Raw genomic sequence first — 72089 nt, 5'->3', positions numbered from 1 at the left:
TCTTTATATATTTTTATCAGGTACGGTAGTTTTATTCAAGTAATTCATTTTCTGATCACACCAATCAAAGGCCGAAATTTTCTTGTTTATTTTTTATTATCATTGTATGTGCTGGAAAAAAATGGCTATTGAAAGTACCGTTTCATTACTTGATCTAAAACTTGAAAATAGCATCCTTTCTGTGAAACATTTCTGTTCATATAAAACATTTAGTTTCGTTATATCATGGAAAGAGAATTTCACATGTGTCTATTTTATATCGCTATAATATTAATGAAAATGTTTCCAGTGTACGCGCTTTGTAAATAAATTTGCAAGTATACCTGTCCTGCAAAAATGCATCGTATTCATCATAGTCAGAATCGTATAAAATTCTATAATACGGGACAGGTCTCATTATGTATGTACTTTGGGTAATTCTTTGCCTCAAGTTTAGTGTCCTGAAACCGATATTATCATAAAAACAATTGAATCAGCAGACTGAATATACCCTATGATAATTGCTAGTATATGTAATACGTTCGCTTTACATTTCTCAAAATTAAACATTTTTATTCGCACTGGTGTCAACGCATTTTTGTGGAAATTTAACATTTACTATCTCGGCCCCTGTCCGCATAAAGAAATGTAATGGTGTACCACCTTGAAGAACTCAGAGACTAACCAATACCATAGGGGAGTGTAAACCGGTTAATTGTACACACCTACTCTGTAACAAAAACATCCTATGTACATCAGAAAAATATAATACATAAAAAGAAAAAAACTGAAGAAACAATGCCTTTGCAGAAGGGTCATTATCGGTCTGACGAAACAGGCCAGGATACAGAAATCAAAGCATTTTATTCCCAGTTGACTTGGGGGAGTCTTCCTCCATCAGAAACAATACTATAAATAGTAGTAGAATAATAGAAGAATGCGTAGCGTCCAACTGTAAAAGAGGTGAAAAACAAAGATATGGTCTACCTCGAAATAGTCGGGTCGCCTCTTGATAAAACCTTTTGACATTTTCCCGGACAAAGATAGTCAATGGCCTGGACAAAGAATTTTACGAAGTTTAAAATAACATTCCCATGAAAGTAAGAGAGTGATATGTCTTCTCAAAGATGTTCTTCAGAGTACTATAGAACTATAAACTATAAAACCAAATTTGAATTACGATAGTTATCACACGACATCACACGACATTTAAATGTCTCTTGTGATGGTTATATAATATAATCTATAGATGATCCCTTGGACTAGTAGAACGCAACCAAGCAAATAATAGCAGACTCTTGATTGTGTCTTTTTATGAGAGATAACAAAATATGTATAACCCCTCACAGCCCCAAGCAGATGCTTAAGCGGGATTCTATTACATATAAACATTGAATTACTTTGTGGTCCCAAAGGACTAGAAAGCATAACACTGAGTCAAAGCACGGCACGAACTAATGATCTCTTAAAGGTAACTGCTATGCTGGCTAATAAACTATAAAGGATTCAATTGAAGCGTACTAAACGAAATAATAAAACTTGGTACAAAAGTTCCGCAGCTTATGATAACGATAACCTCGCTTAATTAAGTCTATTGTTAATATATTTGCTACGTTTGTCACAAATATACCCCTGTCCACGCCTCAATTTTAGTATTTTATAAAGTACATGAAAGAGATTGTATGCGTAAATCGGTCGTTTTCACATTTGAGGCTTAGAAGTTATACATTGAGTCATTCTGTTGAAAATAAGTTGATTACTGATCACATCACTGAAGTTTCTAATTTAAAAGTTCGTATAGACGATCAACAAATTAAACTACCGACCATGTATTGGATTCCTAAATTGCATAAACAGCCATATAAAGCTCGCTTCATCGCTAATTCAAGCTCTTGTACAACTACAAATATTTCAAAACTATTAACATCATGTCTAACTGCTGTGAAAGCCCACGTGGAAAGATACTGCAATAAAGTATACGAAAACTCTGGTAAACACTTATTTTGGTCGATTAAAAATTCTGGTGAAATCCTGGATAAGTTGAAAATTAATAATTACAAGGTATCTACAGTCAGTACATACGATTTTTCTACTTTGTATACCACTTTACCACATAACTTAATAAATGACAAATTAACTGCCCTAATTCAAAAGACTTTTTGCCCGAGAGAATGCTACATTTATTGCTTGCAATTTTGATAAAGCTTTTTTTTACTAACAATATTATTAAACATTATACAATGTGGACCTGTGACGAAGTTTGTAAAGCCCTTTCCTTTTTATTGAACAACATTTACATCAGGTTTGGGAATGCAGTTTTTAGACAAGTTGTTGGTATTCCCATGGGAACAAATTGTGCACCCCTTGTCGCAGATTTGTTTTTATATTGTTATGAAAGAGACTTTATGTTGAGCCTCTCTCCAGATACGCAGGCAGATATTATAACGGCATTTAATAATACATCACGCTATCTAGATGATATTATTAATATGGATAATCCGTTTTTGGTCAATTGGTGGGTACTATTTATCCTAGGGAGCTTCAGTTAATTAAAACTAACAATTCGGATACTGATGCTTCATTTTTAAATTTACATCTCTCTATTTATGACAATTTTATACATACCAAAATTTATGACAAGAGGGATGATTTTAATTTTAGTATTGTAAATTTTCCCCATTTGGATGGGGATGTACCTCAGCTACATCTTATGGGGTATATATTTCTCAATTAATTCGGTTTGCCAGAGCGTGTAGTCATGTCAAGCATTTCAATGAACGTAATCAATATATTACAGGTAAACTTCTTCAGCAAGGCTACCGTTATTACAAATTGCGTAAATATTTTGCTAAATTTTATTATGGTAATTCTGATTTAGTTTTAAAATTCAATAGTAATTTAAAGACACTTCTGCGAGAAGGTATTTCTAAACCCGTTTTTATGGGGATGTGGTTTACAAACTTCGTAAGATCTTGGGTCACGGTAATTTTCCAAATGTATTTGGAAAGATTATCAAACGTTTTATTAAAAGAGGTTACGACCCAACTGTTTTGAGACATACCGCATGTTTAGTGTTCAACCCGTTTACAGTTGGACACTACGCTTCCTCTTTGATTGCGTCTGACGGAAGAGGGGGAGGACTCTATGAATGACAGTTTTTAAATCCTACTAGGACTGAACTGTTTTGATATTTGTCTTCTGGCCTGTTTCGTCGGGCCCTTAAGGGTGTTTCTCTTGTTGCTCTGTCTTCTGAAAAGGCATTGAGTACATACGTTTTTGGTTCTTAAGGTTTGTTTTTTTATATATTTATACACGAGCATTTTTGAGTTTTACATGCCATGCCTTTTTGTTTTCATTACGTGTGTAAGAGATTCACCTGGAGGGGATTACTTTTATTTACACTGTCCCATGTCTTTGGAACATGGTGGGGGTAAGAGTGAGGTTAGGTGCACCATAAACCGGTTTAAGCTCCCCAGTGGTGTTTTTGCCACTGACCGTTCCAAGGCGGTGCCCCACTGTGTTCCTTTGTTCGTTTCGTCTTATGTGTTGGCTTTGTGCGCGTGTGTGTTGTTCGTTTTGTCCTTATGTGTTGGCTTTGGGTGTGTGTGCGCGTGTGTGTGTGTGTGTGTGTGTGTGTGGTGCGCGCGTCTGCGTGCTGGGGGTTTCGTTTTGGGGAGGCTGCGTTTTTGGTGCGTGGCATTCCCTGTTTGATATTTTTCTTTGTTTTTTAGTACTTTGTTTTCATTTTATTTCCATGTAAATTGTGTTAAATCCGGTTTACAATATAAGATTTGAATGCTCGTATTTATTTTGAATTCACACTATTATCTATCTACCATGTGCCTATCTGTGTAAAGTTCAGTTACACGGATCTTGTAATTCATTTCAAGATTTAATTTAGTGGATTTTACACTTTTAAACGTCCTCTTTGCGCCAAAATTGCATAATCATATACTAAATGGCTTCTATTTGACGAATGCTCACACGAAGAACTTGACACTATAAACTATTCGGAGCAGACAATGTAATTTGCTACTCCCATTTGTTGTGAGATGTAGATACCCCCACCATGCTAGACATGTCTGCTTGTCTAAACGGTATTCGCAGTCTACATTGTATTGGTAAATCCAAAACAGACAAAGGTTCTGGTCCTTATATATTATACTATCAAACCTCATACCATACTTATATATTGCAAAATTACAATTGAGATAAATCCAGTTATCCTTGAATAACTCCGCTGTCAAATTCCATCTACAATATACCCTTAAAATCGGTTTCAAACACCTCTCCACTATGGCATCTATTTGAGACAGACAATTTTGTCCCATCCTACAATAAATGAATTCGGTGTAACCTGTCAAGCAACCGTCTTATCGCATTAACCGTTCGTGTTTGTAAACTGATATACCAGTATCGCTTCCATCCTTTCCTCCCATTTTACCATGTACAACATTTTGTATGAAATACTACATTGATTCAGAGAGCGCTGCGTCTGTAAGACAGGGTAATTCTCCAAATGTCTCTGTTCAATTGCATATGACATCTGGTATAACCCAAAGGTTTGTCCTTAGTCCCTTTTTGTTCTACTGTAAAGGTCTGTTTGATCATGTAAAATCACAGGTCCACCTCTTTGCTAACGACAATGCTGTCTATTTTAAAGTCAACTACATAGCTAATTGCAGTCAATTGCAACCGAAGCGTAGTCTAGCCCATTATTTAAACCGGGGACCATACACCGCTTTTCATTGAATCGCACTCTGTGTTTGATTAAAGGTTCCATGTTTCTTCAAAATAGTATTTTTCTACACAGAACAAAATAGAAATTGTATTAGGAAATCAATGTGTTGAATACGTAACAACTGTTCGAAAGACGGCATATTTATGTATGTATATATATATATATATATATATATATATATATATATATATATATATATATATATATATATATATATATATATATTTATGCAAAACTGATTTGAATTTAAGACTTTTGGGAAATAGATGAAATGATGCTACATTGATTAGTAATGTTTTATAAAATCGTCTATGTTCTAGTACTTATGCTATACTTTTTCTCTTTTATTTTGAAAAAAAAAACGTGTTTCGTAATTCTCGTGCTTGATCTTTAGTCTAGACAAATTTATACAGTTTCTAATCATTATTGTGTGTGTCTATAATCAACTATACAAGGGGTCTAAAAGATCTTTTGTGACCCTAGAATATTAGAAGATTTATAGCAGAATCAGTTTGCGTCGTTTTCGACGGGTAATGAATTGTGTAACTCCCTACACTCCCCTAGCACCGTTTATTTCAGTACTCTGTGATATGTAGATCTCTAGAAACATTGGATTGAGTTCTTGATTCTCTAGGAATACCAAATATAACAACACTGAGTCAAAGTACAGTGTGCAACCCAGGACTGAAAGACTAAGTTAAGTATTCTTGTCTATACAAAATGTATACTAAATGTTTTAACTGCTTTTCGGTCTCACTTTCGCACTTTTACGTCAAAGCGTCAAATACTTTTATAAAAAAATATATAACCTGTACTGATTGCGCGTAAGATAATTATATAAAAAGGATATTAATGTAGTGGACCTGTACTAACAAGCGGTATTTTCCGTGTGATTACATATTTTTGTTAAGTTTTCCATCAAATAAAAAAAGGAAAAATGTCTAAATCGCTACGGAAAATACGTACATTGCCGATTGGCATTACGTGTCCACTACTTTTAACAGTAATTGAAGATAAATATTATACAAAGTGCTAAATGTAGGAATAACGCATGTTTTTCCTATAATTACATCTTCAGAATCCCAGCCGAGCCCGGTATTCTAGCATAAAATGTGCAGAAAGTTAAAAATGAATATATTGTCCATCAACTCGTTAAATATTCATGAAATATGCGGGAATGCCAATGTTGTTTGATTGCGTTCACGTCATTTCCCTTAAAATTATCGGTTTTGGTGTCAAAAGGTATGCTAACAATGCATGAGCACAGAAATCGCTCTGTTAACACATGTTTACTCTACTTTAAAACACCCTCTGAAAACGACAAATTTAAAAACAGATTATTTTGTAGAATGTGGTTAAACAAACAAATTGTGATTTTTTGATTAAGTCAAAAGTTTATATATCAAGCCATCCTTTCCGGTATTTTAGTATAATAAAGTACGTTTCTAAAAAATTAAAAGGTAGGGGTGGGTTTCCCGGAAGCGCTGTGCACAGCAAACACAGCAGGAGCCATGCAGTCTACAAAGTAGATCCTCAACAAATAGAAACTGTAGTGCAAAGATATATCAAACGTGTTGCTTCAAAAAGCTAACAAGTTCATTTTAATTATGTGCAAGATCAAAAACATGGGGTAGAGATACATAATATCTACTCGTCTAAGACTTCCAACATTGTTAGACCAAAGCTTAGAATACTGTTCTGTTGCTTTGGATCCATACTTTTAAGATGATATTAATACATCAGAAAATGTTCGAAGACAGATTACCATATTTGTTTGTGAACACATATAACAAGCAAGACCCTGGATACAGTCAAAAATATTTTAAATGGCCTGAAATGGTCACAGTCACGATCGTGGTTTTCTAAATACCAATTGTTACTGTTCATTATTACTTACAATCATTCTTCTCCAGGACTGTTGACCAGTGGAATACATTATTATCTCATGTAATAAGTTCTAAATCAGTCTCAAGATTTAGTAGAGCGCTGACTGCATCGATTTTCAAATCATGATATTGAACATATTTTTATAATATTAATTCCCACTAATCAATTATTTCCTTCTCCACAGCACTTCATATATGCAGATAAATACAGTTAAGTGACTTGCAGTTTTAAGTAGAGACCAATTTTGGGATTTTTAAATAACCCTCATGAAAGATAAAGCAAACATTTTCTTGCTATAAGATATTCGGAAATATCAATAATCAAGTTAAATAACATTTATCAATAACTGAATGAAAAAGTATAAGCTCACTAATGCGCTTATCACCAGAACAATGGGAAAAAAACAGACAGTGCAGCCTTTCAAAATGTGCACTTGTTATTGGTAACAGTAAGTTTTTATAACATTAAACACACAGTTCTAATCCTATTCTGTTACTCAACTTTCTCCAGATATAGTCATTTTTATTGAAAGCATTCAAATATCAATACAGACTGTAATAATATTTATTTATTCCGTTTGGAGGCACTTCCGTTCGACTATTGTTCTATATGTCATAACTGATTATGAAATCACCATTTGTAAAATTTTAAACAGGTTTAAGATACCCACATAAACTGATATAATTTTGGTAATATGCGACAGAATTACAATACCTTCACAATAGGTCCCAGTTGTGCAGGTTGAAATGCACACACAAAAGCGAACTAGCGCCTTAAGTTTGACACTGTTTACATACTGTCAAGTCCTTTCTTATAGGATATGTAGTAAAAAAAGTCTTACAGCTTTCAATTTTACAACCCCTCCCGCCCCCCCCCCCACCCCCTCACCAGACCCACCTACCCTCCAAGGCACAGGCATAATGTACTAGTAGTGAACCTTAATCATTACTATAGAAAAAGAGAGACGCCCCACTTAATCCAATAGAAACAGCGTAGATATATACATCGTTGGATTGCGTGTTTGATCCTAAGAACAGTAGCCTGCAACACTGGTTAGGCTACCGTAACACAACTGAAATTTTGTTGAAAAAAGTAAACATAACACAAAAGAAGAAGACAAAGAATATTCTGGGCTGTTTACTTATTTTCTGTGATCATTTACATTTGCGTGTAAACGTAAAATAGCTCATGACCTAATGTTAACTTGTTATATTGTATCTGGCGTGACATAAAGCTTCTTGTATCTTCATCTAACTTTCGACATTTGTTGTAGGGTTAAAGCCCGTAATTTCGTGAAACAACATCTGCAGAATCCCTCATGCTATGTTGGGGGCACTCGCCCTACGGGCTCGTGCACCAACCAATCCCTCGGGATTCTACACATGTTTTATTTATGCATTTCGGGGCTACAGTAAAATATGTCAAACGGAAATATATAAGTGTAGCATTTCTTGACGCGGTTATTTCTTTAATATTAATATATGTAAAATAAGTATGACTCCTCCTCTTTTTTAGATATATCGGTATACAATGAAAACTCTCATCGCGATCAAAGTTTAATATACACAAAAATTCGAATTTGTCCAACATCTATATGATCAAATCAGATTTGATTTTTAAACACAAACATAGCTGGTGAGATCTACAAATAAATTGAAAAAGAAAATACCTTCTCTTTATCAAATGTTCCATAACTAATAAAGATCTTTGAAAACTTACAGTTTGCAACTCATACCTTTCAGCTTCGTCATGTTTATGCTTTACATTACACATTAATTATCAGTAGGCTGCATAGGATGTGTAAAGCAGACACAAACATTTTAAAACTTTTAGTGTAAGAAGTCAGAATGTCAACTTTCTCGATTCAAATTAATTTAAATGAAAATGTTGTTTGCCTGTCATTTTCAGGGATTAAATCGCCACTTTGAGTAATACACGCGTAATATTACATTCTAACACGACCCGCTTTGTTTCCTATTAAACAAAGAAGGCTGAAAACTGTGTGTTATTATTCATCAATTCATTTTTCTGACATACAATTATTACGTCATAGCGTTAGACGGCATAACAGTGAGCTGGAAAAGAAACAAACAAAAATCAGGCAAATATTTGATGGATATCGTCAAGGACGTACATAATAATCCTTGATAACGTGTTAGAATCGAAATAATATATCTCAAACAGTGATTTGCTCGTGAATAAAATCATTGTTTGTCGTTTAGATGCGTATTATTATGTCACTCGGTGATATAATTCTTTCGCATCTAAACTCCAAACAATGATTTTATTCGATATATTATTTCTTAAATAATACTGAACGTCAACGCAGTCGCGTATCAAGAGCGGAAGCACGTATTGAAAGTTGAAAGTATAGTAAAGCTGAAAAATGAAATTTGATGAAAAGTCAGATGAAAAGATTTTATAAGTCTCGACCTTTTGGCTACGACAAACACTGATTCTGTACCCGTTTTTTTCTCCCTTGGACCCAGAACAGCATATCCAAACCGTTCATCGACAGCGCGTGCTCACGAGAGTCTCGTTGTTTGTACATGTTTTCCCCTGTTTGCGTATGCTCAAAATCGGCGAAAAAAATTTCTTGTTTAAAACGTTAGTGTAGCTGGCGAATGTTACCATCTGGAATGGATGGAACAACTTATTTCCTGTTATACCCACGGCATGTGTCGTATTTATCTACCCGGTATACAGTCTAGGCCTAAACTACCAGAAACATAACCAATTTAAGTATGTCACCAAGCATTTTTTATAAACAGTCTGTGGGATATTTGTCACAACAGGAAAAATTGAACTCTGGCGTGACTGCTGGTGTTGTAGTCGAACTTGTTAAACACCGTGACATCAAATGACTCCCGTTGAACTCTGAATGTTTTTTTTAACGTGAACACTTAACAGTTTATATAAACATTTCACGACCGGCAATGGAACAAACTATTGTATGCAACTGCGTGTAATCTTCGCTCTCTACAGCGAATATCAGCTTTCAACAGAATTGACTTGCTCGTCTCTGAATAATAAAACTGACCATTTCATACAGCCAAATGAGACCTCTCGTCAGATAAGCAAATAGAAAGTATTTTACCTGGTGACTCTTTCTTTCTATGTGTAAATGAAATCCCATGAAATTCCATGGCTATAATCTATACCATCATGTCAAATATACTAGACGGTTAAAGTACTCCGTACCAACCACTTATTATTAGTAAAACGTTCAGAATAATATTGACTGTTCTTTGTGGATATGTGGCGCTAAACCCTGGGCCCACCAAGTTCCCGTGTAGCGAATGTCGTAAACCAGTGGCTAAGAACCATCGAGCTGTATTGTGTGAAATATGCAATAAAATGTGCTAACATCACTCCTGCTGATTACTAGTATATCCAACTTGGAAAGAGCGACGAACCATGGATATGTCAATCTTGCTCACCTTTCCAGTTTACAAATTCATTTTTTATGTATCTAGTAACAACACAGTCATTGATGAACAGTTATCTCAAAATAATTCCTTCACCCAATTTGAAGAAATCCGTTCAGTGAGAAACAAACATTCAAATAAATTTATAACAGGATATTTGAATATAAACAGTTTAAGAAATAAATTTTGTGACATTCATGAACTGCTATGATTTACTTTTCATCTCAGAAACAAAACGTACTAGACTGGACTTTTCTCGATACCTTAACTTAATTAATTATTTCACAGTGATGGTTATAAATTACAGCGTCAAGATCGTAACACACATGGTGTAGGAATTGCTGCGTTCATCAAATCTGAGATTCCAGTCCGCCGAAGAAAAGACTTAGAAATAGAACATATAGAAAACATTTGCTACGAGGTAATTTAAAATAAAACAAAATGGATTATAACTTTGTTTACAGACCATCAAACTTTAAAGATAACATGTTCTTTGACACCCTAGTGCCTAAAGTAGACAATATTTTATCTGAATTTCATAATTTTATTTTGATTGGAGATTTAAACTTTGATCTTTTACACAGTGTAAAAGCAAAACCTTTAGTAGATTGTATCGAACTTTTTCTATTTTAGCAACCAGATTACTTCTGCTACATGTTTTATGAAAAAATGTTCTCCATCCTTACTAGATGTTATAATAACTAACAACAAAACACTTTGTATGAATACCTTAAATTTTGCATCTGGCATTAGTGATCGATACAATATTGTTTGTACAGTCATTAATAACTACTCCAAAAAAATGAGAAACAGAAAATTCAGTATAGAAGCTTTAGAAATTTTGATATTGAATCTTTCAACAATGACCTTTAAACTACTATTGTACCAGAACCATCATATATACTGGAAGCTAAGGATGACATAACTACTATATACATTTGTATAATGGTTATTGAAGTTATTGATAAGCATGTCCCCAACAAACAGATGTACCGTAAATCAAATCAGTTACCATGTATTAACAGAGAACTTAGAAAAGCTATTTATGATAAAAAATGTATTATAATAAGTATTTAAAATGTAGAACTTCCAGAAACTGGAAAAGTATAGGAAATGTAGGAACCTTGTAAATAAACTTAAAAAACAATTTGTTAATAAATATTTTCAAGAGAGATGTATAGGTGGAAGCAAAGCTGCTGATTTTTTGGAGCACAATAAAGCCATATATGTCTAATAAATACATGCCGGAAAAGTCTAAAACAATATTAAATGAAAATGAAAAAAATGGTTTCAGATAATTTGGAAGTTTCAGAAATTTTTAATGATTGTTTTTTTTTGCAAATAAGGCTGAAGATATTGGTAAGGATTTATTTGATGAATTTGACCCGAAAAACCATCCAAGACTAAACAAAATCAAAGAAAGAAGATTTAAACTATATAGCTTTAATTTTGAGCATACCAGTCAAACCAAAGTTGCCAAAATTGTAGACAAATTTAACAATAAAAAAGCTACTGGAGCTGACAAAATTTCTGTAAAATTCTTAAAATTTGACAAAGAAGCTCTTGTTGAACCTATCACAAACCTGTTTTTTTTTCTCCTTTTTCCACTAGCTCCTTCCCAGACAAGTTCAAACAGGCCCAGGTCACTCCTTTATTTAAGAAAAAAGACTAACTATAGTATATATTACCTATCTCATCAACGATTTTTGAAAAAGTATTATCTGAACAGCTCACTGTCTATTTTGAACATGTCTGTGCTACAGAAAAGGTTATGGATGCCAAACAACTCTTCTAAGATTGCTTGAGGATCTGATGCAAGCTCTAGATAATAATGAATACATTGCAGCCATCTTAAAGGATCTTTCAAAAGCTTTAGGCTGTTTGCCCCACGAAATTTATTATCAAAATTAACTGAATATGGATTATCAGAGCCCGCCTCAAACCTTCTTCTGTTTTACCTTTCAAATCGTAAACAGCAAATTAAAGTTGGAAATATTGCTAGTTCATGGGCAACTATTAGCAAATGGGGTACCACAAGGCTCCATCCTTGGTCCCCTTCTATTTAATGCTTTTTATAAATGATATCTTTTATTTTATAAATAACAACACTCTATATAATTATGCTGATGACAATAATTTATCATTCTAATTAATATTAATTAAAATAAAATTTTAGTGAAGTAATTCAAGTCCTTCAAAATGAAAGTAATGTTCTTATTGGCTGGTTTAAAGTGAACAAAATGAAAGCTAATCCAAACAAATTCCAGGCTATAGCTTTTGGCAAGAAATCCTTCCTTATAAACCCTGTTTTCCAAGTTGGCAATAGCAGCATAACCTGTGAAGATACTGCTAAGCTCCTAGGTATAGATATTGACCATAAACTAAATTTTGAGAGTCACATTGGTAACATTTGCAAGAAAGCGTGTAAACCATTAAACATCCTTAAAAGAATAAGTAAAAATTATATAAGCCGATTAAATGGATTTTCAACACTTTTATTTTATCGAATTTTAATTTTTGTCAAATGGCTTTGCATTTTTGTTCTGAAAATAGTACTAAAAATGGAAAAACTGCAAGAAAGGGCAATGAGATTTGTTTACGATGATTATTTATCCTCCTATTCTGATTTATTGCATAAAGGAAAATTGCCTTCTTACATTAAGAAGAATGCGTATATCGGCTATTGAAACGTTTAAAATGCTAAATGGTCTTGCTCCAGTGGTTCTCTCTGATTTAATTATAAAAAAATGAATTCTTCAGTAAACTATTTTACAGGACCTATAGTTGACACTACAACTTATGATAAGTACTCCTACAGATATGCTGCTCCTGTGTTACGGAACTCTCTCCCAGATGATTATAGATCCTGTACTAACTTTAGTCAGTTTAAAAATCTTGCACTGTCATGTAAAGGCTCAATTTGTAAATGTTCCTCCTGCTCCTTCGGGGGATACATAACACAGGCATAGCATAAAAGTTAAGTGCATGTTTGGCATAGTATATTCTCAAGCTTAAGTTTCATCATGGTTTTTGTTCCTTTTAATTTTATTTTTGTTCTGATGCTTTAAATACAAGCTATTGATTTTGCTTTTGTAAGTTTGCTTACTGTTGTTGTGTTTGCTATATGTAGTTTTTCTCTTCTAGTATTTACTTTAGCCAAATGTTGAGTCTATTTAACACCTGCTCTCATTTGCATTTAGATGTTATATCTTGCTTTAGTTCATGTTGTGTCTAATTTATGTTTATTATGATTATATACTATTGATAGAGTCGATCTAACATGTAACTGTGTATGCTAAGCAACCCTGTTCTAAAGTGCCTACCTATTGACAAGTCTAATGATAGAGCTTATATAATTGTGTTTATATGTTTAATTCTTAAACTCAAATACTTTTTAACCATAATATATAAATATGAAAATCTTATTTGCCCTTCAATGAATGATTATTGAATTTACTCTATGAAAGAAAATGCTAATCAGGTCATTTCAAATCTGATTTGAGTGATATTCTGATTTTTGATATAAAATATTTTTTAGTTATGGCACCTTTGTCTCATACTCCTGGTCACCTTGTAACTATTTCTTCTTTTAAGCAGTTTTAACCCAAAGTTGGTAGGATTAGCAAGTTACTCATAGATTTTATGTTGTAAATTATCATTTCTTATTTGTAACCTATTTACTTTAGTTAACCTACACTTGTTATATAGTCGGTTAAAACAGCTCACCGGAGCTTATGTTACTTGTAATTGTCTCGCCCTATCAAAATAAATCTTAGTTTAAACAGTATTTATTAGATATATCATATACATAAATACATACAATATCTACATTACAGTCAAAAGGGAATGCCTAGATACCTGAAAGGGCCCTTTCCGTGTTATTTGATCGGAAAGGACCTAACATGATCGGAAAGGGTCTGCCATATGTTTATTATTAGAAATTAAGGAATTATTTTTTCATATTTAATTTTTGCATTAAAAAAAAGGAAAATAAATTATGACAAAAAAAAATTCTATTTTATATTTTTACATAATTTATTGACAAATCACGAGACATGGCATAAACCGCGCTGATCGGAAAGTGCATAACATTTTCGGAAAGGACTTGTTATAAGTTTATTATTGGAAATTATTTAAGTATTTCTTTATATTTCATTCAATAAATGAAAGAGAAAAGAACTTGTGACAAAAAAATATATATCAATTTTCGAATTTTAAATGAATCATGCATAAAATGTGTGTCTGTGCATAAACCGCGCTGATCGGAAAGAACCTAACATGATTGGAAAGGGTCTGCTATATGTTTATTATTGGAATAATTTAATTATTTCTTCATATTTCTTTTAACAAATCAAAAAGGAAAGAACTTAAGAAAAAACGTATATCAATTTTCGATTTTTAAATGGGTTATAGACAAAATACGCGCCAGTACATAAACCGCGCTGATCGGAAAGGGCTCAACATGATCGGAAAGTGTCAAATGTTTATTATTAAAAATTATAGATATTTCTTCATGTTTCATTTAACAAATGAAAAAGAAAAGAATTTACGAACAAAAATATCAATTTTTGATTTTTAAATGAATTATAGACAAAATACGCGTCAGTACATAAACCGCTCTGATCGGAAAGGGCCTAACATGATCGGAAAGGGCCTGCTATATGTTTATTATTGGAAATTATTTATTTATTTCTTCATATTTCATTTAACAAATCAAAAAGAAAAGAACTTACGAAAAAAAATTTTCAATTTTCAATTTTTAAATGAATTATAGACAAAATATGCGTCAGTACATAAACCGCGCTGGTCGGAAAGGGTTTAACATGATCGGAAATTTAAGGGCCGGTCAAATGTACCTGCCGTGTGTTTCCTATAATAAACAACAATTAAAAGTGTTTAAAATTTATTACATAAATATTTCACATCTTAATAGGCAATGTAACACAAGTGAAGTATAATACAAATTATCGCATAATCAAACAAAACAGGGAATATGACGAATTCATCGAACTTTTCAAAATACAAATACATGTACATTCAATGTGTTGCTATTTTCTGTTTTATCTAAATGTACATGTATAAAGTCCAGAAGGTTCAATATTTACAAGAGCAAAGTACAACATGAACTATAAATTTATAAAGAAATGTGATGAAGTTAGAATCTCAATATATTAAGTCACATACAAAGATCAATATATTACAGACTAAACCAACATGATAAAGCGTCTCAATGAATGTATTACAACATATGCATCTATTCACATTATTTACATAGTACGAGCAAAGTACAACATGAAACATAAATTTACAAAGAAATGTGATGAATTTGGAATCTCAATATATAAAGTCACACACAAAGATCGATATATTACAGATTTATCATTAAATACCAACATGATCAAGCGTCTCAATGAATTTTTTACAGCATATGCATCTATTCACACTCTTCACATAGTATGTGCAAAGTACAACATGAAATATAAATTTACAAAGAAATGTAATGAAGTTAGAATCTCAATATATAATAAGTCACATACAAAGATCAATATATTTCAGATTAAAACAATATGATAAATAAAATCTGGAAAGTAGATCCCTCGGAAGCACCGAGAACAAGGCAAATAGTGAAAATTGCAGACTCGGTTTGATTGAGTCTGTTCATGAGCAGTAATGGAAAATGCAACACTGCCCACGCCCCGTAGCACCGGCTTAAGCAGTATTCAATCTTCAAATCTAAATGAGTTGAAATCAATGATCCCGAAGGACCAGAAGTCACATACAAAGATCAATATAGTACAGACTAAAACACCATGATAAAGTCACATACAAAGATCGATATACATGCATTACAGATTAAATACCACCATGCTACATCTATCCACATTATTCACACAGTCTGAGCACACATGATTACCTGTACGAAATTTTACAGCTGTAAAAGACCTGTGTTTTTGTTCAAAATAACTGTCATGCTTATTCCAAATTTACACCTGTAGATTTTATATAACAATATTGATTTTACAGCTGTAGATTTCAATTTACAGCTGGCAAACGACTGTAAAACAGTTCGAAATATGCAAATGAGCTACACCTGTAAAAAACAGTTACAGCTGTAAAAATGAAAAAAGTTACAGCTGTAAAAATGCCCAAAAGTTACAGCTGTAGAAATATTATAGGTATTGAAAAAGAGGGCATTACTTTAAGGGACGAATGTAGAGGTGCAAAAAGTTTTAGGATGAATTGCAATTCTCTAGATAAGGTAGCAATTACTACGAAAATGGCAAAATAAATTATCTAGTACGTAAAGTATATGTGGTATGATTACAGTATAGCAACAGCAAAATTCAAGAGTAGGATACAAAGTAGAACCTATGCAGATCTTGTTTATAAAACTTTCTTTGTCAGTCATGAAAACATATGACAATCTTGTAATTATTTCTTTTAAACTTATCGGCTTCCAGTATAGAGTAAATAGTTAATGTATGTACTTATACATGTCCTTTTACAACTACAATAGATAATTTAACATCTGTACTTACTCTATACCGCTTTAAATTCCAAAATTTTACAAGATGTGATGTCTGTGTGAATTTCAGTTATATCCCGCCAAAATGCATTAAAGATGGCTGACAATACTCATGTTTCTCTCCAAAAATATTACAGCTGTAATTTTGAGACATGACCATTTTACAGCTGTAACTTTCAACAGTAAAATTTTTACAGCTGTAAATTGAGACCTTCATATTTTACACCTGAAAATGTTAACTGTATTTCTGATCAGTTTTCTATTTACAGGTCTTTTACAGTTGTAATTTCAAAATACAGGTCTTTTACAGACGTTTTACAGCTGTAAAACAGGTCCTTTTTTCGTACAGGAAGTACCACAGACGACAACATGCAGTCGGCGTGTACTACATCCGGTGAGGTTTAAAACCCCCCCTTACAGACTACAGTTGCCTCTTTGCACTTTTTGAGGAGGTTCTGGAACGCTCCGCGCGTTTTCGTTTTCTTTGATTAGGTTTTCGGCCAGCTGACGGTGTTTTGATGGCCGTTCTCGAACCATCCGAAGTAACTACTTCATTCGGCTTAGATCTTCCATAGTCTGATAAAAACTGCTTTGTTTTTTGTTCTCGTTGATCTTCCTGCAACGCAGACCACCGATCAATGTCTATAAAGTTATGAGTGTATCGTTCCGAAAGTCTGAAATTACCTGCATCCCGTATTGCTCTACATCTTTCTTCTTGTTCTCCTATTACAATGTCATACAGTTTGTGCACAAATTTCGGAAGATCAAACAGTTTCCACTGAATGGCAGACTTAAAAATATGGTTTGCACTCTCACAGTTATTGTTGGTCCAAGTTGGTTCTATATTCCCTTTCCTCACCGATTCAATGATATGACTTTCGAGGAGTGGTATTAACTTGTTCTCAAAATATTGAGTGAAGTTCTTATCTCCTGTGCGAACATCTTTTTCAGCTAACACCGATCTTAAATTTGCTACGCGAGTCGAGTATGTATCAATGTCTGTGTTATCAAGAACACCGGTTTCGCCATATATGGCTTCCAAAATTTCTTTTCTATCCTTTAAGGGAATACCCACCACATCCTCCATATACTTGTTCGTATTCTGTCGTAGATGCCTGTTACATAACACATGTATACAACCACTGAAACATCGACTTATAGAATTTTTGAATGAGAGTTCCTCTTCACTGCCGATCGTTAAATCAGATATTTCGTCGTCGGACAAGTTATCTGCTATTTCGTGGAAGAACGACGAATAGGTTTTGGTTGTTGACGTCTGGTGTTCGGCGATGTTCTTTGAAAATGCCCGATTGATTCTTTAATTAATGATAGTTTCTTTTTCATTCTCCTTAATTGTTTTTCATTTCTTTGCTTATCAAAGTCACTTTTAATAGTCCTATTATTTTCTCTTTCAACGTCCATTGCTTGTATTTTTTCAATTTAACTTTCTAGTGTTTCACGGACATGCTGCTTAGTTCTATAGTACTTGATGTTTTTACTTTCATTCTTCACCAAACCATGATACGCACGACAGGGAAAAGTTCCAATATATTCAACAATTGCGCACTATTTCATCGGAAACCTCGGGCAGAATCTCGGGCGACTTTTCTATCCAAGTAATTCGCTTCTTGAACTGTTCATCGCCACTCGGAGTAGCTTTCAGAGATTGGTAATTTCGGTGGATACATATGATGGCATTCTTGTCTGGTTGTGGGATAAGAGGTATGAACTCCCTTTTGTTTTTCATTTGTTTTAATATGCAGAAGACATTCAGAATGTTGATGAGTTTTCCGTCTCTTTCTATGAATGTAGAGCATGGAGATGTACCCTTACCCAGGCACCGCAGTCGTCCCAGAATTCTGATTTCTTACCCTGTTTTCGTTTCTCTAAGTTGACAGTGTTGTCTACAACAAAAAAAAAACATATACCGTCTTTCCGACCTGCTGGTACTTCCGGAGCCCCTATATTCAACTGGTTGTTTTGTCTGCCTGTATTGTCTGTTGCGTATGTTTTCTTGTTTGTTGTAAGCGTTTTTCCCTCGCCTCACTCCCCCTATTGCCCTCTCTTTTCCCTTGCATTTACGCTATTTTTTGCATCCCCTCCCCCTTTCCTTCTAGTAAATTTTCGTGGCTCCCCTTTGTTTTGGCAGCCGAATCCTAAGACGGTACTTGATTGTTTTTTCCTGCTTGTGTGGTGCGTTTGTATGCTTGTGAGTCTATAACGGTGCCCTACTGTCTTCTTATGTGTTGCTTGTTCATTTTTCTATGTTATTCAGTTGATCGTAGTTGTGTGTTTATCTTTGGTACATGAGTGTCTACGCTATTGTGGTTTACGTTGTAGTGCGACTGTTTTTAAAGAACATGGCATTCTCTTGTGTATTCGTCCTCGTTCAACTTTCCCTTTGGGTTCCTCCCCCACCCCCACCCCCACATCCCCCATTTCGCCCCTTACCATTTCCTTCCCTTCCATCAATATTTAGCATAAATAAATATGTACTTGTTGGATGTTTGAACCAAAAAAAAAACAAAAAACAAAGACAAATATCAAACAGGGAATGCCACGTACCAAAAACTCAGCCTCCCCAAAACGAAACCCACAGCACGCAAACGTGCACACCACAAACACACACACCACAAACACACACACACACACACACGCGCGCGCACACACACAAAGCCAACACATGAGGACAAAATGAACAAACAAAGGAACACAGTGGGCACGGCCTTGGAGCGGTCAGTGGCAAAAACACCACTGGTGAGCCCGTCTGAAATATTTTTCCATTACAGCTTCTTTTTGTTGTGGGCCTACTATGCAAATGCGTGGCTCTAGGGCTGTGTTTTTGGTGCTCTGTGCTTCCGAGAAATCTACCCTTACCTATTATCTCAAAATTACAGTATATGAACCCTTGAAGATGTTCATAGTAGCATTAAAGTAATTAAAATAATGTAAACGATCTGAAAACAAGCTTTCGTCGAAAACTTATATTAGTGCATTTACTTAATTAAATCTTATCTTATCTTATCAAATAATTAAACGCTTTATCTTTTTTTTCCGGTACGGTATGAGACGGGAAATTGTACAAGTGAGTATTCGATTAAAATAGAACAAGCTACAATAGAATTAGTGCAGAAATCAAGTAAAGCCAAGCGTCGAACACAAAAAAAAAATGCCACGAGCAAAAGGAACAGCTAAGCGTGGTAAAGCTGCGACAAGGGTAAGCGAATTTTCATTCTTCTAGAAACTAAACATTTATATAATAATTTTAATGGTATTGTTTGCTGAAATGATTTTGCCATTTGCGTAAAACAAAGTGTTCCTAGAGTGAATCGTACTCAATGACTTTCAACCCACGCTTAATTTCGGGACAGAGCACGTGTTCAACATTTAAAATTTTATGCGAGGATTCCTGGACTGTTATGCGTCTCGCGGTACATAATTAACGTTTTAATAATTTTGTGAGATAAACAAGGATGGTAGATCATCACAAAATAATTTATAGATAAAAATTTTTTCTTTATGACTTGACGGTCCCGTAAGAATAGCCTCACAGGCTATTCCTACGGCTCTTCCTAAGAATAGTGAAATAGCCAGAAGGTGGCTATTCCTATGGCTCTAAAGACAATTTTGTATGTCCGTCTTTAATTGCTTTGTACTGAATTAATTCAAATGGTGTATTTTCGAACAAATTGTTTACTTTTCAGTATCAGTACTATCACATCGAGAGAACATGAGGTGATTTCGAATAAAGGAAAAGGCTAATTTATGTCTAATATGTCTGTGTGTAATATTCTTGTCATCGAATGATATATATGTATACAGGGGTCACACTGGGAATTTTTTTCTCTGAGCCACTGCTTTTTCCGAAGATAAAGATATGAGGACAACAACGGTGAAGCGCATAGCATTGACGTTCTTGTAGGACTATATTATATGTACCAAAGTACTCATACTACTCAAGAAATTAATGTAGTTATTACATATGTCTTAGTAACCCTAAAAATTAAAAAGCTATTTATAAAATCAATTTGTATTTCTTTCTAAAATTATCATTTTTATAAACATTGCTATTTACATGTAATAAAAAAATCTGAAAATCACATTTAAAATAAAGATGTCAAAAAAGAAAAAAAAATGTTTAAAAAAAAAAGTGTCTTATTTTGCACATTGCCTATAAGTGGGTGGGGTTCGATGCCTTCGCATGTTTTATTCTCGAAAAATACTTCAAAATAAGAGCTCCTTTTGCAACAGTTGTCATATTTTTCTTAAATGTAGACTTTTTATTGGCTTTTTATTAAGATTGCACTAAAAAATCTCGTCAGAAATGACAGAAATATCCGAAAATCACGGTCGCGAAAACGGGTGACAAATTCGGAAAACGTAAGTTAGAATTAAATATTTGCTAAAATACCTATGTTTTATTGCTTTTCTATCATATTAGCTATTCAATACTTACAATTTCTGCATGTCAAAAGCATTTTTATTTGTTTTTGCCCTAACTAACCCTCGGCAATCACAAAATGATGATTATAATTATCTAGTTTGTTATTCAATAATCTAATTATCGCAACTGCCTGATCAAATAAAAAAAATGCAAATTGGCTCCCTCCCTTTCAATAACAGATGTTGTGTCTACACAGATTATTGATTTTTCACACCTTTTGGTTCGTAAAACTGGCAATATTCGTAGTTTTACAGACAGACATAGCTTCGGACCATTTTCGCCAATTAGAAAATTTCGGAGCCACATTTAATTTTTTGTCGCAAATGGCTTAAGTGGCGATCGACAGCGTGACCCCTGTGTATAGATATATGCAACAAATCAATGAATGCAATGATAATAGTGTTAGTAATAAATATGTCATTATTCTAAGTTTACATCATGTTTTGAAAATTTGAATATCATGTTACATGTTGTATGTTCCCTTCATCCTGTGTCGGTGATAAGACATATGCAGGGATCACTTTTTGCAGATACTATTATGAGATTAATTCCCATTTGCCTTGAATCAATGAGATTTTTGACAAAATGAATGGGATTTTTTCTTCTTATAATGGGATTTTACATCGGCAGACAGCTTTTATTACACTGAAAAACAAACATCTGCAGCATGCCCATTCACGCACTGCAGTACGTGAATCACGTACAAAATATCAAATGCACGCATAAAAATCACTTGTTGGGGGTACATGCAAGCAGAGATCCGGAACTCCAGTTCAGCTGCAAAATCGCTGTTTATTACATCGCGCACTTGCCAATTGTTTGGTATGGTCTAAAACGCAGATCCGGTCCACGAACGTTATAATTTCGTTTCCATCACCGAAGTCTCGGCGTAATTGTCAGCTGTATAGAGGGGTTTGGTAAATGTTTTAGTCGGACGTCACACGTGTCGTGTGCAAAAAAAGAATGGATACGAAAAGCAAAAGGCATTTTAGCTTTAATAAACTCAGCAAAAGGTTAACAGTATTTTATTTTTCGATATTTAACTGCAATTTTGATACACATTGCATATCTGTAATAGTTTGTGCATTTATTATTGATGGACGAATTTTACCAGTCTTCAGTTGACTATGTTATTTCGGACGAATCGTGTTCCGTTCACGAAATTGGGAATACATGAACCTTGCTGAAAACTTATTTATATTTAGTATATTATAGGGAGGGGTCTTTTGATTCAGAATTTCCTATCTTAACTTTGGAAAAACATTTTACATTTTCTAAAATTATCTCATCTGTTATACCCCACCCACGAGAATTCTGTCTGAAAAAAAAAAAAACAACAAAAAACAAAAAAAAAAAACATGTTATATACAAATTTCAGTAGTTAAATAGAAAATTTTCAGATCTGCCATGTATTGTTCCCCCAAATTTTGAAGTGTACCCCTATTTTGCAAAAGCAGGGGGTACATGTACCCTCAACTTTAAAAATGAGTGGGCATGCTGATCTGTTTATTTGTAAGAACAATTATCTTGTAAATAAACAAAACATATCCTTTCAGAGACACCTTTTATAACTCTAAACTTCAGTGCCAGGAATTGCTGAATAGGTTGATGAAAGTTGTAACCAAGTCTTGGGTCCACATGCATTATTCCCCTAATGATTTTACTTCAAAGCTGCTTTGTCAAAGTTGAAGTTCAGTTATGTTTTAATCTTTCTGGACTTGATACACTTCCATTAGGTCAAAACAATGTTAAAGTCAAACTTATTTATGACCCTACCCTCAACCATTTCGTTTTGGAAATTCGGGCGTTCAGCGTTTTTTATGAAGGAACTTCAGCAGAGGTTTCTCAACCATCTTGTTATTCTCATCGCTATTCATCCGGGCGAATGGACGCAGAAAGTTTGTCCTTCCAAATGCTTAAATTTCTGTTTCAATGGTATTTTGAAACATCGCGAAAACAGATTATTTTTGTCTGGTAGTCATAATCATCGGACGCTCTATGGAGATAAAAGCGAAAATCAAGCACCTAAATGAACGTCATACGAAAATTAATTAACGGCAAGACCACATTTCAGCGAAAAGTTGCAATTTCGGCAAAAGATCTACGGCCACGCGGATGCGATTTTTAAGCGCATTTGAGCAAAATTTATGTGATTTTCGCCAAAATAATGCGAAATCGCGGCCAAAAGTGATACCTGCATATAAAAAATAGAGAAGAGAAAGAAAGATTGACAATATTGAGAGAGTTTCTTTCGTGAAAATGTACAGTCCTAGAAAGGACCTTTTTTAGTCCTTAAAAGTACTGTTTAAAAAAAGTAAATAAACAACGCAGAGCCAGGGCCCTCGATCGGACGTTTTTATCGCCGAATATCGGCTGCTTCCCCCGCCAAAATAATATCCTTTTTTCCCCCTCCACAGAAAGAAATCCCCCTTTTAAACAGGGCATTCGGTTGACCCGTGACAATCGAGAAAAACCAGTATTTTACCCATACAGAATATGTGATGCGCTTATTAGGCCTTTAGAAATTAAATATTGAATGTTTGCCCTTTGCCGATCGCCGACCATTCCGCGCTAGCTGGAACACTGCTGACAGTATTCCCATTGGCAATGACTTTGAAAAGTGGATACATATTTAAGACCTGTATGTACTAAAGTCTTTGACTTAAACTAAATTAGGGACTGGATACAATTTTATGAAATATAAAAATGAAGAATTCTGTTAAAGATCATAGAGCATAGAGAACTTTTTTTAATATTACAGGGTAAAGGACGTGGTAGAGGAAAGAAAGTTGAGGAAGATGTGCAGGAAGAGGAAGAGTCCCAGGAAACTGAAAACACTGAAGAGGTTTGAACTTGTTATTTGTACAGATACATTGTTGGCAAATGTGTTGTTAATAATTAATTTATGTTTAAAGATATAACTACAGGCGGGCTGTTGTTCAGTTTTGGTTCATTTCAACATGTCTGGTGTTACCTGTTCTGCTCAGTCTTGCTGGCATTGTTAGACTTGCAAGCTCCAAAATTATCATTTCACTTCAATTTTTTTAATATGATAACAAATACAGGGTCTGTTAGTGCACATCTAAGTTCTTATATAAAAATACAGTGTCTGTTAGTGCATCTAACATAACCAGGAAGGCTGTTATTTTTATGATATGCCATAAATATTTGCTTAATGCATGACTTTTTCTTGGGCTATAGGGAATGTTGCCCCTTGTAAAATTTGGATTCTTTATGGTCATGATGGTGGATTGTCAAAATTTGTAAAACAAGTTTTGAGAAATAAAGTGGGTTGGGAATTTTTCATTGGAAATGTTTTGCTTGATAAGCCTGTTGGCATAGGGATGAATATCGGGCCTGTGGGACAATTAGAAAAAGCTCTTCTTTATGGCACATCATTTTGTTGTTTTAAAGCTATTTATAATTTCATAGTACAGGGCTTGAAAATTATTTTCTGTCTTGTCTGACTTGAATTAACTTTGTATAAAACCTAAAAGAATAAATTTAGGAAAAACAAACTTGAGAAAGTTGCTTTGTATATATTCATTTTTTTGTACAGAACGAGTGGAACCCTAGGTGTGCTCAATTTTTGTGAAAATAACAAGACAGTCACAGTGTTTAAATCATAGTATTAAAATCCAGAGTATGTAAGCTTCTGAGTGTTATTAAAGTATACATCATTCTGTCTTGACTGGAGCGTCTTTTCCTTGAAATCATAGCAGCTACATTTTCAAGCCTGGAACTATATGACTGTTGTATGCTGTAGCTCTGATACTATGTACATCCAGCTTATATAATTATGTCTCCCCCAGGAGACCTATTGTTTTTGCCCTGTCCGTCCGTCCGTACGTCACACTTCATTTCCGAGCTATAACTGGAGAACCATTTGACCTAGAACCTTCAAACTTCATAGGATTGTAGGGCTGCTGGAGTAGACGACCAGCATGCCCATTCACGCACTGCAGTACGTGAATCATGCACAAAATATCAAATGCACGCATAAAAATCACTTGTTGGGGGTACATGCACGCAGAGATTCGGAACTCCAGTTCAGCTGCCAAATTGCTGTTTATTACATCGCGCACTTGCCAATTGTTTGGTATGGTCTAAAACGCAGATCCGGTCCACGAACGTTATAATTTCGTTTCCATCACCGAATTCTCGGCGTAATTGTCAGCTGTATAGAGGGGTTTGGTAAATGTTTTAGTCGGACGTCACACGAGTCGTGTGCAAAAAAGAATGGATACGAAACGCAAAAAGGCATTTTAGCTTTAATAAACTCAGCAAAAGGTTAACAGTATTTTATTTTTCGATATTTAACTGCAACTTTGATACACATTGCATATCTGTAATAGTTTGTGCATTTATTATTGATGGACGAATTTTACCAGTCTTCAGTTGACTGTATGTTATTTCGGACAAATCGTGTTCCGTTCACGAAATTGGGAATACATGAACCTTGCTGAAAACTTATTTATATTTATTTTAGTATAATATAGGGAGGGGTCTTTTGATTCAGAATTTCCTATCTTAACTTTGGAAAAACATTTTACATTTTCTAAAATTATCTCATCTGTTATACCCCACCCACGAGAGTTCTGTATGAAAAAAAAAACAAAAAACAAAACATGTAATATACAAATTTTCAGTAGTTTAAAAAATAGAAAATTTTCAGATCTGCCATGTAGTGTACCCCCGAATTTTGAAGTGTACCCCTATTTTGCAAAAGAAGGGGGTACATGTACCCTCAACTTTAAAAATGAGTGGGCATGCTGGACGACCCCTATTGTTTTTGGGGTCACTCCGTCAAAGGTCAAGGTCACAGGGGCCTGAACATTGAAAACCATTTCCGATCAATAACTAGAGAACCACTTGACCCAGAATGTTGAAACTTCATAGGATGATTGGTCATGAAGAGTAGACGACCCCTATTGATTTTGGGGTCACTCCGTCAAAGGTCAAGGTCACAGGGGCCTGAACATTGAAAACCATTTCCGATCAATAACTAGAGAACCACTTGACCCAGAATGTTGAAACTTCATAGGATGATTGGTCATAGAGTAGATGACCCGTATTGATTTTGGGGTCACTCCGTCAAAGGTCAAGGTCACAGGGGCCTGAACATTGAAAACCATTTCTGATCAATAACTAGAGAACCACTTGACCCAGAATGTTGAAACTTCATAGGATGATTGGTCATAAAGAGTAGATGACCCCTTTTGATTTTGGGTCACTCCATCAAAGGTCAAGGTCACAGGTGCCTAAACATTGAAAACCATTTCCGATCAATAACTAGAGAACCACTTGACCGAGAATGTTGAAACTTCATAGGATGATTGTTCATGCAAAGTAGATGACCACTATTTTGGGGTCAGTCCATTAAAGGTCAAGGTCACAGGGGCCTGAACATTGAAAACCATTTCCGGTCAGTAACTTGAGAACCACTTGACCAAGAATGTTGAAACGTAATAGGATGATTGGTCATGCAGAGTAGAACTGATGACCCCTAACGATTTTGGGGTCACTCTGTGAAAGGTCAAGGTCACAGGGGCCTGAATATTGAAAACCACTTCCGGTCAGTAACTTGAGAACCACTTGACCCAGAATGATGAAACTTCATAGGATGATTGGTCATGCAGAGTAGATGACCCCTAACGATTTTAGGGTCACTCTGTTAAAGGTCAAGGCAACAGGGGCCTGAACATGGAAAACCATTTCCAATCAATAACTTGAGAACCTCTCGACCCAGAATGTTGAAACTTCATAGGATGATTGTTCATGCAGAGTAAATGACCCCTATTGTTTTTGGGGGTCACTCCGTTAAAGGTCAAGGTCACAGGGGCCTGAACATTGATAACCAGTTCCGATCAATAACTTGAGAACCACTTGACCCAGAATGTTGAAACTTCATAGGATGATTGAACATGCAGAGTAGATGACCCCTATTGTTTTTGGGGTCAGTGTATTAAAGGTGAAGGTCACAGTGGCCTGTTCATGTAAAATCATTTTTTGGAAATAACTTGAGAACCACTTGACCTACAATGTTGAAACTTAATAGGATGATTGGACATGCAGAGTAGATGACCCCTATTTATTTTGAGGTCTCTTGATCAAAGGTCAAGGTCACAGGAGCCTGAACAGTGACTTGAGAACCACTAGGCCAAGAGTGTTGAAATTTAGCGGGATGACTGGACATGTCAAGTAGATGATCCCTATTGCAGCTAACCATCAGTGTCTCTTTGACTTTCGCTCCTGACCCTTATTGACTTCTTGCCTATAGGACTTTGCATTGGGGGAGACATGCGCTTTTTTACAAAAGCATTTTCTAGTTATAAACTTGTAATTGTAGTGGAGAATAACAAAAAATAAAGTAGGCTTAATACAGAAGGTCAGTGGTTCTAACCAGGTACCAAGCTGTGCTGGTAACAATGCCCGGAGGGGCACCTGGGGTCTTCCTCTGTCCTCAAAGTCAAAAGTGAATAAATCTTTGTAATATACCAAAGCAGAATAACGAAAACAAACACCAATAGGTGTCTAAATTTACCCTCTTACACTTTTTACAAACACTCTGTCTCACTTTAATATATGTAAATTCAACGACATCTCAATACCAGTTACTGGGGGAAGAAACCATGATAGAAACCTATGGGTTTCAAACTTGGATGTACATAGTATTTTTGGGAATCCTCCAAATGCTTGTTAAGCAGCATGATTTTGTTATTTTTTGGCTATTTAGTATTGCATTGTGCTGTGTTAATATAGGACAGTCAAGATGCCCCAAGCAGTGAAATGGACACCTCCCAGGAATCCGAGGAAAACGCTGAGATAAAACAGGAGGACGTAAAACAAGTGAGTTAGCAAGAAAGTAGTGCAGTATCTGGTGTAGGGTCAGATTTTCAGGATCTTTACAGTAGTGTAATGATAGTTTGCTTGTCCGAAACCATAATATAAATCATAAGTTTGATGCAGTCAGTAAACTTAGTTCATACAAATTCCAAAGTACTGGTGTTTTTTCCCCAATATTTCAGTATTCTGGTGAACACAATATTCCTTGAAATGGAGGGATTCATTTTACTGTTTAGTTTGCTATTTTCACTATCTTTCACTGAAAATATCTATTATACATTGATGGAAGACACCTTCATATTATAAATGCCCAAGTTGATACAGGACTAGGGAAGTTCTGAATTAGTAAATCTTTGTTGAGACTGATGCATATCAAGGAGAACTACATTGTACAGTGGTGATCTGTTGGGATAGGTTCGAGTTGCCTTATTAAGGGGATGAATTTTGTAGGGAACTAAAGTTGGTGCCTTGGAAGTGGTGTAAGGGGCCTCTGTGGCCGAGTGGTAAAGATTGCTGACTTAAAATCCCTTGACCCTCACCAATGTGGGTTCGAGCGTGGCTTTGGGCATAGAAGTCTTCATGTCAGGAAGCCATCCAGCTGGTGTTTGGAAGGTCTGTGGCCCACCCAGGTGCCTGCCCGTGATGAAATAACGTCTGGAGTGGCACTTGGGGTCTTCATCCACTATCAAAAGCTGGAAAGTTACCTTATAACATGTACTAATAATTGTCGGTGTGACGTCAACCCAACAATAAAAATCAAAATGGAAGTGTCACAGCATATTTTAGACCTTACCAAGCATCAGCTGGTATGCCATCATCGAGGTACATACTTTCCAACCATAGTATTAGTAGAGGTTCATATATTAACTGAGTAGGAAATTTTCATATATTGTAATTAGAGAAGTACCTATGTTCTGGTAACAGAAGACGTCTGAATCCTTCTGGTACACACTGGCATATTTCAAGGTAAGAAGTACCCAGATACCAGTACAAGGATCTCCTCTGTATTGTGAGAATCGTTTAAATGATGCGTCATCTTTTGTATATAGGAAGAAGAAGAACAAAACACAGATGGAGACGGCGACCAGGACACTGCTGAAGAGGACCAGGGTAGGTGTAAAAGTTTAAAGATGCACAAGTTTCCTCGGCATTTTGAATTGAAGTTTCTTGTGTTTTGTACTACAATTTTACTGATTTCCTAGATTTAATGAAAAACAACTTACCAGGCAAAGTACAATATATGAATAAAGACAGATACTTTTATTGCTGGGAATGTTTTCCATTATGGAACATGAGTGATTTTAATAAAAAAAAAATGTGTAAGTTGACAGAAGCATATAGGAATGGGTCACAAAAAATTGCATGATTGACCATGTTTTCTTAACTACTGAATTTAAACGTATTACAAAGATTTTTCAAAGCTTGCTTTCTACACCTATGTTTCTGTAAATTGATAATGTTTTGAAAAAACTAAGCCAGGAGAAGACCAGAACTTATTTTAAATCTCCAAATTTTCTAATTTTTTACTGCTGGTTAGTAAATTCCCAAAGCAGGTTTAGGCCGCTGTATGTTCAGAGATTATCTCTGTTGAAATGCTTCCATGTGACCTTGCTATAGATCAAGCTGTTTAACAAAAGATCAGCTGTTCTGTCCAGGTGTTTCGTCTGCCATTACATATATGAAAAGTCAGTTGGGTACTTACAACCATACTAAAATAGCTTTATAGTAGGGTGAAAATAAAACCCTACAGGTTTTGTTTTTGCAGTTGCATCATGTGTCAGGACTACGCAGGTGCCTGCTTGTCCCTAAAAATTTCACAGACTGATACAAATTACAGGCTCCTCTTTGTCAAATATAGCTGGAAAATCTTCAGATGAAATAGAACTATTGAATACAGAAAGTGTCTATATTGACAGATGTTTCAGAGAGTGGAGGACAGAAACGTAAAGCAGATGATGTGAATGGTGAAGATGAGGATGAGGACGAAGACAAATCTTCAGCTAAAAAAATGAAAACAGAACCTGATCCCAATAGTAAATATCTTAAATTGTAACATTAATAGCTATATAGGGTGTAGAAATACATTTGTATTTCATGCAAAATCCATAGCCTGCATAAATTTACAAAATTCAAATGTTATTTACATATTGGTCAGGTTGCTCACTGTGTCTTGTAATTGCTTCAAAATTCCCCAACTTTTCTAAAATCTGACATTAATAATTCTTGTTGGAAATAGGTGTATCTCAAAAATATTTTGTTGAAACATTCGTACACCATAATGACTTCACACCCTTGATTGTTACTCTTCTTTTTGCAATTTTATGGGTGGTTTGTTATCTGTTTACATTGAAATTGTTAGCTATGAAAATGTTTTTCTTTCTGTGCAACAGGACCAGTGACAATGTTTTGTGGTAACCTAGACCCAGACCTGACCTCAGACACTCTTAGAGGCTTCTTTGAAATGAACAACATTGATGTGACCAATCCAAGGAAAATTGGCTTCAAGAGGTATTTCTTTACTTACACAAGCTCGAGTCTGAAGCTCATTTCATAGACCGTATACTGTTTATAGCATTGGTAGGGCTATATGCCACAAGGAATGTTGTAATATGGTAAAGGGGAACTATAGGGACTATGACATATATGTATTGAGTCTGAACCAAAGGCAGTGCTGAAAAGAGCAGTTCTGAGATACAAAATGTAGGGCCAGTTTGTGAGAGTTAAAATTTTTGAGTGTTAATTTCACCAAATACCAGTGAATAGGCAAGTTTCTGAAGTGACTGCTGGACTTCAGTCCAGAAAATGATTAAAACTAGATGTTCTATAAAGCCTTGTTTGTCTGGAGAGAGTAATACAATTTCTACCATTGAGTGTTTATAAGAGAGGAAAAATAGTCAAAGATATGAACAGTTTTACTTCAGTTTGTCTCGGCTGGCAAATATTCTGGGGATAAAAATTGTTAGTTTAGCTTGTATTTGTTGCACCTGTTTTGTCTGCCACATTTTCATTTGGTTTTCCGAGAGTATGCCCTATTTTATTAGCTCATCTGATTTTTAGCTCACCTGTCACAAAGTGACAAGGTGAGCTTTTGTGATCGCGCGGTGTCCGTCGTGCGTCCGTGCGTGCGTCCGTAAACTTTTGCTTGTGACCACTCTAGAGGTCACATTTTTCATGGGATCTTTATGAAAATTGGTCAGAATGTTCATCTTGATGATATCTAGGTCAAGTTCGAAACTGGGTCACGTGCCATCAAAAACTAGGTCAGTAGGTCTAAAAATAGAAAAACCTTGTGACCTCTCTAGAGGCCATATATTTCAAAAGATCTTCATGAAATTGGTCAGAATGTTCAACTTGATGATATCTAGGTCAAGTTCGAAACTGGGTCACGTACCATCAAAAACTAGGTCAGTAGGTCTAAAAATAGAAAAACCTTGTGACCTCTCTAGAGGCCATATATTTCACAAGATCTTCATGAAAATTAGTCAGAATGTTCACCTTGATGATATCTAGGTCAAGTTCGAAACTGGGTCACGTGCCTTCAAAAACTAGGTCAGTAGGTCTAAAAATAGAAAAACCTTGTGACCTCTCTAGAGGCCATATATTTCACAAGATCTTCATGAAAATTGGTCAGAATGTTCACCTTGATGATATCTAGGTCGGTTTCGAAACTGGGTCACGTGCCATCAAAAACTAGGTCAGTAGGTCTAAAAATAGAAAAACCTTGTGACCTCTCTAGAGGCCATATATTTCACAAGATCTTCATGAAAATTGGTCAGAATGTTCACCTTGATGACATCTAGGTCAAGTTCGAAACTGGGTCACGTGCCATTTAAAACTAGGTCAGTAGGTCAAATAATAGAAAAACTTTGTGACCTCTCTAAAGGCCATATTTTTCATGGGATCTGTATGAAAATTGGTCTGAATGTTCATCTTGATGATATCTAAATCAAATTCGAAACAGGGTCATGTGCGGTCAAAAACTAGGTCAGTAGGTCTAAAAATAGAAAAACCTTGTGACCTCTCTAGAGGCCATACTTGTGAATAGATCTCCATAAAAATTGGTCAGAATGTTCACCTTGATGATATCTAGGCCAAATTTGAAACTGGGTCACATGCCTTCAAAAACTAGGTCAGTAGGTCAAATTTAAAAAAAACCTTGTGACCTCTCTAGAGGCCATACTTTTCATGGGATCTGTATGAAAGTTGGTCTGAATGTTCATCTTGATGATATCTAGGTCAAGTTCGAAACTGGGTCAACTGTGTTGAAAAACTAGGTCAGTAGGTCTAAAATTATTAAAATCTTTTGACCTCTCTAGAGGCCATATATTTCAATGGATCTTCATGAAAATTGATCTGAATGTTCACCTTGATGATATCTAGGTCAAGTTCGAAACTGGGTCACGTGCGATCAAAAACTAGGCCAGTAGATATAAAAATAGAAAAACCTTGTGACCTCTCTAGAGGCCATATTTTTCATGAGATCTTCATGAAAATTAGTGAGAATGTTCACCTTGATGATATCTAGATAAAGTTTCAAACAGGGTCACGTACCTTCGAAAACTAGGTCAATAGGTCAAATAATAGAAAAACCTTACGACCTCTCTAGAGACCATATTTTTCAATGGATCTTCATGAAAATTGGTCAGAATTTTTATCTTGATAATATCTAGGTCAAGTTCAAAACTGGGTCACATGAGCTCAAAAACTAGGTCACTATGTCAAATAATAGAAAAAACGACGTCATACTCAAAACTGGGAACTTGGAAAAAGCTTCAATAAGCATTAATTTGCTTTCAGCTTAATCCTTGTCATTTTTGTTGTGTTCAATATGTTTTCATGTAGCTGTATTTAGACGAATAAAATATGTTTAAACCAAAACTGGGTCATGTGGGAAGAGGTGAGCGATTCAGGACCATCATGGTCCTCTTGTTTGAAAAAAATGATGAGCTATGTCATCGCTTGATCGGCGTTGGCATTGCCTGGGTAAGTTTTATGTTTAGGTCAGCTTTTATTAACTATCAAAGTTATGCTTTAAAGTTTGCAACACTTGTTCACCATCAGTAGCTGACTTTGTACAACTTTCCTCCTTCACGGTCAAAGCTATTGCTTTAAAACTTGGAGCAGTTATTCGCCATTAAAAGCTGACTCAGCACAGCAAGAACCGTAACTCTGCATTGCTTTTTGCAAGAATTATGGCCCCTTTTGGACTTAGAAAATCATGGGTAAAACAATATTTCTATGATATATATACAGAGACAAAAAAATCAGAGGAGCATCTCCACTCAGAAGGCGGTGCTCTTGTTACCTTTTCAGCTCACCTGAGCACAAAGTGCCTGCAGTGAGCTATTGTGATCATTTGCGATCAGGTATCTGGCCCCCACTGTTCAGCATCTGTCCAGTCCAGTGGATGTTCCTTTGATGGTCTTCTTCCAAAATTTTCATACCATTGGATATAGGGGCCGCCAGAGCTAAAAATAGAAAAATCTTCAAATGACATCTCCTAAACCGCTAGTTATCCCCTGCCGATGAAATCGGGAGGGGGGTATTGAAATGGCGTTGTCCGTCCGTCACGTCCGTGTGTGCGTGCGTCCGTCCATTCGTCCGTCCGCAGCCATTTCTCAGTAACTAGCTGGTAGAATTTCATGAAACTTGAAATAAACATGAATCAACATACTGCAATGATGCCCGTCAAGTTTTTTTTTTTGATTGGTCAATTTCCCTTAGAGTTATTGCCCTTGATTTAATGAAAAATGCCCAAAAATGTCCGTCCGCAGCCATTTCTCAGTAACTAGCAGGTAGAATTTCATGAAACTTAAAATAAATACGAACCAACATACTGCAATGATGCCCATCAAGGTTTTTTTTGGATTGGTCAATTTCCCTTAGAGTTATTGCCCTTGATTAAATGAAAAATCCACATCTGCAGCCATTTCTCAGTAACAAGCTGGTGGAATTTCATGAAACTTAGAATAAATATGAACCAACATACTTCGATGATGTCTGTCATTTTTTAGCTCGACTATTCATAGAATAGTAGAGCTATTGGACTCGCCCATGCGTTGGCGTCCGCGTCTGCGTCCGCGTCCCGATTTGGTTAAGTTTTTGTATGTAAGCTGGTATCTCAGCAACCACTTGTGGGAATGGATTGAAACTTTACACACTTATTCACTGTGATAAACTGACTTACATTGCACAGGTTCCGTAACTCTATTTTGCTTTTTTACAAAATTATGCCCCTTTTTTGACTTAGAATTTTTTGGTTAAGGTTTTGTATGTAAGCTGGTATCTCAGTACTCACTAATTGGAATGGATTGAAACTTCACACACTTGTTCACTGTCCTGATCTGACATACACAAAGCAGGTTCCATAACTCTGTTTTGCTTTTTTTTACAAATTTATGCCCCTTTTTCGACTTAGAATTTTTTGGTTAAGGTTTTGTATGTAAGCTGGTATCTCAGTATCCACTAATGGGAAAGGATTGAAACTTCACACACTTGTTCACTGTCATGATATGACATGCAGTGCAAAGGGTCAATAACTCAACTTTGCATTTTACAAAATTATGCCCCTTTTTAAACTTAGGAGTTTTGGGTTAAATTCTTATATGTAATCTGGTATCTCAGTACCCACTAATGGGAATGGATTGAAACTTCACACACTTGTCCACTGTCATGAGCTGATAAGCAATATGCAAGTTCCATAACCCTATTTTGCTTTTTTTAAATATTGCCCCTTTTTAGACTTTTGTATTCATTCAGTCGACAAGGCTGTTGAATAGTCGAGCGTTGCTGTCCTCCGACAGCTCTTGTTTTTTCAATTGGTCAATTTTCCTTAGAGTTATTGCCCTTAAATTGTTTGAAAATCTACAGATTTGTACATAACAAACCAACCAATTGGTAGAATTTCATAAAACTTCTTTCATTCTTTTCCATGAACATTTAGTATAAACATGTGAAGTTGTGTACCCACACCTGGTCACCACCTTGCCTTCATCACACCCCCCCCCCCCCCCCCCCCCCCCCCCCCCCCCCCCAAAAAAAAAAAAAAATTATTTCCTTTTTATTATTATTATTTTCAAACCTTCCATGAATATTTATCAACATGCAAAGTTGTACTGTTCCCCCACCTCACTCCTTCACCAAGTCATTCCCCCCCCCCCACCATTTTTTTTTTTTTTTTTTTTTTCATTTTTAATTTTCCATCAATATTTCAATATTTATAATCATAATCGATGTTTTGTACCCTCACCCAGTCACCCCTGCTGCCCCCTCTTCCCCAACCAAAAAATAGCATTCATTTTCTGTTAAATTGATTTTGACAAATGAAATTATTTGCTTCTTAGTAATATCCTTAACTTTTTGCCAGATATATTTTTTTGCCATTCCTGACCACAAACCCTTTTCGGCGGGGGATACCAATTCATCGAATTTGCTTGTTTGATTTTGAAATGATCTCACACAAAAGGTCCTTATGTAACCATGTACCAAGATCATTCAGATCATTTCGTTTCGTCAAAAAACATGGCCACCAGGGGTCTTGGTCACTTTTCCTTACATGTATATAGTGGAAATTTTAAAACTGCTGACCCGATTTTAAAGCAATTTTCACAAATGGTGCTTAAATATTGGTGTCTAAAAACACTGGCACTACGAAACAATTTCACAGACATTTTCTTTTGCATAACCATCTAACAAAACTTACGTAAGCGATGTAATTCAGGTGAGCCAACTAGGGCCATAGTGACCATCTTGTTCTTTCTTTGTTAGTGTTAAGTTATTGGCTGTTGATGGTTGTCAATGTTCAACCTAGCTTTACCAACCAAATTGCCCTCAAGCAAGAAAGATTTTATCATGCCCGCATTGACTTCAGCTTGCTCAAGTAACTTTTACATACAGTATTATTATGTCTCCCCCAGGAGACATATTGTTTTTGCCCTGTCCGTCCGTCCGTATGTCACACTTCATTTCCGAGCAATAACTGGAGAACCATTTGACCTAGAACCTTCAAACTTCATAGGGTTGTAGGGCTGCTGGAGTAGACGACCCCTATTGTTTTTGGGGTCACTCCATCAAAGGTCAAGGTCACGGGCCTGAACATTGAAAACCATTTCCAATCAATAACTAGGGAACCACCTGACCCAGAATGTTGAAACTTGATAGGATGATTGGTCATAAAGAGTAGATGACCCTTATTGATTATGGGATCACTTCGTCAAAGGTCAAGGTCACAGGGGCCTGAACATTGAAAACCATTTCTGATCAATAACTAGAGACTTGACCCAGAATGTTGAAACTTCATAGGATGATTGTACATGCAAAGTAGATGACCCCTATCGATTTTGGGGTCACTCCATTAAAGGTCAAGGTCACAGGTGCCTGAACATTGAAAACCATTTCCGGTCAGTAACTTGAGAACCACTTGACCCAGAATGTTGAAACTTAATAGGATGATTGGTCATAAAGAGTAGATGACCCCTAACGATTTTGGGGTCACTCTGTGAAAGGTCAAGGTCACAGGGGCCCGAACATTGAAAACCATTTCCGGTCAGTAACTTGAGAACCACTTGACCCAGAATGATGAAACTTCGTAGGATGATTGGTCATGCAGAGTAGATGAACCCTAACGATTTTGGGGTCACTCTGTTAAAGGTCAAGGCCACAGGGGCCTAAACATGAAAAACCATTTCCAATCATTAACTTGAGAACCTCTCGACCCAGAATGTTGAAACTTCATAGGATGATTGTTCATGCAGAGTAAATGACCATTATTGTTTTTGGGGTCACTCAGTTAAAGGTCAAGGTCACAGGGGCCTGAACATTGATAACCAGTTCCCATCAATAACTTGAGAACCACTTGACCCAGAATGTTGAAACTTCATAGGATGATTGAACATGCAAAGTAGATGACCCCTATTGATTTTGGGGTCAGTCTATTAAAGGTGAAGGTCACAGTGGCCTGTTCATGTAAAATCATTTTTTGGAAATAACTTGAGAACCACTTGACCTACAATGTTGAAACTTAATAGGATGATTGGACATGCAGAGTAGATGACCCCTATTTATTTTGAGGTCACTTGATCAAAGGTCAAGGTCACAGGAGCCTGAACAGTGACTTGAGAACCACTAGGCCACGAGTGTTGAAATTTAGCGGGATGACTGGACATGCCAAGTAGATGCTCCCTATTGCAGCCAACCATCAGTGTCTCTTTGACTTTCGCTCCTGACCCCTATTGACTTCTTGCCTATACGACTTTGCATTGGGGGAGACATGCGCTTTTTTACAAAAGCATTTTCTAGTTACATTTACAAGTTACTTAATTTTGCATACCTTTTACTTGGTCTGCGACTAGAGAGGTGTAAAGTCAACAATAGTAAGTAATTGTCAGTTTTAATTCTTAACCAGGGACAGTGTAATGGCTGCAACTTGTGCTTGCCCTAAAGGACAACCTGTTGCCTGAATGAGTTTTAACTTTCAGGGAGAATGGGTAGTGTTATCTCTAACACTGGTTAGACTAAGTGCTTTCTCAAAAATTCCTGTCTCCAAACCATTATGATAGGACCAGCTCAATTTATGAAGTGAACAGCAGAAGTGTTGTTGCATGTTGGATGCTCCAGTTTCTCCAAACCATCTCAAGGGTAATGAAGACATGCCTAACTTTAACAAATTTAGACTTGCAGCTGTTTTTATGACGGAAGTGCTTCACTCAACATGCTATAAGACAGAGGTACTGCATCATGTTTTCTCATTCAGCTGGCTCACCAACACAACAGGACTGTTCTCTATGCTCTTGTATTTGGAGGCATTTGGTTTTCTGTTCTAATCCTATTTTCTAGGCCACCTCATACAGTTGGCCAATCTAGTGATGTGTTTTAGGTGTGGGTTATTAGTCCGGTGCCATCTGCGAATTTCACGATTACTATACATTGTTGAAGTAAGGGTCCATTGTATCCTTCTTGGAGTCTTTCATTGTCTTACTCATCACCCAGTGATGGAACATCAAACAACTGTTTTGTGCTTGCATTTAATGTGAATATGAAAGGAGATGAGAATTGTGCATCACTTGATTGAAGGCTTTATTGTTTAATGTTGGTCTTCTAAGAAGTCCATACATTCTCATTATCCAAATACTTCATGTAAACCCAAGAAGTTGAAATGGAGGTAATTGCTTAAGGTATCCGATCCACAAATATGTAACAATTCGATACCTGGTGACCCCATGTTTTTTTTTTGGTATCATTTGAGAGTTAAAAATAGCCATAAATGATATATTTGCAAGAATTATTGCAGTCATGTGTTTTGACTGCTAAATGATAAATCTTCCACAGTAATAACTGGATTTCTGTTGAAGTATCATTGACGACTGTAGGTTTGAAAAATAAATCTTCTATAACATATATCAGGCATGAATATTTGCTATATTTTAAAAGCACTGTTATATAGAAATTGCTTATTTGTGGATCGGATACCTTAATGCCTTAGTTATAGGAAGTGTTTCAGTCTGGCATGTGGCAACCTTTTGATCTGAAGCCTGCTTGTTCTCCGAGGACATTGGAACAGTCCATCAACCTGTCTGACCTATCCTTTGTTCTCTTAGCACAATGGAATAGTTCAAAACCTCTGTGTAATGTCAGTGGCTATTCTCTCGAGGACAATTGAACAGTCGAGCAATCTCTTTGAACCATTATTTCTTCTCTGAGGACAATGGAACAGTCCAACAACCATTATGAACTGTCAGTTGTCCTCTGCTGAGGACAATGGAATAGTCCAGTCAATTCTTTTAACTGTCATTTGTTCTTATGAAGATGATGGATCAATCCAAACAACCAGTCTGGACAGGCATGTTTACTTGGTACAAGTTGATGTTAAATAAGAGAAGTTTTAATGCAGTTGATTATAGCTTGTGCCAGCACATTTTTGTAGATTTTTAAATTCCCTTATTTGTTCTATAGATAATTGTGTCTGAAGACATGTCAGAACTTTATTCAAGAAAGGTACATATATCCTTTCTTTTAACCATAAACTTAAAGGTCATGTAATTCTGTTACTTTACTTTAAGGTTATCAGTTTAAAATTAGTTAAGAGGAGTCTGCAATAAGGTGAGGGATAGGGAAACACAGGAATATGTATTTATTGCCTATTTTGGCCTAGCCTACTTAGCTCAGAAGGTAGCGCAGCAGAATATCAGTTGAAAGGTTGCGACTTTGATCCATTTATAATTGAAAAAAGACTATACTGTCTGAAGTAATTTGTCCTTTGTCACTGTTTTATGAGGAGAAGTTGTTAGTAACTTGCATAAACAGGTCTGTTACTTGTGTGGAATACTGGTAATAAGGCTCCCACGTATACATGTTTAAACGAGTCTTCAGCTGGGAATGAGGTGATGTAACCCAACTTTATTTATACGTAGCATCCATGTAGACCAATGTTTAGATGAATATTGGTTTCCTTTGGTTCAGGCCACAGATACCTAAATTGGGAAAAAAAAGATTTTCAGTGAGGAATAAGATACATAGACGGAGAGCGCAGATCTAGGGACTGCAGGGTCGTGAGTTAGATCCAAGGATGAGTGACGATTGTGTCTAAACTCATTCATCTATTGCGGTGACCTCTGATTCATGTGGGGAAGTTGGCAGTTACTTGCAGAGAACAGGTTTGTACTGGTACAGAATCCGGAAACACTGGTTAGGTTAACTGCCCGCAGTTACATAACTGAAATACTGTTGAAAAGGGCGTTAAATCACTTAGACAAGTTAGATAACTTTGTACGAAGAAAACAAGGTTGCGTTGCATATTTGATTGCTTGGATCAAGGTCAGTTACTACATGCTAAAGATCCTCAGTTTCAGAAGAGGTTTTACTAAAAATGATGTCAAAAAGTCCTAATGCCAGTATGATTCGTTTTTTGTCTTCCATAATTATAACCAAACAGAAAGATATGACAAGAGGCATGTCCTGCTAAGGAATAAACACGACATAACAAAATACAATTGGAAGCAAGTGTATGAAAAATGTAGCCGTTTCTAAAACAGTGCTGCTATGTCTGCTATAAATTTTCTTGTAGTCAGCATCTTGGGTCGTTAGATCTCTATTTTAAAATTGGGAGTGAACAGTTACTCGTGGCATTATGGGGTTTGTGTTGATGGGACAAGGGGGCAGGGGCGGGGTGTCAAAACAGTAGTTTTGGAAATATGAGTGGAGAAATGTTTACCACATTGTTGCAGTGTTTGCTGGCAAAATATGAGATAATGTCAGGACTCTGCAAATTGTATGAATGCAAGTTGTCCTGGGGGACGGGCTGCATTGAATTTACACTCGTCTTGCTGCAGTTTGTACTCACCCTGTAATTAACTAAGGAAAGACGATTAAAAATTTTATCTACAGTGTTTGTCAGTTTTAAAGTCTAGTGAAAACTGTCCATATCAGAATCTGGTTGTTGACATCTTATAGTCTAGCTATCATAATAGGGTACAGTAACTGAATGGAACTACTTTTTAATAAAGAGTGCAAACGATTTATCAACTCTGCTTTTCAATTATTGAGATGTTGTGGCGTCACTAGTCTCTGTTTTCATTGAATTTATAATATGTTTTGGGAAAAATTGTACTACACAGGTTTTTTTATCTGCCGTTTTTATAGCCGTTATTTGGATATATTCCCAATGTCAAAAGTATGAATACCCAAAATTAGTGCAAATATACCCAATCTACATTCTGAAAAAAAATCATCAAAATTGCACAAAATTAATATTGACCAAATTATTGACAATTTTGTAATGGCAGTATGTTAAAGAGGTTGTACAATGTGAAACAAGTGTATGTGAAAGTGCTTATTAATAAACACATCCTTTCTATATCCTATGGGACTAAATATTTCCCAGTTCGGAAAATTTCCATTTCAGAATTCCCAATTTTTGGGGTAAAGGCTATGTTCCAAAAACAGTACTACAGCAAGTTTGTCTCATCTGTAGTCAATTTCTACTCCTATCCCTGAGAAGATGGGTGGGTTTGTTTGGTAGTACTAGAAGACAAACTTGGCATGAACATTTGACAAGTATAACCTGTGAAATTATTGATTTCAAAATACTGACAAAGTCTTTATTAGAGGTCTGAAGCCCTGTGAAATAAATGACTGGAAAATATTTACAAACTTACAAGGAAGTAGATCTAGTCTGGTTTTCACACTACCTGTTTGTAAAGACAATCCATAGTCTCAGGCATATGTACCAGTTGTGGTTGAATAAAGAATATCTACCTACATCTATACTAATGTCATTAGTAATAAGTCTGCCTTGCTTATAGTCCCATCATAATAATATATATCATGACTGTTCTGCTATTGCATACATGTATGATAAACATTTGGAGAAAGCTGATCCCGAGGCTTTCTGTAACCAGTCGATCAGTTTCATGTTGGAAGTGGCAGCTGCACTGCAGCAAAGTACATATACACGTCCTTGTCTGAGCTTTTTATATATAACCATAGTAGTAGCATTATAGACCGTTTAGTCTGCAGTTGCCTTAGCAACACACAAACTGTCCGATGAAAGTCTGGCTGAAGTGACCGATTAGTCTGCTGAAATGGTAATCTGATTTTACTTTTGCACCGTGTCTTTAGAATTATGTCTGCGGAAATGGTAAACCTATTATAATTGTCTTTGCACCGAATATAACCTTTTTTGCTCCGAGTTCTCTTGAGTCTTATTAATCTTTTGCTCCATGTCTGTAAAATTTTATTGCTCCGAGTCTGAAAGCTGGCTAGCTGTCTGTTTCAAAATGTCCATTATGGTTACATAGAATACTTGAACAAGTGATTCCTCATTGATAACTTCAAAACTTTCTTTGAAGTGATCTTTGATAGACCTGTTTGTTATTTTTTACTTGGTATTTATGTAGCCATAATGGATATATAGACTTGAACTGGCAAACCGGCAGCATGAATGGCTCCAAGTCATCCAGCCTGTAGACGAACAGAAGACGGCCTGCGGTACACATTAACAAGTAAGTCAGCGATTTATTTTGCATTTTTAGTTACTTACACATTTTGATTTATCATATTTCTTTATTTAGTTGATTGTCGCATTTAGTTACTGTCTGTTTAGCCGATCTCCCTTTTCTGATGAACTACATACAGAACGTTCATTGAATATAAAAAAAAATCAGTGACCCAAGCAGTGAAGTGCTGATGTAAAAAAATCTCATGGCCCAAACAAATGAAATGCTATTAAATAACATGCATTGATATACAGTGTTGTAATATGACTATCATGAGAAATGTAGAATTTTTCATAGTTTTGCAACAACATTAGCTGGTATTGCTTTGAAAGAGTCCATGATTGCATTGTTTTAGCACAATTTTACCAAAACAGGGGTCCCTGTCATATAATCACTTGAAGTATACCTCGTAATGATTAAACATCTGCCATAAGTGAAATTGTGACCAGAGACTAACCGTTTTAGTCTCTGCTCTTTGTTCTCTGGTATGTAGCTTTAACAATGTAGGTGTAAATACGAACAATGAATTCCTTTGGAATGAAAAACATTATTTTGTTTTTATGGGATGAAGGTAAAGGTTGAATTCTCATATGTATACCATTTTGCTCATAGTACATAGACCCTTTTGCAACTTCCACAAAACCGATTTTTGACCACCTGCAATTTATAATAACTTTGTATTGTTACAGTCTATTTGCAGCTAGCTATAGTATTTTAGCTAAGAAATAGCTAAAGTCTGACCTATACATTGTGTATATTTTTGTTGATTTTTAGCTCACCTGTCACAAAGTGACAAGGTGAGCTTTTGTGATCTCGCAGCGTCCGTCGTCCGTCCGTGCGTAAACTTTTGCTTGTGACCACTCTAGAGGACACATTTTTCATGGGATCTTTATGAAAATTGGTCAGAATGTTCACCTTGATGATATCTAGGTCAAGTTCGAAACTGGTCACGTGCAGTCAAAAACTAGGTCAGTAGGTCTAAAAATAGAAAAAACCTTGTGGACCTTCTAGAGGCCACATTTTTTCATAAGATCTGCTGAAAGTTGTCTGAATGTTCACTTGGTGATATCTAGGTCAAGTTCGAAACTGGGTCCCGTGCGGTCAAAAACTAGGTCTGGAGGTCATATTTTTCATGGGATCTGCATGATAATTGGTCAGAATGTTCATCTTGATGATATCTAGGTCAAGTTCGAAACTGGGTCACGTCCGGTCCAAAACTAGGTCAGTAGGTCAAATAATAGAAAAACCTTGTGACCTCTGTAGAGGCCGTATTTTTCATTGGATCTGCATGAAAATTGATCAGAATGTTCATCTTGATGATATCTAGGTCAAGTTTGAAACCGAGTCAACTGTGGTCAAAAACTAGGTCAGTAGATCTAAAAATAGAAAATTCTTGTGACCTCCCTGGAGGTCATATTTTTCAAGGGATCTGTATGAAAATTGGTCAGAATGTTCATCTTGATGATATGTAGGTCAAGTTTGAAACTGGGTCACGTGCGGTCAAAAACTAGGTCAGTAAGTCAAATGATAGAAAAACCTTGTGACCTCTGTAGAGGCCATATTTTTCATGGGATCTGCATGAAAATTAAATTGGTCAGAATGTTTATCTTGATAATATCTAGGTCAAGTTGTAAACTGGGTCGCATGCGGTCAAAAACTAGGTCAGTAGGTCAGATAATAGAAAAACCTTGTGACCACTTTAGAGGCCATAGTTTTCATGGGATCTGCATGAAAGTTGGTCTGAATGTTCATCTTGATGACATCTAGGTCAAGTTTGAAACTGGGTCAATTGCGGTCAAAAACTAGGTCACTAGGTCTCAACATAGAAAGACCCTTTGACCTCTCTAGAGACCATATTTTTCAATGGATGTTCATGAAAATTGGTCAGAATTTTTATCTTGATGATATCTAGGTCAAGTTCAGAAGTAGGTCACATGAGCTCAAAAACTAGGTCACTATGTCAAATAATAGAGAGAAAAAACGATGTCATACTCAGTTCATGTGGGGGCAGGTGAGCGATTCAGGACCATTATGGTCCTCTTGTTTAATATATCCATCATGTAAATACTCATCATGTATTCATGTATATTTTTATCGATTTTTGAATATATCCATCATGTGAAATCAAATGCCTTGAAAATGTGTCTTTGATTAACATTATGTCTTTTATGCTCATTGTTTTCTTCGTGTATAAATAAGCATGTAACCATAGCAAAAGCAGACATTTTGTAAAAACATTCAGGTTTGCTTACAAAAGTAATGCTTATTTAGATTTAGTTGCCTTGACTGGAAAATAACAAGCCAGCAAGTGGGCAATATGCAGGGACATGTTCCTGTTACATTGCTTTTGCTACAGTGTCGTACCAGTATTTATTTTTATCAAATTAAGTTTTTACACATTAACCCTTTGTCTGTTTATGTTTTTAATTGCTTACTTTCTTTTACAGCTATGTATTTAATGAGTAGGGAAGAAAAAAAGTAACATGACCTAAAATTAATTTTAAGTGTACACAAAAATTTTAGGTTCGGTTACGTAGATGTCAAACCTCAAGATGTTGACAAAGCCCTTGAGTTGAATGGCAAAGAGCTGAACGGTGAACCAATTACAGTTGAGAAGTCGAAGCCAAGAACTCAGGAAAGCCAGAGTGGTGGTCGAGTACAGGGAGGTTAGTATTTTAACATTAGGCATGCTGCCGGCAAGTGATTCTGCCTTTGCAACCAGGCTGATCATGGTCTGCACTGTTCGCTATTCAGTAAGTTAATTTTAAGTGAACACCCCTAATAAATGGAACTGCCCAAATTGAATGATGGACTGTCTATTTTAGAAATTCAGCATGGTCAGAGTTTCAGTTAGCTAACCATTCACAGACTGATAGAAAGTTCCAGTGTTCTTGGTGGTAAAAAACATCCGACATGAAATGGATATCTGGAATAGAAAAGTATAAGGTTAATTGACTATCAAATATAATTGCTGAAATTATCAATACATTACTTGAAATCATCAAATTTCGTGGGCATAAAAATGACAGTTGTGGGGCTATGTATTAGTTGATTTCAGCCTCTGAAGATTAATTAAATAATTTTGTTATTTAACAGGGACTGGACTTAATTCATGGAATAATACAACCATGATTCCACAAAAATATGGCACCTACAGAGTCTTATGATTTTACAATGCTTCCAAAGAATAATGAAAGTGATGGTTAAAATTTTGAGCCGTGCCGTGAGAAAACCAACATAGTGGGTTTGCGACCAACATGGATCCAGACAAGCCTGCGCATACGCGCAGTCTGGTCAGGATCCATGCTGTTCGCTAACAGTTTCTCTAATTGCAATAGACTTTGAAAGCGAACAACATGGATCCTGACCAGACTGCGCGGATGCGCAGGCTGGTCTGGATCCATGCTGGTCGCAAACCCACTATGTTGGTTTTCTCATGGCACGGCTCAAATATAGAAAGCAGATACAAAGATCAAAAAGAAATATCCATGTTCCAGAACTGCAGCCTCCTTGACCCTTACCATGCTGGACACATTTGGTTCTGCCTTTGCAACCAGTGTAGATAATGACCAGCCTGCACATCTGTGCAGTCTGATTATGATCTGCACTGGTTGCCATTCAGTCAGTATATGTTTGGTAAGCACCCTTTTTAAACAGTTAATGGTACTGTCCAAACTGAAAGATGGTCAAGTTCATTATAGAAATTTAGCATGGTAAGGGATAAATATGCACATATAAATACACAAGAGTAAAACAAGTACGCAAGAAGGATAAAACAAAACTGACACATAAGGGAACACTGTGGGTAACTGCTCGAGAATGTTCAGTAGCAGAAACATCAGTTGAGAGTTTAAATTGTGTAATTGTATGGATCTCTTGCTCTTTTTTGAAACCAACCTACAGTTTTCAAATATTTGCTGGCTGAAATGTTACAAATTGGTTTGTATTTACATGTCTTTAACCCTTTTCTAACCAAATTTCTATAATGAACTTGTCCATCTTGGAATTTGGACAGTACCATTAACTGTTAAAAGGGGTACTTACCAAAAAGATACTGACTGAATGGCGAACAGTGCAGGTCATGATCAGACTGCACAGATGTGCAGGCTGGTCATGATCTACACTGGTCGCAAAGGCAGAACCAATTGTGTCCAGCATGATAAAGATTAATTTTCCTAAAACATTTTGTAAAACTATGTCAGCTTTGGCTTGAAAATTTCATGCATTTCAGTGATATAACTAAATTTAGTCATCTGCAAAAATGCTACAGTTTTGCTAAATGATTATGTAGATTTTCTTGTTTTCCCTTTATATTTTTGTAGTCCACTGGACAAAAGTTGAACAGAATTGTATCAATCTGTAAATGTGACAAAACCTACATGCATGCAAAATTTTAATACAGTGTTAAAGTGTGTTGAAATATAGCAGTGTACTCTCGTATTAGTCTGGACAGAAGCGTCATGTATAACATAATATATCAATGACTATAATGCAATAGCAAACTGTATGTTGTTGATGTATTTCAGGAGATTCCAAGACATTGTTTGTAAAGGGTCTGAAGGAAAGTATTACGGAGGAGGAACTTCAGGCCTTTTTTGAAGACGCTGATGCGGGTATCAATGTCACCGAAGTCAGACTGCCCAAGAGCAGAGGTGGCGGCTCTAAAGGGTAGAACATTTTATTGTGCTTATGTATATTTGTTCATGGATCTTACTTTTAGTTTAAAATCTAATTTTATGGGATTCATTTGAGCTTTTAACTTCTAGAAAAGAACTGTGGACGCTGTTGTAAAAAAATGCTAGTCCAGGTCCTAACGTTTTAAAACTTTGAGTTTGGAGTCCATTCTCGGAAGTCCAGCTTGTCATTGGTTGGTTTGAGTTCAGTTTTGAAATTGGCCAATGGCAGGGCTGCATTTCAGCCAGAGGTTGATATTTGTAATCTTGGAAGTAATCGAAGTCTGAACAAAGTTGTTAAGAATAGGGAAATCGAAAGTACCATTTAAATAGAAAACAAGGTTAGCATAATTATGTGGTGTTTGATTCAACATTATTTTATAGGTTTGGATATGTGGTGTTTTACACAACATTATTTTATAGGTTTGGATATGTGGTGTTTGACTCAACATTATTTTATAGGTTTGGATATGTGGTGTTTGATGCAACATTATTTTATAGGTTTGGATATGTGGTGTCAGAATCAACATTATTTTATAGGTTTGGATATGTGATGTTAGAATCAACATTATTTTATAGGTTTGGCTATGTGGTGTTTGACTCTGAAGATGCTCTGGAGACAGTAATGAAGGACAAGCAGGATGTTGAACTTGATGGGGAGAAAATCTTCCTTGATTACACTGACCAGAAAAGTAGACATGGTGGAAAGGGAAAAGACAAAGACTTTGGTAAATATTTTTAATGGAGTCATTTTAAGCAAAACAAACAAAAAATAGATAGTTTTCTGTGACTTGATGTGTTGTGCATCTTCTGTTTTCATCTGGTATATGCTGTCCAGTTTCCAATGCAGGTTTCTTGTACATAGTTTAATGTGGATGATTTTAACAACAGTAATATTGTGCAAGGTTAGAATATCTGTTTTTAAGAAAATAGGAGAATTAACCTTCAGCCTGCTCGCGGCAAGTAATTCTGCCTTCGCGACCAGTGCAGACCAAGATCAGCCTGCACATCCGTGCAGTCTGATCATGGTCTGCACTGTTTGCTATTCAGTCAGTAAATTTTCAGTGAACACCCCTTTGATTAATAGTTGGTACTGCCCAAATTGAATGACAGACCAGTCCATTTTAGAAATTTAGTAGGCTAAAGGTTAATCTGTTTGTTATTGTCCTCATGTTTATGCAGTTTTTACTGATAAATAGTCCATATGTTTGTAATAACATTTGGGGAACTTTGCTTTGATTTTTAACTAAGATATTAATTTATGATGTTTATTACCTTTTAGGACCCTCTAAGGTGTTGTTTGTCAGAAACCTTTCCTTCCAAGTGTCAGAGGATGAGTTAAAGGAGATATTTGAGGGATGTGAGGCCTGTAGGATACCACCAAATGAATATGGACAGTCTAAAGGGTAAGTTGTAATTGTTTATGGCATTTGATGGAAAAACTTCTGCATTACAACATTGTAAAACAGATCGGAGGATGTTTGTAATTGCCACATTAATATGGGATGATCATGTTAGTTTTGGCTCTTAATTGGTTTCTTTCAGACAGCTGGGAAATATGAAATGATGACCAAGTATTGTGAAAGAATATATCTGAAATTTTAAGAAAAAAAATCTAATCAACCAAATAGAATCAAATAAAAAGATTGAATTTAGTCTTAGAAAAGGGATGTTACTTTTGTATACAAGTTTTAGCCAGAATATTGCTCTGGGCAAAATAATTCAGAGTGCGCAGAAATTCTAAAAATACTTTAACATATTGGAATGGATTATCCTTTACCCTGTTTGTGGATGGAATATGAAATACTCCTTATACATGTATGTCATAAAGACTGTTCCAACCAACTGTAAAAATGTTACTTTAGTCAGTCAGCATGGAGATCATATGCCAGGATTAACTTCCCCTGTACCGATTCGAAGTACAGAGCTGTATGTATTAAGTTTACCTGGTTGGCACAAACTGTTGTAAACATAACTGTTTATTGTAACAAATTTCTTTTGTCCACTTGAAGTTTTGGATTTGTTGAGTTCAAGTCAGTGGAGGAAGCAGAAGACGCAAAGAAAGACAAAGATGGCTTAGAAATAAATGGCCGTGTGGTACAGCTAGCATTTGCTAATGACAAACCAGGTGGCGCAGGTGGAGCACGGTCTGGCGGCGGTGGTGGCGGAGGTATGCAAATTTTCATGTCATTTTTTACATTTTTGGAAATTTTTGTTAAGCAAGGAGTCTCAGAAATGTCTCAAGATAATTATTTTATAGTATTAGGTAAAAATAAATAAAGTCCTGTTAGAAATAAGTCCTGTTAGAAATAAACTAGTTGACCTGTAAGTTTTTGCATAGTGCCCCCAACTAAAGTGAAATCAATGAATGAAGTAAAATGTCAAAGATGCTTTTGAAGTGATGAACAACTTTTCCTACTTTACAAATAATTATTTATACAGAGCTCCAGATAAGGTTTTGTGAAATTAGTAATGGTACTACCTGATATTTTGTGAAATTAATAATGGTACTAGCAGATAACAGACAAAAATTAGTAACAAGGAAATTTGTTTAGTATCAATACTTACTTTTGAAATAAAATTAGTAAGGTTTTGTAGCAGCAACCACGAGCTAATCAACAATCGGACGAATAATGTCTTTTTCAGTGTTTATTTCTTTCGCCGATGGAGAAACATATGTAAGCAGTGTGTTCATTTTAATTTCTAATTTCTTTTTCAACCTGCGTCTTGCACTGCGCGCAGCCATTTTATTTTGACTGGATCTGTAGGTTGGGGAAAAAGAAGCAAAATAATGCACGGAAGTGGTAAACCAGTCTGTTGCTTTTTGCTAATTAAAGTACCGGAAAGATATATTGGGTTGCAGACCACCAAATGCACAACTCGGCGAGGACAGGCGATACGGCTCGATCTTCCTTTGAAATTCGTAATACTGTTTTCATGTCATACTGATATGACCACATTTTAATATAAATTTGTACCAATACGGCAAGTTTTTAAAACAAATTAGTATCCGACCCCTAACAAATTTGTATTTATGAAAATACGGCCCTTAGCTGGAGCTCTGATTTATAGCCTGTTTTTACTTAAAATTACTTCTGGCAAAGTAGGAAGTATATTTTTGATATAATTGTGTGAATTTTGTGTGTTTAAATTTTATCTGAACATGACACTTCACAAAGAGAACTGTATACTCAATTGGACTGTAATTACATTTTTAATCTTTTAATTCTATTGTTTATAGTTTATTTGAATTTTGGAACTGAATTAAACTTTGGACAGGTATTTTTGAAGTTTAGGTGAAATTTAACTTTTTCTTGTTACCTCCCTTTAACTGTATGATATCATGTTAATTAAAGTACCTGCTTTTGATTTGTAACTTACTCTTAGTTGAATCTTAAATTAAAGGCTTTAAGGATTTTCTAGAAGTTATATGGGAATAGCTATGTTCCAAATTTGACTGCACTCATTAGGTTTATGAACATTTATTTGAAAACACCTGCTGTTTCATGTAAAAAGTAAAATTGAATGTAGACCATGTTGCTGAAAAGAAAGTATGTTCATTTTAGGATATGGCGGTGGTGGCCGTAACTACGGTGGTGGCGGTGGCGGTGGTCGTTTTGGAAGAGGTGGAGGCTGGGGTGGTGGCGGCAGTGGTGGATATGGCTGGGGAGGTAGACGAGGTGGTGGTGGTGGTGGAGGTGGTTGGGGTGGCGGTGGCCGTGGAGGTGGAGGATATGGAGGTAAGTAACTAAATCCTTGCTATGTTATAATGAAAAAGACAGCAGTTGCATGGATTTCAAATCAAATTCATTTTTGGTGGTTTCTTAATTAATAATCGGAGCAGTTCATAAAGAAATGATGTACTTTGTTATAATTATTGTAGAAATACAAAGAAAGCTTTTTTTAGTTTCATTTGAAAATGCAAGTGTGAGCTTTGTTTCCATGGTGTAATTCTTGCGTCTCTCTTACTAGCTTACTTTGAAGACTATTGTTACAGTACATATTCTTATTCCCTGGTTTAAGATACTGATTAAAAATTTTGTAAGATTTCTTCTTCTGTTTTTGAGGGTTCAACGCAATAAGGGCGTATCTACACATAAATATTATATGTAGATACGCCCTTATTGCGTTGAACCCTCGTAATTTGTATGAAATCCAGCTGTACAAAACAAGTCTGCTTATCCTGATTTAAGAGAGATTTTAGCATTGTTCTCACTACATTACAGGTGGTAGAGGAGGCGGTGGTTGGGGACGAGGTGGCGGCGGTCGTGGTGGAGGCGGCGGTTGGGGACGAGGTGGTGGCGGAGGGGGAGGTGGCGGATTTAGAAAGAGGTATTAAAACGGTGTTGCAAACATTCTACTTCATCATCACTATCCTCGGATATTCATCAACGTCATCATCATCATCATCTGTTGTCAACGTTTCAGTGTTGTCCATTCATAGTTTTGTTACTGACTCCGAATGCTATCATTAATATTGTATCATGAAACGGACATTTTATGTTGAGCTGTAACCTGCATGAAATTTCATTTTACATTGAAAATTTGACTCTGAAAAACTGTTCACAGATAGAAAATATGTATTGTTTCTGAACAGATGTTCCTTTTATATTTTAAGTCATTTTTATTTTATATTTGTGATCACTGTGACTGTTAAAATTCAGTGAAAGGATATGACTTTAGCATCAGTAAAATTATGTCATGAAATTTGTCTGTATATTGACAGTTTGTTGCTCATTGAAAAATTTCATCCTGAAGTTACTCGAACATTTCTTATTTAATTGACCATCATTTCTTGTATATTCTCTAGCTAAGATTTTTTTGTGTACCGAAAATGGCAAAAATTGACCAACAAGAGTTAGTGTAATAATCATAAAAATAGATGCTATTTTTCATCTACTATATTGAATTAAATGACATGTTATTTGTGTAAAGTTTTCAGAATACTGACTGACGAGAATTTGTAATCTTTTTTGAGAACTTTGAGATGTTGTAGTAAAATTTAAAAGATTTTTAGCATAATTCTGATAAAGCATAAGTTTTAGCCTGTACTGTCATTCAGCTATAAGTTTTTGACACGGAATGATGTGGGCATTTCATTTTAGTTGGACATGTCATTTCAGGCCAAAAGATCAAATTTCTGGTATGAATTTAAGGTTAAAACTTGAAATTTATCAACATTTGAGTAGAAATTATTTTTAAGCATATACTTGAACTTGTATTTTTACACATCTAACTGCACTGACATATTGTTATTACATATAATACCATATTGTGGAGAGGGTCTAAAAGAATATTAGACATACTCGAGGGCCCATGTTCATGAACTCTCTTAAGTCTGAAATTGAGGTATCTACTAAAAATAGTGAAAATATTCATTCTTCTGTCAATTGTTAACCTACTTTTAGTGGGACAGAGTTGCTAGGCCCCTTTGCAGTTAAAGAAGCTATTTTGAAGAAAACTTGATTAAAATTTGCAGATGATTTACAAAAATGTGGTATTAAAAAAAATTAGCTTTTAAAGGTTTTTCAGGTATAAATTCCTGGCTCAGAAACTTTTGCTGATTAAGGGTCCTGAACTTTTTTCCTTGCAAAATGTTCAAGAATTTTTGGAACTCTGCCTCTTTAAAAACCATTGAAAGTACCAGAAATTCAGCATCACATGACTTACTAGTTTATGTACATGATCTATTTCTTGGAATATAAGGCTTTGTTCACTGTAATCTTTTAGAAATGTTTCTGAAGAAAAAAGGCATAAAAATTTATCTTATGTGTTTGACATTCTTTTATTAACATTTTCATTTTTTATTAAATAAATGATTGTAGTATAAACATGACATTGTGTTTGTTGTCATTTATAAACTTTTATTATTATGTCTCCCCCACCCCCCTCTGGAAAATAACTTGAGAACCACTTGACCTAGAATGTTGAAACTTAATAGGATGATTAGACATGCAGAGTAGATGACCCCTATTTATTTTGGGGTCACTTGATCAAAGGTCAAGGTTACAGGAGCCTCATCAGTGACTTAAGAACCACTAGGCCAAGTGTTGAAATTTAGCGGGATGACTGGACATGCCAAGTAGATGATCCCTATTGCAGCCAACCATCAGTGTCTCTTTGACTTTCGTTCATCTCTTGACATCTAGGTAGAGTTTTAAACTGTGCTGTCTAAAATCAAAAACTAGGTAACTAGGACAAATAATAGAAAAAGTCTTGTGAAAACTGTAGAGGCCACATTTTCTACTGGATCTTTATAAAATTGGTCAGAATATTTGTGTATGCTTGAAACTGGGTTAACTGAGGTGAGAATCTACATGTAGGTCACTGTAAGCTCCTGTTAACACTTAAGATGCTACAATTTCTATTTGATCGCCAAGAAACCTGGTTACAATCTAGGATGTAACTTGTCAACTTTGGTCAGAACTAGGTCAGTTAAAGGCCATAGCGGCCTTGGTTCGATTCCTGACTAGGACATGTTGTTTTCTTCATTTGACATTTTTAGCTCACCTGTCACAAAGTGACAAGGTGAGCTTTTGTGATCGCGCGGTGTCCGTCGTGCGTACGTGCGTCCGTGCGTCCGTAAACTTTTGCTTGTGACCACTCTAGAGGTCACATTTTTCATGGGATCTTTATGAAAGTTGGTCAGAATGTTCATCTTGATGATATCTAGGTCAAGTTCGAAACTGGGTCACGTGCCATCAAAAACTAGGTCAGTAGGTCTAAAAATAGAAAAACCTTGTGACCTCTCTAGAGGCCATATATTTCAAAAGATCTTCATGAAAATTGGTCAGAATGTTCACCTTGATGATATCTAGGTCAAGTTCGAAACTGGGTCACGTGGGGTCAAAAACTAGGTCTGTAGGTCTAAAAATAGAAAAACCTTGTGACCTCTCTAGAGGCCATATTTTTCATGAGATCTTCATGAATATTGGTCAGAATGTTTATCTTGATGATATCTAGGTCAAGTTCGAAACTGGGTCACGTAGGGTCAAAAACTAGGTCATTAGGTCTAAAAATAGAAAAACCTTGTGACCTCTCTAGAGACCATATTTCTCAATGGATCTTCATGAAAATTGGTCAGAATGTTCATCTTGATGATATCTAAGTGAAGTTCGAAACTGGGTCACGTGGGGTTAAAAACTAGGTCAGTAGATCTAAAAATAGAAAAACCTTGTGACCTCTCTAGAGGCCATATTTTTTATGAGATCTTCATGAATATTGGTCAGAATGTTCACCTTGAAGATATCTAGGTCAAGTTCGAAACTGGGTCATGTGGGGTCAAAAACTAGGTCAGTAGATCTAAAAATAGAAAAACCTTGTGACCACTCTAGAGGCCATATTTCTCAATGGATTTTCATGAAAATTGGTCAGAATGTTCACCTTGATGATATCTAGGTCAAGTTCGAAACTGGGTCACGTGCGGTCAAAAACTAGGTCAGTAGGTCTAAAAATAGGAAAACCTTGTGACCTCTCTAGAGGCGATTTTTTTCAATGGATCTTCATGAAAATTGGTCAGAATGTTTACCTTGAAGATATCTAGGTCAAGTTCGAAACTGGGTCATGTGGGTTTAAAAACTAGGTCAGTAGATCTAAAAATAGAAAAACCTTGTGACCTCTCTAGAGGCCATATTTTTCATGAGATCTTCATGAATATTGGTCAGAATGTTCATCTTGATGATATCTAAGTAAAATATGAAACTGGGTCACGTGGGGTCAAAAACTAGGTCAGTAGGTCTAAAAATAGAAAAACCTTGTGACCTCTCTAGAGACCATATTTCTCAATGGATCTTCATGAAAATTGGTCAGAATGTTCATCTTGATGATATCAAGGTGAAGTTCGAAACTGGGTCACGTGGGGTTAAAAACTAGGTCAGTAGATCTAAAAATAGAAAAACCTTGTGACCTCTCTAGAGGCCATATTTTTCATGAGATCTTCATGAATATTGGTCAGAATGTTCACCTTGATGATATCTAGGTCAAGTTCGAAACTGGGTCATGTGGGGTCAAAAACTAGGTCAGTAGATCTAAAAATAGAAAAACCTTGTGACCACTCTAGAGGCCATATTTCTCAATGGATTTTCATGAAAATTGGTCAGAATGTTCACCTTGATGATATCTAGGTCAAGTTCGAAACTGGGTCACGTGCGGTCAAAAACTAGGTCAGTAGGTCTAAAAATATGAAAACCTTGTGACCTCTCTAGAGGCGATTTTTTTCAATGGATCTTCATGAAAATTGGTCAGAATGTTTACCTTGAAGATATCTAGGTCAAGTTCGAAACTGGGTCACGTGGGTTTAAAAACTAGGTCAGTAGATCTAAAAATAGAAAAACCTTGTGACGTCTGTAGAGGCCGTATTTTTCATGAGATCTTCATGAATATTGGTCAGAATGTTCATCTTGATGATATTAAAGTAAAATTCGAAACTGGGTCACGTGGGGTCAAAAACTAGGTCAGTAGGTCTAAAAATAGAAAAAACCTTGTGACCTCTCTAGAGACCATATTTCTCAATGGATTTTCATGAAAATTGGTGAGAATGTTCAGCTTGATGATATCTAGGTCAGGTTCGTAACTGGGTCATGTGCGGTCAAAAACTTGGTCAGTAGGTCGAAAAATAGAAAAACCTTGTGACCTCTCTAGAGGCCATATTTTTCACGAGATCTTCATGAAAATTGGTGAGAATGTTCACCTTGATGATATCTAGGTCAAGTTTAAAAGTGGGTCACGTGCCTTCAAAAACTAGGTCATTAGGTCAAATAATAGAAAAACCTTGTGACCTCTCTAGAGGCCATATTTTTCAATGGATCTTCATGAAAATTGGTAAGAATTTTTTATCTTGATGATATCTAGGTCACATGTGCTCAAAAACTAGGTCACTATGTCAAATAATAGAAATAACGTTGTCATACTCAGTTGAACACTGGGTCATTTGGGGATAGGTGAGCGATTCAGGACCATCATGGTCCTCTTGTTAAGATAGTTTAGAAACAAAAAATTGTGTTCTAATGCTCATAATAAGTCCAAACGTCAATTTTGAAGAGAGATCAATATTCAATTAAAATTGGAGGTCGGAGCCTTAAACCTTTACCCTGCCAAATTTCTAAAATAGACTGGTCCATCATTCAATTTTGGTAGTACCATTTACAATTCAAAGGGTTGTTCACTGAAAATTTACTGACTGAATAGAAAACCATGCAGACCAGCCTTCACAGACCGGGTTTTGAATTTTTGATAGAATATATTTTAAATAATGTTTTTTTTTTAATTACAATTCCTGTACCTCGAAATTTAGACCCAATTTCAAACCTATATTTCCCCCTTACAGGAGGGAAGTATTTCCTCCTGTATCTTAAAATATAGACCCAGAGGCAGCAAGTGTATACCAATATTTCAAAAATGTCCAGTGGATACTATCCCCTAATAGGAGTGGGTATCCTCTTTCATGCCTCAAAATTTAGACCCAAAAATGCACCAGAGGCCCGCCACTCATGACTATATTTAATATATTTTTTAAAAATCCAGGCGGAGAGCCCCGTTACAAAAGGGGGTACCCCCTCGTATACCTATCATTCGGCGCTATGCGCCTCGACGATGACGTCTTTGTTCTAAACTGGTGCACCCTAAGTCAAATATTTCTGGTACCGGGCCTGGAGCGAGTTGATTATCGAAGACGATGTTGAAAACTTGTGTTAAACAATTATATTTATTTGAGAGTTGTCTGTCCCACCATTTTGGTTAACATAATTTCTAAAGTTACGATACGCATAATGATGCCCTAAAATATGATTTTATATAGTCGAGATCCACAGCTCTAAGCACTTTTTTATATTTGGTAAGTCAGTTAGCAAATATTTGTTACATATCATGCGTTCTTCCAATGTTTGTACCCTTATACCCAAAAACGAAGTTGTGGGGGGGGGGTATAAATAGGAATGAGCTTGTCGGTCGGTCCTTTGGTTTTTATGGTTTCCGGACAATAACTTTTGAAAGGCTTGACAGATTTAAATAATTTGTGGTACACAGGTGTAACATTATAGAATACAGGTCAGGTTCGAATTTGAGGTCATGAGGTCAAAGGTCGAGGTCACAATGACCCGGAACAGTTGAACGGTTTCCGGATGATAACTTGAGAACGCTTAGGCCTATCATCATAAAAGTTGACAGGAAGGTTGGTCATGACCAGCAGATGATTTTGAAGTCAGTAGGTCAAAGGCCAAAGTCACAGTGACCCGAAACAGTTAAACCATTTCCGGACGATAACTTGAGAACGCTCTGGCCTATGATCATGGAAGTTGATAGGAAGGTTGGTCATGACCAGCAGATGACTCCTATTGATTTTGTGTTCAAAAGTCAAGGTCACAGTGACCCGGAACAGTTAAATCGTTTCCGGACGATAACTTACGAATGCTTGGGTCTAGGATTACAACACTTAATAGGGAGGCTGATCATGATCAGCAAATGACCCCTATTGATTTTGAGGTTCGACTTTGACATTGGCTTACTTCTGTGACAAGGCCGTATTATGGGGGTATAATTCGTCATTCCCGGACAGCTCTAGTTAGTTTTGTTCTTTGGTGGAACTGTAAAATTCGCTTGCTGTGCAGGCTAAAATCATACGCCCTGTAAGAGATAGTCTGTAAAATCACATGCCTGAACAACATTGTAAAATATTGCACTTTCTATTGAAAGCGGATATAAGGCCTTTTGGATTATATGTGGTAACAATAGTATACAATTTCTGTTTTTCAGTTTTCTGACCTGCAGGTTAATTGAGCTTAAAATTGTTTTATAAGGTTTTATCAGTCAAGCTGTATGAAGGAAGAATCTTAAACATTTGCAATGTGCTTTTTCAATAACAACAAGAATGGCTTCGTCACGTTTACAGCTATTAAACATAAACAGGCTGAATTAGCATGCGTTCAAGGGCGGTTTTTGTTTAAAGCAGAAATACCTTCCCAAGTATTTAAGCGAATTTATTTTTACTAATTCGTGATTCTAGATACTGGTATTTGACCTTAAATGAGTCATCAGTGTACAATCAGGAGCTTCTTAGGTAATAATGAAAATTTAAATAATATACACTTACTAATGGGCAAATGTGCCTGAAGACTAAAGCCTATCCTGCACGAGGGCGTAGCACTGTTGACAATATAGGTTTAAGGATGCTAAAACCACGTAGGGAACGTCATTGGTAATGAGTTGGTCATTATATACCTGAACACAACGATTAATCAGTAAAACACAAAATACCGACGTTATCGAATATTTACCGCCACGACGGGTAAAATGGCGTCACTCATCCACGGCAGACCAGTAAACAGGTAAAATGCCCGCTTCTGGTTATTTGGTCTGAGTCTATGAAGTTCTGATACGATTTATAGTAAGGTATATAATAACACTTTATAATGATTTTATTTGAATAGAATAGAATAGAATAATTTGCCATGTATAATTTTATGGTAGCGTCCGAGTGTCACATGCATAAAACAAAGTAAATTATCAGGATATAGTAACTCGCATATCTCATAATCAGGAAATATTATCTCTAAGTTGGGTCTTAGTGTCTCTGAAATATGACATAGTAACTATTAACTAGAAGTTCACACGAAATGGACTCTGCGATGAAACCACAGTGCTTTACCGCCGACAGAAGCAACGGCGGTATGTCTGAATATGTAACTGATAAAGGGCCTAGGAGTCATTAAGTCCTATTTAGTAGGTTAGTCCCTCGTTTGTATTGTACTCTTTAACATTGCCGCCGTCGGTACTTTCATCGTTGGTATATATTTCGGCGTCACCGTCTTGAGTGTCAGATACAGACGATTGTCTCGTCTCCGCCGTCGGTGTCTCATGAATATTCATGAAGAGCCAATCCCTATTAACACCCGACGACGACAGCCGCACCAATATCGATGCCGGTGATAAAAAGCGTAACGGAAATTCTCACAGACGCAGACGAGCATCACGATGACTACACAAGCACGGATGATGGTAACGAGTACCTGAGACTATTTCGAGAACCGATAGTATTGACTAAACCGACGGCTGCAGAAACATAGAAACGACTGCTACACTGGGTACCGATACCGACGGCTTCTCTGCTGTTAAAGGGGATGGAGCATTAAGTGTGGGTATGCCAATATTAACCTACAATCGGATGACGAGATAATTTAGAGACGTATGGTCAAGGTCAAGGTCACACTTGGAGGTCAAAAGTAAACAGGGTTGTTTTCCTGTCCGGTCTGTTGCTTAACAATCCACAAAGGGATTTTAATTCTACTTGACACAAATGTAACCCATAATAAGACGATGCGTTATGCACAACCTTCTGACCCCTAGCTCAAAGATCAAGGTCACACTTGGAGGTCAAAGCTCAATAGTGTATTTTTCTTGTCCGGTCTTTAACTTGGAGTTTTGATATTACTTGGCAAAAATGTTCCACATGATAAGACTATATGTCATCCACAACTTTCAGAAGCTAAGTCCAAAGGTCAAGGTCACACTTGGTAGTCAGATGTTAACATGGCATGAACAGGGTCTGTTTCGTGTCCGGTTCATAGCTCTGTCAATCAAGGGATTTTAATATAACTTGCCATAAATGTTCTGCAAAATCAGAAAATGTGTTACGCACAACACCCAGAACCTTGCCTCAAAGGTCATGGTCACACTGAGATCAAAGGTCATTAGAGTATTTTGCTTTTGCTTTGCATATCCATAATTTTGTCATGCAAAACAGGATTTAAAAATCAGTTGGCACACAAATTTTCCAGGATAAGATGATATGTCATGCGCGAATACTGGATCCTAGCTGAAAGGTCAAGGTCACACTTGGAGGTCAAAGGCCAACATGACTTTTTGCCTGTTCGGTCTGAAACTCAACAATTCGTAAAGGGATTTTAATATTACTTGACACAAAAATACCCCATAATAAGACGACATGTCATGCGCAACACCCAGACCCCTAACTCAAGGGTCAGGTCACACTTGGAGGTCAAAGGACAAAAGAGATTTTTCCCCATATAGTCAATAACTCTGTCATCCATGAAGGGATTTTAATATAACTTGGCACAGATGTTTTCCATAATGAGACTATGTGTTTTACGGAGACCCTCATCCTTAACTCAAAGGTCAAGGTCACAGGCGGATGTTGAATGTCAGTAGTTTTTTACCCTTTCTGGTCCATAATGCTTCATCAGTTATGGGATTTTGATATTACTTGGCACAAATGTTCCCCATAATGAGACATTGTGTCATATGTGATACCCGGATCCTTAGCTAGAGTATCGGATTCTCCCTACCGAACACCGTTCCGCCTCATAATAATTTTATAGTTAGAAAAGATTTAGGGTTGGGCAGCAGGATAGCCTGTCTTTCTGAGTAGTTCTTACAAGAAATTCTTAAAACTTTAATAATTTAACAATTGAAATTTGGATGGTATGTGTAGTTTTGCACAATAATCTTAGAAGTGACTTTCAGTGACCCTGAATATGACCTACTGACCTACTTTCTTGTTTTTAGCTCACCTGAGCAAGAAGCGCTCAAAGGTGAGCTTTTGTGATCGCCCTGTGTCCGTCAGCCGTCCGTCATTAGTCGTCCGTCGTCAACAATTTGATTGTTAACACACTAGATGTCACTATTTTGGCCCAATCTTAATGAAACTTGGTCAGAATGTTACCCTCAATTAATTCTTGGAAGAATTTGAAATTAGGCCATCTAGGATCAATAACTAGGTCACCAGATCAGATCAAAGGAAAAGCTTGTTAACACTTTAGAGGTCACAATTCTGATCCAGTTTTAATGAAACTTGGTCAGAATGTTAGCCTTGATACACTCTTGGAAAAGTTTGATATTTGGGTCATCTGGGGTCAAAAACTAAGTCACCAGGTCAAATCATAGGGAAAGCTTGTTAACACTCTAGAGGTCACAATTTTGACCCAACCTTAATGAAACTTGGTCAGAATGTTACCCTTAATAAAATCTTGGACGAGTTTGATATTGGGTCATCTGGGGTCAAAAACTAGGACACCACGTCAGATGAAATGAAAAGCTTGTTAACACTCTAGAGGTCACAATTTTGGCCCAATCTTAATGAAACTTAGTCAGAATGTTACCCTCAATAAATTCTTGGAAGAATTTGAAATTAGGCCATCTTGGATCAATAACTAGAGTAGTATTAGAAATACCGATTTTGAAACAATTTAACCCCCGCTGACCCCTTGTCCCTATTCTATAAGTGGACTTTAACCTTGCCCTAAACTTAAAATACTAACTTAGTACCCTTGATACCCTTAAAATCTTTTAAATCTTTAGTTAAACCGAATGAAAACCTTTGGTTTAACCAAAAAAAAAAAAAACATTTAGTCTTTGGTCCGGACTGACCAATGCTGGACAATTAAAAACCCACAGGCTTTATCAAAGATACAAGCTGAAATAAAATTGACTTAAATATCTATACACCGCGTATTTACTTCCTGATTGACAGTGCATATCAAGATAAAGATCAGGTTTCAGTTTAACTGGAGAACAAATACTACCCTATAGCAAATACAATTCTATTGTGTATTGAGAGCTTGTCCTACTTGTAAGACACATACTTGTCCTTTATGTACCTGTTGTGTCAAAGGTAAATTAAGTACATTTTCTGAAAATAATAATGTAGGAAACCACAAATTCAACCAATCAAAAGCCTGCCATTTTTCTGCCAAGTTGGCAGACACTGCCACATTCCTGCTACTTGGCAAAACTTTGGCAGATTATATTTATTAATAAAATGTAAGGTATTTGATCTTATTTTCAATTAGTAAGTATATTATTAGGGAACACATAGTAATTAAATGAAGTTTTAAATAATTTTAATTCAAAAGTTTGCTTATATCGGCATGTCCATCCGGTATAGATTCATCCGATAAGTAGAATCTAATGTAACTATCCCTCATAAGTGAAAATGTTACTTCTGTAGATGTTGAATCGTTATAAGGATGAATGTCAAACATTGTCCCTTGTGTTAAATAAATTTTAATTTTTTTCTTATACATAGATATTAACTGATCAGTGTCAAAGTCCTCAGCTGCCTCAGCTGCTATATTTATTATATTACTGCTAAATACACCAAACAAGAAATATCTTTAAAAAATGATGGTCGGCGAATTGTAATAAGGAAAGAAGTTTATGAATTTTTCATCTAACATTCATCTTTCATCTAACATTTTGCAAAACTGAACACCGCACTTTAAAAATTTATGTGGTTCTCTTTTAATTTTACGCAAAGGTTTCGTAGGGTTGTTTCGTTTATCCTTAGACGAATAATTACAGCAGTAGTTTGATGAAGATTCATGAAGCGGTTCATGAGAAGAGGTCATTAAACGTGTTTATATTTTTTAGCTAAATTGGTCCCTATCCCCATTTGTAACAAAATAGCAAGAGACCTTACGATATTGTCACACATCGAGTTTGATAAAAATCCATTACATTTTAGTGGTTAATGCGAAGTAAGCATATCTACTTTTAGCTATAGTGGTCCCTAATAGGGCCCAAGTTCCTATATAAATAAATTTGGAAGAGGACCTTATAATGATGCTCCAGACCAAGTATGACAAAGATCCACCAAGCTGTTCATGAGACGCTGTATAAAGGCATTTCTAGTTTTAGCTCTAGCAGCCCCTAAAAGGGGTTAAATGTCCCAGCTGAACAAAGTTGGCTGCGGGCCTAATAAAGATGCTACAAATCAAGTTTAATTAGAATACATGGATTTTTTTATTTATCATTTTTATTTATTTCTAAAATAGGCCAACTGATCCCGCTTAAACAAATGCATATTCGCTATTCATGAATCTTTGGACAATGACGTCACACCTATAGAAAAGTGAAGGTCAAGCAAAACATACAACTGTAATTATTTCAATATTTCTGTTTCATAAGCAAAGTTTGACCGTAGTCATATCACATATAGCAACGTACCTTCATTTCAGCGTAATGAGATTCAGTCATTATATAGCATATATATAATAAAACAGATTTCAACTGAGTTCAATATTTGCATACCATACTAAAGAAAGATATTCATATATAATAAATCAGTTAAATAATTTATAACAAATATATCAAAGCAAACAGGTACTCATTTTAATATGCAATCTGAATAAGTCACAAAAGCAAGAAACCTTTTCATATACAGACGACAATTGTAACAAGGAAAATCTTTTAAAAAGCACTTCTCAACATAAAAGACTCTTATCACACCCTTATTCATGTGATACGCAGACCGTATTCAGCTCTTTCTTTAATTTGATATATGTTGGTATTTGAACAGGTTTTTATCATATTTATTAAACTTACTTATCATTTTGAGATATATCAATATTCTTGCTAAATATACTGAGCCAAAGTTAGCTTTAAAACTGTGAACAGCGTCGTTTAGGATAAACGCTTTGTCTACATTTCACTCAGCGTAGCACAATCAACAGAGTGAAAGAAATTGACACTCTCGTCCAATCAGGCAGAGTGTTGCATAAATCTTCCATTTTGATAAATTATCTATAATACGTTATCAAGTAGTTTGATTTGCTACGTGAAGTCACGTGGCATACGTAACGAAAACGAATTTAGACGGCGTCGCCGAAAAAATAGATCATCAACATCATTCCGAAACCTATCATTCCACCACCTAAATATAAAATGTGATATTGGGCTTTTAATCGGTTTATCCGGTCCACCTATGGGCCTGGCCCCCGTTAATAAAATCTTAATATCTATTATATAAGTTCCAGTTTTTTCAATTATAAACGCACCCCTCAAAAGCGCATTTTGTGCAACTAATTTATATTCTTGGTTTATGTTTATAAAATCTCTATAATCTACGATAATTCCAGGTCTTAATTGAAATATATTTAAATAGCTCAGACCGCCCAGATCTTCATATGTTGAATATATCCAGGCACCATGACGGTTAAAATACTTTTTCATTTTTACATAATCATAAAAACTTTTATTATAGTATTCAAAGAGAAACACTTCATGTTTTACTTTTTCTATTTCTTTTTCCAATTCTTCTTTTATTTTTTTATCTTTCTTTTTAAGTTTAAGAATTATTTCAGCTAAATCATCAAGTCGTTTTGTTATAGCTACATCAGGAGCAGATAGATTGTCAACAGTATTCTTTGTTCTAGCTAATTGTGTTTCTTGTTTTAAGAAAACATTTTTTACTTTTGTAATTTCTTGGGTATTAGTGGTAATTTCTTCGACATTAGCGGTTATTGCTTTAGTATTAGCAGTTATTACTTTGGTATTAGCAGTGATTGATTCTCCTTGTTTAGCTGATATTTCAACTACAGAGTCAAAATCATTTATTATTTTTTTAATTTTATCATTAAATTTATTAATATCTTCTTGTAATAAACCTTTAAGTTTACTTAACTCTTCGTATTTTATATTGTGACGTGCATCAACATTATTAATCATGTCTACAAGTTGTTTCTTCAAATTTTCTAGCTGATCATTAATTATGTTAATTGCTTCAGTATTAGCAGTAATTAACTCTCCTTGTTTAACTGATTTTTCAACTACAAAGTCCAGTTCATTTTTTATGTTCTTCAACTTTAGCATTAAGCTGCGTCATATCTTCTTGTAATTTTTTTGTAATATTACTTAAGTCTGCATACTTTAAATTGTGACGGTTGTCAACAATACTAATCCAATTTCGAATTTGTTTTTTAAAATCATCTTTTTTAGAATTGAGCTCTTTTTCAAAGTCCTCTAATGCTGTGTCATGATCATCACCTCTTTGTGAAGCTGCCTTTTCCAATTCAGATTTATATTCTGCAAGTTTATTTGAAATTAATTCTAATAAATCTTTATGCTTATTTTCAGTTTCAGTATTTAGTTTATTTATTTCTGTTCTAATTTCTAACTGATACATATTTTTTATATATCTTGTCTTTTAGTTCTTCATGTTTAATCATACTATCTTTTAATTCTTGAACTTGATTGTATAACTTTTCAAAATTGGTTCTAAATACTTTTTTTATATTGTCATCTGTCAAATCAGATTTCTCTTCAAGTTCTTTAATAGAATCAACCATAGCTTTCATTTCTTCTTCAATTTTACCTTGTAATTCAACTATTAATAATGAATTCTTTTTAAAATCTTTTGTTAATTCTTCAATATTCTTTACTTCTGCTTCTAGTGTTTGTTTTATACATTTGGCATCTTCAAGTTTATAGTCATCTATTACACTTTGAATTTTTTTATACACAAACCGTCTTGGAACTGCATCAGCGGGTTTATCTGGATTTCCTAGGTTTATAAGGTTATTACCTCCCATATCCAATGCTCTGTTCATTGTGTTATCAAGTTCCTTATTTCTGTGAAGATACGATTCCGTTTCCTTTTTAAGCTTTTTGAATTGCTTTTTAGTAGCATAATCACTTAAAGGTGTTTTTCACAATTATTTCTAGCGGACAGATTTGTTTGTAACTTTGCATATTTATAGATTGATGTATGGCAAGTTAAAATAAAAAATAAAAATGATAGGTACCCGTGCTTCTTTTTTCAATATTTAAAGTTTATTAAGAACACCAAATCGGTATTTTTGTCTGAAGAAACAATACATACATGTCGTAATAAAACTACTGCAAACAATTTTTTATTCAAAGTTTCACTCTGATGTTACTATTTATGCATCACAATTAATGAAACCACTATAGCCATGCATAAAATGTCAACATATAGATATATTAACTCAGAAAAATTACTCTTGATAAATGCCGAAAGTATATGGAACTGAGAAAATCACGAAGTATTTCTTAATGATATGAAAAATCTAGCGGACAGAATTTTACCAAATTTTATATTATGTAAGCTAGAACTTAGACAAAAAAATCTAAACCAAAAAAATAATATCAACCCGTGCTTGTTTTCAAGAAAAATTAAAAAATATTCAATCCACCCACAAAAGCATTTTTTCATTACCCCACCCACCTAAAAATTATTAACATTTTTTTTCTTACAAAACAAATTACACAATGTAATTATCAGTTTCTTAACCAATTTTCTTACTCACATGCGGAACAATGCTCCTTTAAGGTTGCATGCCTCTAGGTCAAATACTTTTTGGGATACGTGCTACACAAGCTTTCACATGCCATTTACGTATATATTTGACCACGTCAAGGGACATAAATCTGTTTTTACTGAGTGAAACCTCAAATAAAAGCACTGGTGCACAACGTCGCATGCTGAATTTAATTCTTGTTTGGTTTCATGACTCTTGGCGCATATACTTTTGAGGTACATGCGGCACACATGTTTAGACCCTTTATGTACAATTTGACTGTCAAGGGCCGTAACTCTGGTCTTACTATGCGAAATGCGGGATGGGGCACAAAAGTATAACAACATTTTTAGGAAGTCACATTTGAACTTGAAGGAGATAGATCTACGTTAAGATTTTCTGGAACTTTATTTGACTTGGAGTCGGCTGCATCATTACTGGACGAAATTTTACTTTCAAATTGGCTGTCCACAATGTATTCGATTCGAGCACTTCCTACGACTACTCCTCCAATAAAACACCATCACTTTTAAAGGTAAAATATGGATGCACGACCTATATTGTCAGTACATACGATATTTTTTGCGCGAGTGCGCTGCATATCCGACAATTATGCACTTTCGGCGGCGAATCCTAAACTTTACAGTGGTTATCGCTTGCTGCGCGATTGAGCTGCGCACAAAATATTGTGATGAACTCCTTTAAATCAATATCAAATTTAACTTTACTTATACTGTCAGGTTCACTTATTTGTTTTACATCATTAAAAACTTCCATCTATATAATTCCTGTAAAGTTTTTTCTTAAAAACTTCCTTGGTTTGTCAATATATAAGAAATCATATTTTTGATTTGTTGCATTAGCAAAAGAGTTAGGGTTAATATTTTGTTCATTACAAATCATATCATTTTCTCGTTTACCTGGACTTTCAAATAAAATATAATGTGAACAGTTAATTCGAATATCTTTTGGTGTTTTATAGTAAGACTGACTTAAATAAATAACACAACAGTTTTTGTGACGTCCTTGAATAAAGTATTTTGTTATTTCATTCTGAACTTTTTTATCTTCACATACAAAATCATCAAATATTACTACTTTTTGATTTTCTGATTCAAGATTCTCACAAGGTTCAATTTGGTTGGGATCAGCTGAATATTCAAGTATTTCATTTGGATCTACTTTAATTTTTTTTGCAATTTGGCTTAAGTTGATATTTAGATTGTTCTAGGTTTTTAGCATACAAGTATAATTTATCATAATATATAAGAGGTTTTCGAAGTATATGCATTAATGTATTTGTTTTTCCAGATCCAGAAGATCCACATATTAACATTCTAAAACATGAATCTGGCATAAAGGGATAATATTGTGTAAAGTTATTGGATTTATCACTTTTTGTATCATAATTTGGAATTTCCATTTATATAATATTACATTATTTTACATTATTTTACATTATCTTACATTATTATATAAATGCAATCAAAACTTAATGAAATAAGAATAAGAAAAAACTTAGTCGGGCAAAAGATGAGAGCTCTTAGAGAAGAAATAATGAGAGAAAAAATTAAGAAAGCTAAAAATCGGGATATGTACACTGAAATTTATAAACCAATTACTGAAGGAATAGAAAGTCAAAAAGAACAATTATCAAGTCAGTTAAAAGCATTACCTGGAATAAAACAACAATTAGCATTACTAGGTGATGAAATGAAAGACATACAAACATACCAGGGTTTACCACAGCTATTCCAAAAACCGCTACCATCACTACCGGACTCCTCTGAACGTGTTAAAAATCTTGAAAAAATATTGGCAGATTATGAAAATAAAATAAGAAAAGAACAAGCTTTAAAACCAACTTCATCGATAGATTGGGGAGATGAACCTGCTGGATGGGTTTCTCAAGATGAACTTAAGAGATTAGAAGATTATGGAAGAAAAAAGATGGGAATAACTGAAATAACTGATGATACAACTGAAGAATTTCCTGAAATTGTTGGGACAAGACCGAAAGCAAAGGAAATACCTACAGTAGATTTAGATGCTTTTCTGGATAATAATGTTTTAGAAGAATATAAATATTTCAAACCGTCTGAAATGTTTGACTTTTTTACTGCAGATGAATCTAATCCAGATAAAATAGATAAAGACGTACTTAAAGCTACAATAGATGGTGTTACTAAAGATATCAAAAAATTAAATGGTTCAATAACTGGCCAATCAAATTCAAAAGATCCAAATAAGCAAAAAGAAGCAAAAGAATTAAAACATGATCAAGGTGAACTCATAAAGTACAAAGACCGGTTAAATAATATTCTTGGTATGGCTTCTACATATGGACAAGGAATAAAACATCATAATCCATATAAAGTTTCGCCAAATGGACAATATGGTAATTTAATTATTAACTTAAATAAACTTTATGGTCAAAATAAATTAATTGCTAAGGATAGAATAACTGGAAAGGAAGTAATTAACACTAAAGTAGATGATGATTTAATTGATTTAATTAATAAAAGATATAACAATAATAAAAAACATTCAATTCATTCAAGAAAAATATTCAAAGAATTAACAGAAAAATCAGGATTGCCTATCAATAAAAGATCTATGAAATTTAAAAAAGTAATTAGGGGACAAGGTCATGACGTTTGTCCATGTAATCCGAAAGAATTGGTTAATGACTTGGAGTTAGTTTGTGGTTCAATTGATGCTGGAAATAATAATGAAGAACTAAAAAATGAAGGTATTAGAATAATTGATGAACTATTAAAAATGAATTCACTCTTACCAGAACAACATGAAATGTTATATAAAAATTATTTTTCTTGAATTTAGATTTTAATTATATATAAATGGAACAAAAAATAGTATTAAGTTCTGAAACAGTTAAAGATGATAAAAATAAACCGAGTGATTTTACAATCAGATTTAGTCGTTCTTTAATTTTAGATAAAAATAAAACTTATGTTGTTGGTTTGGATAGTATTAACACTATGACCTATTCTTGGCATAATATTAGTGATGAATATGATAATAAAAGAATTCGTTATAATAATGGTAAGAATTGGAAAGATATCATATTTACAAATGGTTCTTACAGTTACACAGATATTAATCATTATATTAGGGAAACATTAATAAGTAATGATGATTTTGAATTTAATCAATCAGAAATTGCTCCAATAAGTTTGGAATTTGATTTAAGTAGTTTTAAGATTTTGATTTCAATTACAGATCATTTTGGATTGGATTTGGGGATATCAAATTTTCACACATTACTTGGATTTAAGAAAAAAATTGTAAACAAAACTGAATGGGGAACTACAACACCAAATATAACTAACTCTGTGGATACAATTTATATTCATTGTGATCTTATTGATAATTCACTTGATGATGGTAATTTCAGTGATATTATTTATGCTTTAAGTACTGCAGATTTAACAAGAGCTTATCCATTTACAAAAGAACCACAAAGAGTTGGATATTCTGAAATTAATAAATATATTATAAATTCAATTAGAATATATACTACATATGTATTTGGTAGAATAATTAATTTTAATGGGGTTGAAACAAGTTTTACACTAATTTTAAAAGAAATATGAAATTATAAATTTTAGTTTTATATAATGTACAAAAAGTTTATGACAAAAATAAAGGAATATTTATTTATGTTGATGCTCACACGGGAAAAGAAATCATACACGGTACAGGTATCTTTGACACTTTAACAAAATTGCTTTCAAGTGGAGTTGCATCTTCAATTAGCACAGCTGGAAAAAAAGCTTTGGAAACAGCAGGAAAAGCAGCACTAGAAAGTGGAACAAAAACGGTTGGAACAGAAGTTGGAAATTTAACTGCTGATAAAATTGTTGAAAAATTTAAAAAGAAACCTGCTCCAGCAGTTGGTAATTTAATTGCTAAGGAATTACAAGAAAAGAATAACAGTAAAAATAATAATAAAAATAATAAGGAGGAGGATATTCATATGAGAATAAATAGAATATTGTCAGGATCTGGAACTTCAACTCAACGTAAACGTATTAACAGATTAATTTATAAAAACTAAAGTTTTAACTTTAATAAAAACTAAAGTTTTAACTTTAATAAAAACTAAAGTTTTAACTTTAATAAAAAATAAAATAATATATAATATATACATGTTTAGAACAAAACAAAATTGTGAAAGATATGAATTAACTCCTATTCAATTAGATACAGCTTTAATATCTGTCTTGGGAAATAATGTTAAGCAACAAAAAAACGGATATCATTTTACAATTAATGATAGAAGCTCATATTTTGATTGGTTTAATGCTTATTTTGAAGTAAGTTTTAAAGTAAATAAGCTTGCTAACGGTAATAATTATGCTGGTGGAGATCAAATTGCTTTAATTAATAATGCAGCTTCATTAATTGATCAGTTAGTGGTTAAACAAAATGGAAAAATTGTTTATGATTGTAATAATTTATATAAAGTAGTAAATGTAAAGAGTTTGGTTGAATTATCTGAAGATTATGCAAAATCAACTGGAACAAATGAATTTATCTATTTAGATATAAATGATAATGCTGAAAGCAGAAAACCGAAGATGAATATAATTCTGGTTTTGCTTCAGGAAGGCATTAATCCAAGGTGTAAAAAAAGTAAATGCTAAAATTCCATTAAAAAATTTATTCATTTTTTCGGGGTTTTTAGAAACTAATATTTTACCTCCAAGTCAAATTCAAATAACACTGCAGCTGACAAGATGAGAGAATTAATTTTAGAGCTAATGCTGCTGACCCGGGTAGGGTGATTGTAACAAAAATTAATTCTATGGTTCCACGTTGATTTTTAATGAATTTGGACTTAATCTAATTTCTGAAAGATTTACAAAAGCAAGATGGTCATCCCTTTCCCGGGAAATGATGACACAATCAACTGATACACAACAGATTAATACAATTTTTAGAATAAGGGCTGGTGTAACAAAACCACAACATGTATTTTTTTATTTACAACGACCTGATAAAAGTAATGCACAAATACAAAATCCACATTTATTAATACATTTAAACTTAATGCAGCAGATGATGATTATAATTGTATTTTGAGTTCTTGTCGTCTTTAAGTTGGTAAGGGTGTTTTTTATCCAGAAACAGAATACCACAAGTATATCAAGAATATATGATGATGTAATTAATTATTATTATAAACAAAATAACAAGACTACTGGAAGTCTCTTAAATCGATCAAATTTCAAATTTTTGTTTGGATTTGTTCATTTTAACTTAGAATATAAAAAGGAAGAAAACTACAGAAGATCGTAAGCATATTACATTAACAATTAAAAGTTAACTGCACTTCCCACGCAAGATATCGAAATTTACGCAATTGTATTATATGGGGAAAACAGTTGAAAAAAATTACTAATTGGAAATGAACTTGTTATTGTTTAAATAAATAAATTAAATTATATATAATGACATCAAATTATATTGAATATAAAGTTAACCTTACAGATGGACAAAAGAAAAAATTAGCACAAGTTTAAATAATAATAAAATTCCACATACTTTTAGATTAAAACATGAAAAAATTACGTGGAAACTTCCTTTACTTTTAACAAAACCAAATTAATCAAATTAAAAAAGCTGTTGAAAATAATAAGGGATTAGAAATTACAATTTAAAAAAGCCAAATGTCCAGTCAAGGTCAAAAGGGTGGATTTTAGGAGTTTTGGCTGGTTTGTTGGAAAAACAATTCTTCCAATGGCAGCAAAAATAGCTCCAAAAATTATTAGCCCCTCTAGGCATTGGGCCCTTTTCCGGCCGGCCAGTACTGGTGTTAGTAAAATACTTGGAAATGGTATATTTCAGTAGCTAATGATAAGAGAAATATGATATCACCATATCTTACACCTAATCAAAGAAAGCAACTAGTGGGATCTGGAGTGATTAAATTAACACAAAAACAAAAACAAGACGGTGGTTTTTAGGTATGTTGGCTGCTAGTCTGGGAATCCTTTGATTACATCTTTGTTAAGTGGAAAAGGACACAGATTGATTCAAAAAACGGAGACCTTACAGACGAATTCCTATAGTAAAAAAAAAAAAAAAAAATTTAAAACAAACCAATACTAACTTTGAAATTGAACAATGGGTAAAACAATTAAAAATTAAAACTTTAGGGGTGTGTTTATAGAAATAATTTCCCAAAATTAAAAGAAAAGGTTGAATGTGGAATTATAAATTTGGACGACTCTATTGGTCCTGGAACACATTGGGTTTGTTACTTAAATAATATGTATTTCGATCCATTTGGACTTCCTCCGCCGAAAGAATAATTAAGTATTATACCAAATGAAAATACAACAATGTTCAATATCAAGACAAAACAAGTACACTCTGGATATTATTGTTTATTTTTCATTAAAATGTTACAAGATAAGTAACGTTGTATGATTTGTTGTATAAAATACAAAAAATTTAAAATGTAAAACAAAATGAACAAACTATTATAAATTTTTT

At 35.0% G+C, this 72089-nt stretch overlaps 1 protein-coding gene and 1 long non-coding RNA gene across 3 annotated transcripts; both read left to right on the top strand.

Moving 5' to 3' along the window:
* Window positions 1-19646: 19646 nt before the first annotated feature.
* LOC123544456 (nucleolin-like) lies at window positions 19647-52351 on the top strand. 2 transcript variants are annotated; one of them, XM_053536219.1, is made up of 13 exons: window positions 19647-19778; window positions 23767-23850; window positions 27768-27854; window positions 28901-28961; window positions 29768-29884; window positions 30242-30359; window positions 44366-44508; window positions 46369-46510; window positions 47095-47243; window positions 47798-47921; window positions 48528-48685; window positions 50082-50255; window positions 50742-52351. In XM_053536219.1, the coding sequence occupies exons 1-13, from the start codon at window positions 19731-19733 to the stop codon at window positions 50852-50854; spliced, it is 1518 nt and encodes a 505-aa protein (XP_053392194.1). In that variant the 5' UTR covers window positions 19647-19730; the 3' UTR covers window positions 50855-52351. The 2 variants fall into 2 exon arrangements, with proteins under 2 accessions (XP_053392194.1, XP_053392199.1); XM_053536224.1 differs by lacking the exon at window positions 27768-27854.
* On the top strand, window positions 42908-43537 carry LOC128554913 (uncharacterized). Its single transcript, XR_008369727.1, has 2 exons — window positions 42908-43169; window positions 43465-43537. It is a non-coding gene; the product is annotated as an uncharacterized LOC128554913 (long non-coding RNA).
* Window positions 52352-72089: the final 19738 nt, after the last annotated feature.

Source organism: Mercenaria mercenaria, chromosome 2 (genome assembly GCF_021730395.1).
Source record: "Mercenaria mercenaria strain notata chromosome 2, MADL_Memer_1, whole genome shotgun sequence".
In the NCBI taxonomy this organism is placed as follows: Eukaryota; Metazoa; Mollusca; class Bivalvia; order Venerida; family Veneridae; genus Mercenaria; species Mercenaria mercenaria.
This window is presented reverse-complemented; position numbering and strand designations above follow the sequence as displayed.

Coding starts and splice junctions, on each gene's coding strand:
- LOC123544456 (XM_053536219.1), top strand. CDS start 19,731: ATGCCACGAGCAAAAGGAACAGCTAAGCGTGGTAAAGCTGCGACAAGG. Junction 27,855..28,900: donor AACAGGAGGACGTAAAACAA/GTGAGTTAGCAA, acceptor TTTTGTATATAG/GAAGAAGAAGAACAAAACAC. Junction 30,360..44,365: donor AGGAAAATTGGCTTCAAGAG/GTATTTCTTTAC, acceptor CAAAAATTTTAG/GTTCGGTTACGTAGATGTCA.